This window comes from Thamnophis sirtalis, unplaced genomic scaffold, assembly GCF_051295495.1.
Source record: "Thamnophis sirtalis isolate CommonGarterSnake01/CBP01778 unplaced genomic scaffold, rThaSir2_p1.2 scaffold_3, whole genome shotgun sequence".
Classification (NCBI taxonomy): domain Eukaryota; kingdom Metazoa; phylum Chordata; class Lepidosauria; order Squamata; family Natricidae; genus Thamnophis; species Thamnophis sirtalis.
This window is the reverse complement of record NW_028261383.1, coordinates 5,556,611-5,628,699: the sequence shown is the minus strand read 5'-3', so window position 1 is coordinate 5,628,699 and position 72,089 is coordinate 5,556,611. Positions and strand designations below refer to the sequence as shown.

Sequence of the window (72,089 nt, the reverse complement as noted above, 5' to 3'; positions counted from 1 at the left end):
ACAGAACACATAAAACAATTTTATGGTTGGTGGTTACCACAACATGAGGAACTGTATTAAAGGGTCACGGCATTAGGAAGGTTGAGACCCATTGACTTAGACTTATATACTGCTTCATAGTGCTTTTACAGCCCTCTCGGCACAATAAATTCTATTGTGAGTAGAGTGCAGTACTCTTTGATCTGAACAAGCATCCTGTCAACCCTGAAGCCACCTTTGAGCATCTTCAGGGTTACCACCCTGAAGTCAGGCTGGCTGAAGCTGTGGGAAAGGGAGGCGGGAGTAGAGATAGCTGAGGGGAATATGTAGGCAAAAAAACATTATTTCTGGTGGGAATCCTCTCACCAGCACCTGGAGGGGCATGGATGGGTGGCAGCCAGGCTGGGGAGAGAGACCTGATTGAGGCATGTGATGGTTGTGTGTAATGAGAGGAAAAACTTGGGATTTGGAACTGGGTGGGGAAAACCTGGGGGACTTTAGATTCGGGTTTTCACCAGCTGTGCCAATATGGCATGCCTAATAAATCTATACTTTGAGGAACCCTGACACAACTCTCTTATCATTATTCCACCTAAACCAAAATCATCTCCAGAATCCCCAGAACATCATCACAAGTGGAAGAGCCAAAATATTCTTGCTGCTTTTAACCTTCCTTCCAACGACTGATCCCTTCAAAATAGATCTAGTGGCCATATTGGGGTCAATATTCTCTCCCCCCCAAAACTGAGCAGCAAATGGGGGGGGGGGGCTATATCTCAGTCAAGGAGGTCCATTTGAGGAAGATGGCAAGCAATGAGATGTGCATGTTGCTCTTTTCTGATTTGTGGTGAATTGAGTTAGGAAGGAAGGAATTTCACAATGTATTTGATTTTACTGTGGCATGTATGTTATTGTTTTTCAATTGTCAGCTTTGAACTTCAAAGGAATCTGTCCATGCTATCAAAAGGCACATTACCCTCTGGTGAATGAAAGATATGTCTTGGAATAAAAGAATGAAGATTGCAGTGATTATATAATTATAAATAATGATGGTTATCATGTCATTGGCTAAACTTCCCATACTTGTTTGGGGTTCGATCCAGGGGTCTGGTTCAGCTGGTTCACTCCGGTTTGGGCAAATGGGTAGTTCTGGTGAGCATTTGCCTCCCCCACCCCTCCACCCCAGTGCTTTCCTGTCCTATATTTCCCTGTTTTTTAGCTCAGCTGATTCATGCAGCACAGCAGATTACTGCATATCAGCTGTTTTACTCACAGGCGCTGACCTAGAAATTAGGTTTTGAAGTTTAAACAGGTCATTTTTTGAATGCTGCACGCCAGTGCTGGGTTTCAAAAATTGTTCGAACCTACTCTGTGGGTGTGGCCTCCTTTATGGGAGTGGCTTGCCACCCATGTGACCAGATAGGAGTGGCTTGCCGCCCATTTGACCGGATATGAAGATGCCAACGACACTTGTCAGAACCACCTTAAATTACCTCACACACAGCACTGGCATGCAAAAGAATATGATGTAAACTTGTTTTTTAAAAGGCATCTTTGGTTTGCATTAAAACAACTTCAACACACGCAATGTTCTGATTGCACCACAAATGCAGTAGTCAACCTTACCTTTCACAGAGGCACTGAGTTTTATAAATATGAGCATGATAGTGTAGCATAATCATATCCAAGGACCAGTGGTGGGTTTCAAAAAAATTTGGAACCTCTTCGGTAGGTGTGGCCTGCTTTCCGGGTCCACTGGTGGAACCTCTTCTAATTGATTCAGTAGATTTGACGAACCAGTTCTACCGAATAGGTGCGAACTGGTAGGAAACCACCTCTGCTGCAAGCACATGCAAAGCGCACACTCATTGAACCGGTTGTTAAACTGGTTGCATCCCACCACTGGTTCGATCCCCTCCCCTTTCAACTCACTCCTTCCATCGAATGTGCAAATCATAGCAGCCACCCCACCCACCCACAGATGAAACACGGTTCTCCTATAAAAGCTCCAGAAATGCAGAGGAAAAGGCAAACACTCTCTTGGTCCCACCAGCCTGACTCAGTTGGCACTTGCAATGTTTCTCCTTTCCTGGGAAGTTCCTCCAGTGCATGGAGAGGTCAGGTGTGACACTGGCATCCACCAGTCTTGCTCAACCCACTAATAATCCACAAGAGTTAAAACAGAACTGGTCCATGGCTGCACTTTTGGTGTTTACTCCATACCTTTCTTCCCCTGCAATGTTGGGGGGATTAATCCTTATCAGAGACCCTGGCAGAAGGTCATTGTTTTACTTGGAGGCCATATAGGATAACTGATATAAGGCACAGGTTGTGGTTGTCTGATTTGAAAGTCAAAGTTGTGTTTGTAAAGTCACTGGTTTGGTTCATTATTTTATCTCTTCCAGGCTCTCCCTTATCACCATCCTGTCCCTGGTGGACTCCAGCCTGGGATGACTGTATATGTGCAAGGCATCGTCCCCAAACACATCAGGGGGTAAAGTTTCTTTACAGGCTCATAGGAAAGGCAAGATGCTACCTTATACTGATACATACATACAAATATACATACAGTACATACATACATATAGCCTTGAGAGACCGCCTGCTGCCAATTACCTCCCAAATACCCGTCAGATCTCACAGGGTCGGCCTCCTCCAGGTTCCGTCCACCAGCCAATGCCATCTGGCTACTACCCAGGGGAGGGCCTTCTTTGTAGCAGCTCCGGCCCTTTGGAACGAACTCCCCGTGGAGATCCGGACCCTCACCTCTCTCCAGGACTTCCGGAAAGCCGTCAAAACCTGGCTGTGCCGGCAGGCCTGGGGTTGATGAGTTCCCCTCCCCTCTCGACTGGTATGGCTGTGTGAGTTTCGCGTATTTTAATTATGTGTACTGTTGTTTATGTTCCCTTTCCCCTTTGAGTTGTTCGCCGCCCTGAGTCCCTCCTGGAGAAGGGCGGCATACAAATAAACCAAAACTAAACTAAACTAAACTTATATACATATACATACACAACACCAATCGTGGTTAAAACTAACCAGTTTTATCAAGTGGTAGAAAGGCACAGATGAGGAGGGAGAGGGCAGTGGGCAAGAGTATCCAGGGCTAGCAATTTTAGAAGAAAAACATGATGTTGGTTTTTTCCTACCAAATAATAATGGGTCTTGCAATCTAGCATCCAGCAGTTAGCAAGAGACTTGCTAACCCAAGCTGTCTCTCCTTATTATAGCTTTGATTTGTAGGAGGGAACAGAAACCAGGAGGTGAGAAATTGGTGTACATCCAGGTGAAATTCAAAGAACCTAGTATTTTCTGTTGTTTGGCTTAGATTATACTCAAATTGTTGCAGAAAATGACAAGCTTAGACTTCTTAGGAAACACGCAAAGTTGATTTGGCAGCCAGGTTCAGAAAGCGAGCATATAGCTAGCATTGGAAATTCTGAACAACCTTCATTATTGAAGCATGCGTTCTCATACATTCTCAAAGGCAGCGTAACACGGAAACACTTAACTCATTTCTTATTGGTTACCTTGAGGATCTAACAAAGGTAGGATTACCCCTCTACCCCTCTAGGAACAGAACTCACAACATGGCAAATGGGATTAGATCACCCAGCAAGATTCAGCCAAGCTTGGGACTCAAAACACTACAAAGTTAACCCTGCATGGCCCCACGGGAGTCTGACAAGCAATCAGAATACATTTCTTACACAGGAACAGAAAGCTCCAAGGCAGGGCCCAAGAAAGGGTATAAAATCTCTCTCACACACAAACATCCATGTGCTTTTTCTTTGCCCAGGATCTCAAACCATGTGGTCCTGTCCACCATTGAACATCTTTCTAAGCAACTTCCATGTTTCCAGTGTCTTTCCCCCCAATTGGAACTGAACCCAGATAGACATTTCTTCCAACAGTGGTTAAATGTGAAAAATTTAACCACGCCCCTTAGAATGAAGATGTGTGTACTTGATAGAGCTCCAGAGATAGAATATGTAGCACATATATTATGTGAAAGTCCATTGTATAAGAAAGAGAGAGATCAATATCTTGGACTGCACATTAAACGATCAACCTTTTAGGATCTTTATATTAAAACAACACATTTCCTGTGCAGTCATAATTAATATACATATTTGTATAACATGAACTCTATTGCAACAGAATATGTCCTTTGAGATCTGCACATAAGGGTCTGATTGTGATAAATCGTAGGAGTGATACAGAAATATTGCATTTTTATTATTCTTTTTTTTTTTTACTTAATGATTCTTGTACTCCATTTTTACATACTATTAATGTTCTGTATTTTATATTTTGTATCTTGATATTGTCTCATGACTAATCACAAATTATTCTATTACGCTTATCCAAAAATTTGAATTTATAAACAAATATTTTGGACTTAACCTGACCCCAGTTATAACATATCATTCTTTACTGCTTTTTCAGATCACTTGTAAATTTCTTTCAGAGACTTTGAGTGATAAAAGACAGCTTCCCTATTTCTACCGAATGGCCCCCCAAAATGGGATCCCATACTCAGCAATTGTCCAACTGCTCCTCCATTTCAAATGGACCTTTATTGGTCTCTTTGCTTCAGATACAGAGAAGGGAGAAGATTTCATGAGGACTTTTACTCCTATACTTGTGAGGAATGGAATTTGTGTTGCTATATCACAACAATTCTCAATGATTACACCTACAGCACCCTTCAAGGATGCCATCTCTAAGTGGAGACAAGTCAATGTCTTTGTTTTCTTTACAGACTATAGTACCATGTTGGATGGATTTCAAGCTGTCCATTTTGCACTTGAAGTTTTGCCAGGACCCATTGAAGGGAAAGTCTGGATCATCACACTCTTTGGAGCATTACCAGTGAGAAGTCACAGAGTTTACCAATATGTCCATAGTATTTGGAACTTTGATGTTCAGGGAAGAGGGTATGACAATACTTTTCAATCATCAATCTTTGTGAAACCTCTACATAAGTGTTTTCACTGTTCTTTTTCAAAGCATGTCGTTTCCATCAAAGGCCGAAAAAGATGCATTCAGAAAGCACCACTGGAGACTAAAGACAAAGGGAACAGTCACAGATTTAGAATTGACCCTCGTGCTTACAGTGTGATTAAGACTTTGGCCTATATCTTGAATGAGGCATACTCCTCCATATCCAGGAGGAGAAGGAAGGAGGGTGAAGAGAGTTTGGGGGCTCCAAGGCTTCAGCCATGGCAGGTGGGGTCCCAATAAGGATCTATCAAACTTGACAAATTTTGCTGAATGTTTGTTTTCTTTGCTTTCTGGTACTCACATAGTTATTGTCAACTTGCAAAGCATCCCTGACCTGCTCTCAAGTTGCCATAAGAAAGGAGAGATGTGAAACCGATGAAATGGCATGGCAGCAAAAGACAGATGCACATTCCAGACTTATCTCTCAAGGCTGTATCCCAGGGTTACTTACAGTGGCTGGAGGGGAGTGATCTCTATAACCCATGAAATTGCCCCATTGATGAATGTGATTGATGACAAACCTGGGGGGAGGGGGAAAACAGGGTCATGATTGGGACTGTAAATTACATGCTGTCAGAGCTGACTTCACTTGGGAACATGCTAACATGAAACTCCTAATAAATGACTCGATTTTTTTGAAGCTTAGCTCAAGGCTCATGATTTAATTAGGGCATCTGTGGGAACCCTGACAGTTATTTTCAAAGAATTTAAGAAGTGTTTTTTTTGTTGTTGTTTATTGAAATTATTTGTGTACTGCGGTAGAATGTTCCATATAATTATATTATATTTTCCAATACACACTACATTTATTCAAATTTTTGACTAAATAATTGACAAATTTTTGAGCCTTTCTATTTCCTTTTGGAATATAGTGATAACACTTGTTTCCCAACAAAAAATGTTACATGACTGTATTAGTCAGATTCAAATGTGAAAAAACCATACAGGACAAAAAAGGAAGGTTTCTGCATTTAATCTTCCTGGATTTTTCCATTCTAGCTTCATCCCTTTTTGCAGAAGAATAAATTTTGCAATCTTTCTGAGATGAAAATGTACTTGGACCAAAATGGAGAGCTAATAGCAGATGTGAACATTTGGCGCTTGATGTTGCTCCTGAAGAAGAATTACAAACTGGGGAATTTTGAAAAAGAGAGACTTTTTATCAACCAAGGTGTTCTTTCACAATTAAAATTACACAATAAGGTGGGCAAAATCTTGGTGTGTTTTCTATGTTTTCCAAAGCGTTAGGACCCATTTCAAGTAGGCTTAACCTAGTCATCAAGAAGGATAATTTCACTGAGATTTGAATGTGGGAAGTAAAACCCTTAACAGTTTTCTTAGACTACTTGGGAGACTTGGAGTACTATTGTCCAAGGTGACTTTCAGATATTATCATTTGGACACTGTTTTAATAGTATAGCATATACGCCATGCCTAAGAAGAAGCCCTTCCCTTCTCCTAAATCATTTAACTTGGAGTCTTAGGAAACAGGGATTTGGCTTTGGATGGGTGAGATTGACTTTTCTGGGTCAAGCAGAGACTGATCCCGCGCCTCTGTTCAAACTGCATTTTTCTTAATGTATGAATTGCCTAAGCCGATCCTAAGCATGGAGGGAATTAAGGAGTCTTGCAGGAGGATCCATAAGAGCTTCGCTGGTTTATGTAACACTGGTGTGGACCAGGTATGATTAAATGCATGGAGTAGTGGAAAGGTAAAGACATTTTTTTTTTAGACATTTATTACGATTTATAGGCCGCCCTTCTCCCTGAGGGGACTCAGGGCGGCTTACAATCACGGGAGGGGAGTGCAATAATACAAAACAAACAGTGAGTAAACAAGATAAATTATAAAACACCAACTTGCATTCAACAGTCAAGCAACACTCGGGCGGGTAATTTAAAAAACTTATCCCCAGGCCTGCTGGGAGAGCCAGGTCTTAAGGGCTGTGTGGAAGGTCTGGATGGTGGTGAGGGTACGAATCTCAACGGGGAGATCGTTCCACAGGGTCGGAGCTGCAACAGAAAAGGCTCTCCTCGGACTTCCGGGGAGTGGCCTGTCGCCGGTCGGCAGCTTAACAGAGCTGCCCCCAGAATTCAGGTTCGTTATCTGCTCAATATCAACAAGATAACTCTTTTTTCAGACAAGAAAAAAGCAGTGAGGAATCTCAGCTGGTAAGAATCTTCTTTGAAGTTCACAGTTTTTTTTTTTTTGTGAGCTGTGGACGGAGGGGGAGGATCAACCCAAAGCTGAGTCATTCAACTCCGACCTGAACTTCGCAGCTGTTATTCACAGCATTAGACAGGACCCCCTCCCCCTCAGGACAATCTTTAGAAAAGAGACTATTAAAAATCAATACGAGCAAAGACCAACTTGTGAACTTTAAAACTTTTCTCTATCTGAAATACCAGCTTCAATGTTATAAAAACCTCTTTTGTTTAATTGTTTTCAAAATGACGTTTACAGCTTCTGCATTTGTTATCTCCGGCTTCCTGCTACAGAATCAAAGAAATAATTTCTTATAATTCAATTAGAGCTACTCCCTTAAAGTTTTCAAGACGCTTTGTTGTTGATAAAGAGACATTCCAAACATTCCAAATGGACTTTCTCTTTTGAAATCCTCCGTAAAACCCCTTGAAAAAAAAAAAAAAAGAAGGAAAAAAAGGGGGGGGGAGGAATTTCTTTTTCTCCACATAGCACAGTGGATTAGTAATTTAGAACAAATAATTAAAACCAAAATATAATGGCATCCAAATCAACCTCTGTCAAATTACCTCCGAAAACGTCTCCCATACCTGGTACAAAGTTGCAGCCCCCACCATCTATGCCCCTATAAATCATATATATATTTCACAGTTACTGACATTAAGCCAAGTTTCATCTATTCTGTACCTATACATGAGACTATAAATCATTCTTTAAGTCATTTTGCACTACAAAGGGTCAGCATCACCCTTCTTACAGAAACCCAGTTATTTTATCTGTGTCTCCTTATCCTAGGCAACAGGTGTTCTTATCTCACCAAATTGTGGCTTTGCCTCAGGCATATGTTTCTGTTTTCAAATGAAGTCAGTTTTAGCAAGTCATCAGTATGGTTTTGCTGAGCACATTTTCTGTTTAATTTGCAACAGGAAGAACTCTATAGCTTATTAACACATTTAACATTTTTATAAAAGAGCAACTTATTACTTATTTCATTTTGTTAGATAGCGCCCAATCTCAGCTCACTAAAATTCCAGAAAGTATTAGGCAGTCAGTTTTAGTTTTATTTCACAAAACGGAAGCTATGTGAATTGAACAAATAAATGTACTAATAAATGAAGAACATCTCCAGTTCTTATTTGTAGGGAATTTTCATTTTGTATCTTAACTGGGAGACTGTTATGCACTGTTTTTAAAGGACAGTGGCTTTGCACTATTTTATGAAGTCCAGAAGAATCCTTTTCAGATCCTACTGGTTAGAACTTACTTTCTTTACCACATTATATTCTATTTTAATAAATGTGATAAAATATATAATAAATCTTATACAATACATTTTACTATAAAATTCAACATGAATAGATCATCATACTTTAAAATCATGGATATATGAAGAATGGAAGAATGCCTGTTAATACAGCCATGAGGAGAAACCCACTTTCAAGCCTGAAATGGACCGGTCTTTGGCCATTTTCTTTTCCTTGGGGTTTCTGTTTCTATCAGGGATTCTTTTCACATGACTTCAGTTGGACACATCTTGGAGTTGAAGGGGGAGGGTAGAGATAGATGGGGTTTGTAGCCAAAACAAAATAGTTCTTTTATGAGTCAGAGACATTCCAATGGCTGACCGACCAGGAGAGGAGGGGAGAAGTGACCAAGCAACCAGCTGGTATCCAGATTGAACAATATGATCTATTGTTTTGAGAAAACAGGAAACATTTACTCTTAATGTGGTGAAAAGCATGGGAACCTTCAAAGCTGGCTTTCCACAAGTTCGTGCCAAGTTGACGTCTGCAAATAAAATTGTTCTTTGAGGAACCAACATGCCTCTAAGTTCTGTTTGTGACAGGGGTATTACTTGGAACCTTGACACCAACTGCTTCCATATTTTTTTTCTCAATTCCATATCTCCAGACTAAGTAGAAAAAGTAGAAAAGGTTTTGCTTTCAATGTGATCTTGCAAAGGTCTTGCAAAGAAGCAAAAGGGACAAATTAAGTGAAGAATCTTCCTGTAGTTGTATCTCCTACAACCATTTAGAAATAGAGATTTCATATTTGTCTAAGTAAAGCCCACAGACTACTTGACTAATGTTCATGTCAACTTCCATTTTCCTTGGATGGTGAGTCCTAACATATTTTCTTGGGTATTCCTTTTTTTTTTTCTGCTTAGTCTCTGCCTCAGTCCAAATGTGTAGAAAATTGTCATCCTGGATTCTTTAAGAGGGCTCGGGAAAGTGAGCCAACTTGCTGCTATGACTGCATTCCTTGCCCTGAGGGGACAATTTCTATTCAGGAAGGTGGGTGAGTCTGGAGGGTAGGATACATCATTCTTCCAGAGCATTTTGATCAAGATACATGTTAAATCAATCTAAGCTTGAATGTTTTGTTTTTATTCTTTATTTTAAACATGCCCAGTTTCTTCCATAATAGGATAACTAAGAAATAAATCTTGAAGATAAGTTAGGAAGAGATAGAAGGATATGGTAGATTATGCAAGATTATGCTGTCCTGAAGAGGCAGTAGTGCAACCCTTTCTCAGTTACAAATTTTGTACACTGTCTAACATTTTTAGAACAGTTTCTTGAGAGAATGGTTGTTGCTTAGGTACAGTATCCAGGCTGATTGCTGAGTTACAGCTCCAAAATGGTACTTCTTACAGAGGACCTTTGAAGAGTTCTAGATGTGGGTACTACAACCAGCCTGACCATTCTGGATCTCTCAGAGGCTTTTGAAGCCATCAACCAAGATATCCTTCTATCCTTTGGGGACTGAGCAGGAGAGATTGTTTTGCAATAGGTTCTCTTTCAAAGCAGATGGTTTCTGTTGTTGTTGTGGGACCAAATTTGAGCCCTAAGACCTCTTCTAGGGGGCATTCCCAGTGGTTGAGTCTCTCTCTCCCTCTCCCTCTCCCTCTCCCCCTCCCCCTCCCCCCCTCTCTCTCTCTTGTACCCATGAAAGTGATAGGTGAGTCATTTGTCACTACAGGTTGTGGTTCATTAGTACAATACTCATGGGCAGGCAGTTGGTGGCATTGGTAGCTGAACATCTGAAGATTGTAGCTATGGATGGGAAAGAATCAAACTGAATTTATGAATGGCTCAGAATGTAACTGCAAGGGCACTGTGTTCTGTTCTATTACATTCAATTCTATTTCATCCCTGTTTGAGTCCCACAGTTTCCCAGTTTTTTTTCTAATTGCAATTAAATTCACCTTTAAAGTTCTACTTTGTGTAGGGTGAGAGTATCATTGGGATTTTGCTACATGAGGATACTTGAGCTTGTTCCATCAGAGCAGATATAATAGACATGCTCCTTTCCATAAAATATTGCCATCTTGTGGATACTTTGGAGTCATATTTTCCTGTTACAATTCCTGCCCTATTGAACACTCTCCCACTTGAATTCCAATAGGTCCCCAACCTTCTAAAATTCTGGAGATATAATCCTTCTCAAAGATATTGGAATAATTTGAGATTAGTGCAGGATGAGAATGTGATGGCTTGTATCAGTGAAGGATGGTTGTAGGACTACATATTTCTCATTTGGACTTTATTTATTTTTATTTTTTATAGTTGTATATATTTGGGGAGGGGAGATTCTGGGCTAGAAGCTGCTCAAGGTTTTTGAAGATAGTTAGCCAGATAACTATTATATACATGTATGCAGGCTCCTATTTACTATTAACTATATCTCTTAGTATCAGCTGTCATCCAAGCAAGTATTTCTTGAAATGCAAAAAAAAAAGAAGTAAGAAAAGAAGTAAGAATAAAACAAATATTACTTTCTGTTTTCTCAGATACTGAAAAATGCACCAAGTGCCCAGATGATCAATATCCAACCAAGAACCGAGTCCAATGTATCCCTAAAAGAATAACTTTCCTGACCTATGAGGAACATCTGGGCATTATCCTGGTCTCCTTTGCCTTACTCTTGTTCCTAACCACGGGGATCATTTTAATAATATTCCTCAAATATCTAGAAACTCCCATTGTTAAAGCCAACAACCGGGATCTCTCCTACATTCTCCTGGTCTCCCTCTTGTTCTGCTTCTTGTCCTCCTTTCTTTTCATTGGACAACCAAAGAAAGTCACCTGTCTTCTCAGACAAACAGTGTTCAGCAATGTTTTCTCAGTAGCTGTGTCTTCTGTGTTGGCCAAAACAATCACAGTTGTACTGGCCTTCCTTGCCACAAAACCAGGAAACCGAGTGAAGCAATGGTTGGGGAAGAGCTTGGCCAACTCCATCACCCTTTTTTGCTCTGCTGGCCAAATTTTCATCTGTGCTATGTGGCTGGGAGTTTCTCCCCCATTCCCTGACTCTTATCTTTTTTCCCAGCCTGGAGAGATCATCCTTCAATGCAATGAAGGCTCTGTCACCATGTTTTATGTTGCCCTCGGTTATATATGTTTTCTAGCTACCATTTGCTTTATGGTTGCTTTCCTGGCCAGGAACCTTCCTGGGGCCTTCAATGAAGCCAAGTTGATCACCTTCAGCATGCTGGTGTTCTGCAGTGTCTGGCTCTCCTTCCTGCCCACCTATCTGAGCACTAAAGGAAAATTTATGGTGGTTGTGCAGGTCTTCTCCATCTTGGCCTCAAGTGCGAGTCTGCTTGCCTGCATCTTCTTCCCCAAGTGCTACATTATCCTCCTAAGACCAGATCTAAACACTAAGGAGCATATAATGATAAAATTAGGGAACTGATAGTGAAATTGTTTCTTAGGCTCACAGTGTTTAACTTTTCATTGCAGTTATTATTGGTCTTGCATACTTTCTTTGCAAGACTTTGACAATTAAGGTTATTTAAAACTGAAGGAAATAAAAATATGCAATGTGTAAGACTACTGGAATTAAATTCCAATGGATAAAATGGTAATCATGTGGTATAATAAATAAATTAATAATTAAACTTGTCATGCAGCTATGGGATACAAGGTTCAACAAAAAGTTGGAGAAGGGACCCATTGTCTAAGGCAGGGTTGTCAAACTCCCGGCCCACAGGCCAAATGCGTCATGCGCTTGGCACACCCATGCTTGATTTTATGAAGGGGGGAAAGTCCCAATACATCACGTGATGATGATGTGACGACGTGAGTTTGACACCACTGGTCTAAGGTGAGATGAATAGTGAGACCTAAATCTCTTTCAACATTGTTCGCTCTATGACTAATTCTTAGAAGTAGAGGAAGGCACTAAAACTGGGTGTCAAGAACATACAGATGGTTACCCCAGTGGCAGCACTCTGGATGACTTTCCCTAGTTATTTCTGCAGGTGTTAGGTGGCATCATAATCTTTGTGGGACCTCATAATTCCATGACCTCAGTGTTGAGTCATCACTCTCCCAACACCTTTTCTGGTCACCTACCAACAGAAAGGAGCCCTCTGTAAATCAGCACCTAGAAGGCTCAATGCCATCTGTGAAAACTTGACGAGGAAGGAAAGAAGAAAAGAGCTTGAACCATATTGGTCTCTTACTCAAATAACCAGCTGATCTGCTGGCCTTCAAATGTGAAGACGGGTGGGTCTTCAGCATCTACACTAAGGGCCAGGGCTTGACCGAGCTGATGGAGGAGGAGGTGGGCTAATAGGCGAGGCCATCAGAGAGGTAGCCTGGGGGGCCCTGAGGAGACACTGTCGCACACTGGACTGCAATGATGGGAGCACTATAGGAGTCATTCCCTGGGCATATCTGTCCCTCTGGACAGGAAATGTGAAAGTTAGCTGGCCAAAAACCAACATCACTTGCATGGATCATGGTTGCCACCCTGCTCCACCAAAGCTCAGTTGGTTGAGTTTCTCTGGCAATCCCTCCAGGTTCTGGCTGGGGGGGTGGGGTCTGGTACTTCCATTCCCCTGACTTGCTTAGGTTCAGGGGCCCTGTTGACCTCCACTTGAAGGCTCTTCTCGTCTCTCTTCAAGGTGCTTGGATGCTCCTTCACCACTTCCTGGGATGCAGACCGGTAGTTAGCATTTTCCTCTGCCCAGTAGTAAGGTGGCAGGCTGAACTGAAGTAGGCCTCAAGCCTGAACCAAACTAGGGTTTCATGATATTAAGCTTTAACTGTTCATATAGGAATTGCAAGGTTTGCTTTTAGAACATAGTGCGGTTAGACACGAGTTAGAAGGAAGTCTGCAAATGAAATATGCTGAAGTAAAGCATCTATTTTAGCCCATCTGCTTGCCTGGCTGTTAATCTGTTTGGTAGACACATATTGTTAGTTCCTCAAAATATGAGCTATGCATGTCCGTTGGCTGACCCATGTATTATGACATCCTGTAGACATACTTTCTGTAACTCAAGGGCAAATCTTGAGGGGTGTTTCCAAAACTAACAGATGGCTTTGGCTGGAAGTGATAAACTATATAAGGAAGTTCCTGAATTTCACTCGGTGTTCAGGCCATTTATTCTTTGCTTTGAACCTGCACAAATAAACTTTTCCTTCTCTAAAGAGCTGGCTTTTGTGTCTTGTCATTTCCTACAACAGTAGAGCTCCTGGGTGGTTGGTCAGTTGGCATGGGTTTTGACCTGGGTTCTTAACTGGTGCTCGATGTCCACTGCCACTGCCACCACCCAGTGGAGCAAATGGGGGAATTGTGGACTCTTGTCTATGCTTCCACAGGCTCCACTGGTGGCTGCCATCTCCTCAGCTTTCTTCTCCATTTTCCCTGAGTCTTCCCACTTCCCATTGTGGATCAAGTAAGTGGATGGGGCTCAGGACCCCAGATAGCGGCTCCAGATGTAGCGGAAAGTTTCCTTTCAGTTTAGCAGAGTCAGTTTAATGTCAGGGTTATAAGTAATAAATCCATAGCAAGCAAAACTCTGAGGCATGTAGATTCCTCAAAGAATACTTTTATTTGGGATTATCATATTGGCACATATCTGGTGAAAACTGACTCTAAGCTCTCCCACAGCTTTCACCTAATTAAAAGTTTTCCCACTTTCTCAAAACAGTCACATGGTCCAATCACAGAATGGGCTGGCAGCTGGGTGAAATCACTCCGCCTTCTTCTGACCAGGTATGAGAAAGTCCTTGGTTCCCAAGAGAAAAAAGTTGTTTTGGCTATATGTTTCTCTCTATCTCAATTCCTCCCTCTCTATCCCTGTGGCAACATTGAAGCAGTTAAAAATGGCTTTAGCCAGGTCAGCTTCAGTGCTAACAATGATGTTGAAGAATGAAATAAGATTGGTTTGGTATGATTTAACAAGCCCATACTGACTTCAAGTTATTACTTTACTCATTTCTAGATGTTGGTAGATCAGATGTTGGCAGTGCCACCAAATATCTGGTAGCCAGGCATTGAGAGTCGAAACCAAGGGCCCTACAGTCGGACAATCTTTGAATAGCAGAGCAGATGTCACCAAGTATGACCCATATTCAACCTATCATGATCAGGATGGTTCTACCTATTTTGTCATCTTCCCTCTCTTACTCACACTCCCATATCAATGTTCTCCATGTCCAGATAAGAAAAGTTAATCCCAAGAGAAAAACTGACACGGAGACATTCAAAAACAGAGATTCCCAATCATATCTACTAAGCATCTGGCAATCCTTGGAGGGATTCACACATGGCCTCAGAGATGGGTAGGCCAAAGAAAAAAGAAGAGGGTCCACAAGAAAGGTGGGTCCCTACCAGTTCGGACCGGTTTGGCTGAAGAGATAGTAACTTAGCAGCCTGGGTCACTGGAACTGGCAATGACCCAGGCCTGTCACACCCCTGAACTGGTTCTCCGGTCGTTCACCACACCCACCTTCCCCACTCCTTACCTCCCTGCCTAAGTTGCCTTGCCTGCCTAAGCTGCCACATTGTGCTTGCCCTGTGCCCCAGTTGAGCTGGCTCCTCCTGCCTAAAGGTAAATCTCTCTAGCCGCCCCTCCCAAGAGCTAGCTGTGAAATTTCCCTTCCCCTGCACCTTCCAGGATCCCCATGAGCAATATTTTGGCTCCCAGGAAGCTTTGGGCAGGCCCGCTAGGCTCAAAATAGGGTGTGGAGTGCCCAGTAAGCCTCCCTGCAGCCCCCCTGGGAGCAAACCATAAGAAAGAAAGAAATCCTTGCTGTTTGGGGATCCCCAGGTGCATGGAGGAGAAGTCTGAAAACTTGGCAACTTTAAGACTTGTGTACTTCCAGAATTCAGCTCTGGTGGCTGGAGAATTCTGGGAGTTGAAGTCCACAAGTCTTAAAATTGCCAAGTTTGAAGACCTCTGGCATGGAGATTGAGTTGAGAGCTTCTTGAAAGTGCGACTAGCTGTCCTTGCTCAGGCTAAGCTAATCAGTAGTGGAGCTTTAAAAATGCCAGATGATCTATAGGCATGTTTTTAGTTTCAAAACATCTGGCTTTTCTTCCTCCTACCAAAGAGCTTCTGAGGTTCTTCACAGGAAGGGAGAAATGGAGGGAAAGAGGGAGGGAGGGAAGAACGGAGGCAGGGAGAAAGAGGGAAAGGAAGGGAAAGTGAATGAGATATGAATGGATGGATCGATAAAGGGAGGGAGAGAAAAAGGAGAGGAAGGAAGGACCACAAATAGACACAGCTTAAGAGGATGTTTTGAAACAGCACAGCAATCCAGGACTGAAAATAGAAAAGAGGGCTGCTCTGTATTGTTTAATGGACTGATAAATTGGCAAAATGGATGGCTAAATTGGCCATGCCCACCCAGTCGCATGACCTCCAAGCCATTCCCACCTGGTCAAATGATTGTCAAGCCACACCCACAAAATAAGCCACACCCACAGAACCAGTAATAAAAAAAAATGAAACCCACCACTGGTCCACAAGATCCACATCAACCAGTTTCAGGAAGGATGTGGCAAGAAATCATGTCACACCAGGAACCATGCTGTGGGAATTGCTGCTGTAGCTGTAGGTCTCACAGCGTCTGTATAGAATGGAATTCGTTATTGGCCTTGACACACAAGGAATTTGTCTTTGGTGCAGATGCTCTCAGTGTACACAAAAAGACAAGATATATTCACCAAAAATCATAAGGTACAACACTTAATAATAGTCATAGGATACAAATAAGGAATCAGGAAACAATATCAATGTAAATCATAAAGATACAAGCAACAAAGTTGCAGTCCTGCAGTCATAAGTGGGAGGAGATGGTGATAGGAATGATAAGAAATAATAGCAATGCAACCTTAGTGGAAAGTTTAGTGTGTTTAGTAAAATAAAAAATGTCAAAATATAAAGTTTCTCAGTGCTTACACAAATATGGGAGAACAATAGAGAGAGCATCAAGGGGAAAAATGAACAATTCAAACCCCTCTATAACTTTCTCCCTATGAAGCAAAAGGGATAGTCCACAGGCTGTTATTTTCCTACTATTAATCAAGTCTCATCTCAAAATTGGCATTTCTAGAAAAGATGGGAAATAAAATTTGACCTCTGTCACAACCAATTTTAAAATCAGCTCCAATCAGGATTCATATACGGAGATCTAATAGAAAAGGCAATCACAAACAGCCCCAACTCTTAACATTAGACAGGGTTCAAGGTACTGGTTGTTTTAATTGGCTTTAGAATACAGGCAACACTTGAGGTTATTGCCACCAACCTAGAATGTCAACAAAGTACGTAGTTCTGGATGGGCTTCCCCAGTGATCTCTGGAGACAAGTTATTACACCTAAGGACAGCAGAAGTCATTCTCTGACTGTTGAGCTATCTTTATCCAGCATCACTTTCTGGACAAGACCTGACAGGGAGGGTCACAACCACTGAAGGACACTGCTCCAAGGGATGGATTTATGATTTTTCACTGCTTTTCTCCAGCTACTCCTCTACAAATGGAGCCCTGAACAATTTTAGGATCCCAAGAGGAGAGGTTGCTTCTCACTGTAGTTTCAAAATTCTGTTGAGACCTCTTCCTCTACTTCTTCAGTGACTGTCTTTGAGGTAAACATCATACTTAAACAACAAGCTAGGAAATCTTGCATCAGAAAAGGATAAAAGCCTCAGCCACACATGTTGTGGCACATAATTTTGGGACAGGTAGATACTCTGCTCTTGAATGTACTTTCTCTCCTTTCCAGGCAAAGCTTAGTTTTTCTCTGTGTGAATCAGGAAAATCACTAGAATTTCCATATTGTGAAGGTGCTTTGAATTAATGTAACTTTTCTTGTCATCCTTTTTTTTAGAAACAGGAAGGATATTGATTCAGCTCCATAAATTATGACTATTTTGCTTCTGCTTTTGATTCTCTTGATATCTCAGCCAGTCCCTGGGAAGCTTAGAATGAAATGTCCACTGAATTTCGAGCACCAAGATGAAAAAAAACCATGGAGCTATTACAAGCCAGGAGACCATCTCATTAGTATCATGAACACTGGAACAATAATATTGCGTATAACAACATTGCCTTTCAACAGTGCTCCTCATTGTCAGTTTGAGTCGTAAGTCATTCATTGTGATGGAGTTGCATTCCTTATATTTTCAATTCTAACAGTCTCATTCTTTTCTTCTTATTTCACTTATGCATGTTTTGTAGGCATAATTTCTTGAGTCATTTTGATTTCCATTGCTTCTCTTTTATATCAAAAAATGGGTCAGGAAAAAAAAACCCTGAAAAACATCCAGATTCTATAACTTTCCTGGTCTAATCTTCAGTTATTACATTAATACCAACTTTGGTTTAAAGTAGTTATTGAATAGGGTGTAGTTGTCTCTGCCCAACCCATCTCTTAGTTTTATAATCACTCATTCATACGAAATGCTTGTTCTTTATAAGAACAGAGTATGTCTGGGTTTTAGAATTGCTTTTCTGGTTTGTTTATGAAACAGCCTCTTCCTATTATGATGCTTCTTCTCTAATGGTTGAGCAATTTTGAATCCTGGTTACACATCAGTTGAAAATTAGTTCTGCTACAAATAATGATTTATTTATGATTCTTAAACTTAGTAGAAACTTATCTCCATCTCATCTTCCCAACAGTAATTAAAATGAAATGATGATGGGAAACTATCATTTTCCTCTGGTTGTAGATCAAAATTGGCTTAAGACCCAGAAGGCTTGTGGAGAAGAAGAGGATTAAATTCAAAAAAAGTATTTTGTTATTGCTGTTGATGATGATGATGATGATGATGATGATGATGATGATGATGATGATGATGATAACATGAACATGTTTTACGTTAGTTTACATTTTGAAAGCTATAGAGCACTACGCTATGTTTTTAACATTCAAGTGGTCAACAAGACTCCCAGACTTCTTCACAATCTCACACTTGGCTACAACATCCATGACAACTATTTGAACATACTTATGACTTCAGAAGCCTTGCTGGACATGCTGTCTACTGGAGAAGCCAATGTTCCCAACTACAGCTGTGGAAGGAAGGACAGCATTTTGGCTCTTGTTGACGCAGCTGCCGATGACTTCTCCATCCAGATGTCAAGATTAGCAGCCATCTACAAAGTCCCACAGGTTTGTATTTTTATTTATTGGTACATATATGCCTATCTATAGATAAATTGAATGTGGTGGTGAGCTGTTATGTATAGATCCAAATATATTTTCACTTTGGAATTGAAGAATTGCTTTTCACCATGGCCATTCTAGGTATCATGATTAGGGATTGGCATCCAGAATATTCAGAAGGCAAGGATCAAAGCAATGATGTCCTCTCATGACATCATCATCATTGCTTTGGGGTCTTGATGTTAGGTGTCCATTTTAAGTGTTGAGATATGATAGAACCTAGGAACTTGAAGTTCTCTACTGTTGATACTGTGTTGTATAGTATTGTAAGAGGTGGTAGTCTAGGAGGTTTCTCTTAAAATCTACCACCATTTCTACAGTTTTGAGTGTTTAGTTCAAAATTTGGTATGTTCCCTTTCTATTCCCTCATCTAAGTCATTTATGAAGATGATGAAGAGTACTAGGCCTAAGACAGAACCTAGTGGGACCCCACTGCTTTCTTCTTTCTATGTAGACGTAATACCATTAAGAACTACTCATTGAGCATGGTTTTTCAGCCAGTTACAAATGCCTCACTGAAATGTAAGTATATTATGTCAACAGCATTTCCATATTATGTCCACTGGTCTATTAATTTGGTCACTCTGTCAAGGAATGAAATAAGATTGGTTGGTATGATCTGTTTTTAACAAACTTGTGCTGTGTTCCAGTTATTACTTTATTTGTTTCTAGATGTTTACAGATCTGTATCTTCCTAGATATTGATGTTAGATTGATTGGGTTGTAGTTTCCTGGGTCTGTTCCCCCTCCCATTTTTGAAGATGGGAACCACAGCAACTCGTTTCCTGTCTTTAGTTAGTTCCGCAGTGCTCCAGGATTTTTGAAAGCTATGGTATAGTGGTTCTGAGATAATTATCTACCAGCTCTTTCAGAACTCTGGGACATAATCCATAAGGTTCTGGTGATTTATATTTATCAAGATCAGACAGGTGTTGTTTTACCATTCTTTTTGCTTATTTTAATTTTTATTTCTAGTCTGTCTTTTACAGTTATGTTTTTAGTAGTTTGGGCTATAGTTTCTATTTGTGTGAAGACTGATGCAAAGAATGAGTTAAGCAGCTCTGCTTTCTCTCTAGTGCCTGTTACTTCCTTGCCATCTCCTCTCTTTAGATGAACAACTGTTTCCTTAACTTTTTTCTTGTTATTTCTATGTTGAAGGGAACTTATTTAAATTATCTTTGAATTTGTTGCAAGTCGTCATTGATTCTGAGCCTTTGCTTTCTTGACTTCATCTCTGCAGATGCTGACTATCTGCTGATATTCTTCCTTAGCTATGTGTCCTTCTTTCAATTTTTTGTATTTGTCTTTTTTGTCTTTCAGTTTAGCAGAGAGATCTTTGTGCATGGTGGTTTCTTCTTGGATTTGTTGTTTTTCTTCTTTTCAGTGGTATTCTACTGGACTGGGCTTTTATAATCATATTTTTTAGAGTTTCCCATGGTTCTTGAGTTGTTTTCCCCATTAGGGTTTTCATCAATAAGATCAGCATCTTGGACTGCAGATTAGACCAACAACCTATTTAAATTCTTATTATAAATTAACATCTGTTTGGTCAAAATTAAAAAAACTACATTCAATATGGTTCTTTATTTGAACAAAACATTTCATTTGACATATGACTATGTGGCTCTTAGATAGAGGGTAGGAATGGTACTGAAATATGATTTCCATTCTTTATTCTGATTCTTTTTAACTTATTTTCTTTTATATTATTGTTATATAAAATCTTGTTAATGTCATGTATTTTAATTCTTTATTTTCATTTGGATTAATGACTAATCAACAATAAACTATTTGAATATGTCTAGGAGTACCAAATTGGATATCTTTAAAGTTAATATTTTGGAATTGATCTGTCCATAAATATAACACAGTATTCTTCATTGCTTTTTCAGATCAATTTTGAATTATTTTCAAATTCACTGCATTATAAAAGTGAATTGCCCTTTTATCACCATCTTTTCCCAAAAAAAGGGATCCTATACCCAGGAATTCTCCAAGTGCTCCTCCATTTCAGATGGACCTTGATTGGTCTCTTTGCTTCAGATACTGAGAATGGAGATAATTTCTTGAGGACTTTTACCCCTATGCTTAGCATGAATGGGATTTGTGTTGTTATATCACAACAATTTTCAACATCTCGTCCTACAGCAAACCACAGGGATGCCCTCTCTAAGTGGAGACAAGTCAATGTCTATATTCACTATATAGAATATGGTCGCATTTTGGAGAGAATTCTTCCTTTTCATTTTATACTTCGTCGTTTGCCAGGACCCATTGAAGGGAAAGTCTGGATCACAACGCTCACTTTAATATTTCCACTGGGAGAACACAGAGCCCTCAAATATGTGAATCATATCTGGACTGTTGATTTTGAGAGAAAAAAGGAGCCAATGAAGGATGCCTTTATATCCAGTTTCTTTCTGGATCACCCCTTTGGACATCAGTCATTTGTCTGTTCTTTCTCAAAACATGTCTTTTCTATTAAAGGCCGGAAAAGATGCACTGAGAAATCACCACTGGAGACCCAAAGAAAAGAGAACACAGTGTGGGCAATGAATTTCCACCATTTTTACAGTGCCATTATGACTCTGGCCCATGCCTTGAATGCTGCATATTTCTCCAGATCTAGAAGGATAATGAAGAAGAGCGAAGATAATTTGTGGGCTTCAAAGCTGCAGCCATGGCAGGTATGGGGTCTTGACCAAGATTCATTCAACATTGTTCCTTTTGAATAGGAATTCAAAGGAGAAGGATGGGAACCATCTCAACTTACTTGTGTTTCAGAATTCCAACAGAATTCTTGCAGTCTCAGGCAAGCTGTGAACTTCCAAGAATGTAAACACTTGAGATAAGCCTGACTGCAATGTATTAGGGAAATTGCCCAGCTGCCTGTAGGTAAAGCCAATTAAGGCTGACCGGATTGAAAGAAAATACATAGAAACGTGCCTGATTTTTCAACTCTGCTCCTTTTCAGGAACAGAGATTAACCTTTTCCCTCCCAAGCAAGGATGAGTAGGGAAAATTATCCCATCAATAGACACAGGATTAAACATCATCAAGCACAGGATTAAATGTCACCAAAAGCAGCTTTTTACTAAAAGGTGGAAAAAGTCCCAATTCCTAGCTAACCGGGAAGGGGGAGGGAACCTTGCTGAATGTCACTCTTCTTGGTCCTCTGTCATTAAAAGGTCTTATTTCCAGCAGCATGCTTCTTTATTCAATTTGTTCTTTGAGCACTGATCCTAGTGTCCCAGCTGGAAGATCCCAACAGGGGAGCATTTCCTCCCAAAATTACCTAATTGTTATTCTTCAATAGAAAGGACATTTCAGTAGAACCTTGACTCATGAACACTTCTGATCACAATCAAATTGGGTGCTGAACAAAAAATCTGCTTAATGTTTCACTTTGGTTGCGGACATATCCTTGGGTGGCAATGAAACACAGCCGCGTCGACTGTTCCTGCTGTACAATTTTTGTTTTTTATGTGCATGCACAGTCAGTCTTGCTTCCAATCATGAACAAATCAGGTTGTGACTAAAGTCCTGGAACAGATTACAGTCATGACCAGAGGTTCCACTGTATCTTGGATACCTGTCAGTGTCTTAAAATAGATGATAGACAGACTATAGATGATAGATAGATATTCTCTTAATGTGTCCTAATAATCTGGTCTACCTGGGAGGAGATTAGCCTGGCAGCTTTCTTCTTGGCAAATCCATTTCTTCTAGTAATCACTTGTTCTTTTCAAAGAGATTGTGGATATTCTCTTTCTTTGTGCAGTTCATTTATTTCTACTTGCTTTAGAAAGTTTCTTATAATTGGCAAAAATTTTGAATCATATTGTTTTCAAGACATATACTTTCAATATATGATTGACAAATTTTGCTGAACCTTTTTCATTTTTGAAAATATTGGTAAAACCTCTTCTCCCAAATAAGAACATTTGCAAGTTAGGCTTTTGTAAAAGAAAGATTCAAATTAGAACAGATGAAAAGGGAAAGTTACTAAGTTTACTGCTTTTGAAATTCCTCGATGTTCCCACTCTAGTTCCATCCTTTTCTGAAGAACAATGATTTTTGTAATCTTTCTGAATACAAACTGTATGTGGATCAAAATGGAGATTTAAAGGCTGATCTGAAGCTCAGTAGCTGGGTGTTTGTCCCCAAGAAGCAACTCATCCAAAAGAATTTGGTGACTTTTGACAGAGAGAGAATTATTATCAACCAAGATAATATATCATGGCTAAAGTTGCACAACAGGGTAGGAGAAATATCTGTGTCTTTTCTCTTCAGAAAACTGAAGCATTGAAACATGACTCTAACGCAATGAAAAAGCTTTTCTGATATTTGAAATATTGAGGGACAATTTGAAAGGAATTGCTACTTAGTGTGAAGTTCCCATGAGATGACCTAATTAATTTACGAGCCTCTAGACAAAAGTTCAAACAAAACCCATTCATTTATTAGGATCAACATCTTAGCATTACTTCTGTGGAGCCTAAACTGGCTTCCCCTTAATTGCGTTTGAACTTTACCCTCCTAACTCCCCCCTTCTGTCCTGCATCATAAATCATATTCACCAACTAGATTGTAGAAATATGAGACCGAAGGTATGCATGGAATCCTCCCTTCAGTGGCAACCTGATGATAGTCATGGCAATGCTTTATAGGTTGACACTTATATTTGGCCTTTGGCTTCTAAGGGGCACTTCATCTGAAAACTCTTGAATGCAATTGCTGATCTTGATTGTTAGCAGAGGTGGGCTGCACTTACTTTAACATGTTTGCTGGTTGTAAGCAAGTGAGCACAAGTTGTGCTCGCTTCGCTCATTCATACCCCTTTAGGAGAAAAACGTAGCTTCAAACATGCTCCTCAGTGACACAGGTAGCTTGGGTGAGTACAGCAGGGGTGGTGCGGATCACAACTGGACCAGTCAACAAGCCAGAAAGTTAGTTATAAATGAAAAGCATAACATAGGGGTGGGTGGATGGACCCAGCCAGCGATCAGAGCTAAGGGTTCGTCCAAACCCTTGTGACCATGCAGCTACCCACCACTGATTGTTAGCCTCCTGAAGTTTTCTGGGGGGAAAAATGGAAGCTCCAAATTTAACTAATAGCAAATATATGCTTGTTCTTGCATGCCAGTTTCTGTTACCTAATTGTAGTTCTTCAACAGAAAGGACCTTTTCTTGAATACCGTAACTGGGCCTTAGAAATATGACTTTTCCCCACACAGCTCATATGTGCTGCAAACAAAAATTCCTGAATTACACTTTTGGGGAGACATGTTCTTATGACATCACTTCTATCTCACAACATTACAGTTCTAGAAACTGAGTTTTTGCTCTTATTTCAAGAACATGTCAACATGTCAAGATGGTTGGTGCTAATCTATATTCTTTGGAATTCATTCCTTTTCTACTTAGTCACTTCCTCAGTCCAAATGTGTGGAAAATTGTCATCCTGGATTTGTCAAGCGGAAGCGAGAAGGAGAGCCAGTTTGCTGCTATGACTGTGCTCCTTGTCCGGATGGGACCATCTCCACCCAGGAAGGTGGGTGACACCAAATAACCCTGATTTCCATCCTCTTAACGTAGAACAATGCAAAGTGACAATTCTCTTATATGCTAATCATGTTATTATCATTTCACAAACCCCTGTAGGACTGAAGAGAGCAATTAGGACAACACTCAGCTATTGCAGGCAGAACAAGCTGGTCCTTAACTTTGATAGATCATAAATTTTAGTTTTTGCTAAAAGACCTGGCCAATGCTCCTGGAAAATAGAAGGACATAATTTGGAACAGGTTAAAACATTTAGATACCTTGGTGTGGTTTTCCACTCGCAAAGGACATGGAAGGCACACCTGGATCACACATTGCAAGTAGCCAATAAGTCCTCAAATGCAATTAAACATTTCTTTTATACAGGTGGAGGTCAGTTAGTACCTGCTGCCTTAAAACTTTTTGAGGCCAAAACATTGGCACAAATTCTATATGGGGCACAAACAGGAATCCTTGCAAAGAAAAACTTGCTAGAAACCATACAAACCAAATTCCTGCGAGCCATCTTAGCTGCTCCAAACGGAACTCCAAATGCCCAGTTAAGAATTGAGACAGGCATGCCTCAAATTCAGGTAAGAGCTTGGAAGATGATGATCATTCATTGGCTTAAAATGCATTTCTTTCCAGAGGGACTGTCCCCACTAGTGTTGACTGACAATTTCCCACCCCCCTGGAAACAAGAAACTTATCACAAGCTGGGCTCTTATGGGTTCTCACCGGTATTCTTAATGTCCCTAGGCTTTGATCACGCAAAGCAAGTAGTAATTAATAGAATGAAGGACATGGAGTTCCAAGAAGAACTAAATAGGTTGCCTCTCCACAGTAGGGACAGACTCAAATAGGATGTGTGGGAATCGGCAAGATATCTAAATGACCTGATCTTCCCAAAACAAAGAATAGCTTTCTCCAGAGCCAGATTTAACATTCTTCCTTCAGCACTCCTCCAGGGCAGGTATAAGAGAACACCTATTGCAGAACAGGTTTGTATATGTGGTAAGGAGAAGTGGAAGATAATTTACATGTTCTATTACACTGCAAGCTATACAGAGCTTGTAGGTCTGCACATATTCTCCCCTTGTTGGAGAGATTGCCAGGGAAGGCAGACAATTTTTATCTAGGCTTTCTCCTCCAGGACACTAACCTGGTTTACCATGTATGCAGTGGTAAAGTTCAGTGCTGCTGCAATGTCCATAAGAAAAAAAATGGCTAAAGAAGTATAGTTGTCATCTTGTACCAATTATCTGGAGATATCTCTAACAATCTTTGGACCATTGTATTTAATTCCATACTTAACGGCTTTGCACCCAGTTAAACCAGGGAGTGACCCGAACAATCTGAGAACATTATGTTATTTTCCACTTTTAACGTCAATACTTTTAAATTATATCTTAACGTCAGTACTTTTTAACATAATGTAAAAACTAATGTGTATTGCTGGTCTTTGACCGTAATAAAGATTTATACCTTATACCTTAGGTCCATTTCCTGAAAGGATTATTGCAATGCTTTCTACATTGGCCTCCCCTTATGGGTCACTGGTCCACAACGAGGCAGTGTGGACAGTTATTGGCATAACTCTTTTACACTGATATTACTGCTGGTCCCAGTAGTCATTCTAGATTATTTGCTAGGCATCCTCTGAGTCCAGTATGGTTCTGAGTAAGTACCATCTGGAAGGACCCCAAAATCTGCCTTGTAGGGTGAATTGATTTCTTATTTACCTCTAATAACTTGGCTACTATGAAAATTCTACAGATTACACAGGAAATCACATTGGTCCTAGGATTTCCCCCCAATTTTATAGACTTTAGCTTTGTATAGTTTATAATATGTCATTACTACCTTCTTTCTGAGGAGATATTAAGAAACACATTTTTAAAAATGTTTCTGGTATCAGCTGTCATCCCAAGAAGGTATTCTTTGAAATTTAAGGAAGTATTGCCTTTTGATTTTCTCAGATACAGAAAAATGCACCAAGTGTCCAGATGATCAATATCCAAATGAGGATAGAGTACAATGTATGCTCAAGGTTAAAACCTTCCTCTCTTACAAAGAATATCTGGGCTTCATCCTCATCTCTTTTGTCCTGCTCTTGTCCTTAACCACAGTCCTTGTTTTAATCATATTCCTTCAATACCGAGAAACTGCCATTGTCAAAGCTAACAACCGGGACCTCTCTTACATCCTCCTTGTCTCCCTCCTGCTTTGCTTCTTGACTCCTCTGCTCTTCATTGGAAGACCAAGGAAAGCCACCTGCCTTCTCCGACAAATGGTTTTCAGTATCACCTTCTCAATTGCCATTTCTTCTCTCTTGGCCAAAACAAGCACAGTGGTTCTAGCTTTCCTAGCCACAAAACCAGGAAATCGAGTGAAGAATTGGTTGGGGAAGAGCTTGGCCAACTCCATCATCCTTTCTTGTTCTGCTGTCCAAGTTATCATCTGCTCCATCTGGCTGGGAGTTTCCTCCCCATTCCCTGCCTCTGATTTCCATTCCCAGCATGGAGTAATCATCCTGCAATGCAATGAAGGCTCTGTTGTCATGTTCTATATCACACTCAGCTACATGGGCTTCCTGGCTGCCATCTGCTTCCTTGCGGCTTTCCTGGCCAGGAACCTGCCTGGGGCCTTCAATGAAGCCAAGCTGATCACTTTCAGCATGCTGGTCTTCTGCAGTGTCTGGGTGACATTTGTGCCCACTTACCTGAGCACCAAAGGAAAGTACATGGTGGCTGTTCAGGTTTTCTCCATGTTGGCCTCCAGTGCTGGTCTTCTGGGCTGCATCTTTATCCCCAAGTGCTATATTATCATTCTGAGGCCAGACCTGAATTCAAAGGAACAGCTTACCAGAAGAAATGTATAAATATCAGATGAAAGAATTTTTACTCTTAACATGTTCTAACAGCCAAAAAGTAGGAAATGGCATCATAATTAAATGGAAAATCCTTCTCCAGCCAAATTAGGAGGAGGAGTATAATCTGGATTATCTAACTCATTAACACATTCATTATATAGACATTAAACAAGAGAAGAGGTAAAATAAAGTTTCATAAGATTTCTATAAAAGAATTCCTACAGAGGGAGGTGAGGTTGGTTGGAAATACCCTGTCTGAAGCTGGAATAATTTATGCATTTTTCCTTCTGATGGTGAACATTCCAAAGTTACTTGGGTGGTCACTGGGAAATTAAGATAAACCATTGCCTCATCTAGATAATCTGTTCTTAGCTTTTTTAAATGGAAGTTTGCAAGGGGAAAGGGACATGGTGGCTCAGTGGCTAAGACGTTGAGTTTGTCAGTCAGAAAGTTGGCAGTTTGACAGTTCAAATCCCTAGCACCGTGTAATAGAGTGAATTCCCATTATTTGTCCCACCTTCTGCCAACCTAGCAGTTTGAAAGCATGTAAAAATTGCAAGTAGAAAAATAGGGACCACTTTGGTGGGAAGGTAACAGCGTTCAGTGTGCCTTCTGCATTTAGTCATACCAGCCACATGACCATGGAGACATCTTTGGACAGTGCTGGCTCTTTGGCTTTGAAACAGAGATGAGCACCGCGCCCTAGATTCAGGAATGACTAGCACATATGTACGAGGGGAACCTTTACCTTTACCTTTACAAGGGGAACTTATTCAAAGAAAGAATTCCTTCTGAAATTATCTCATTGATTCTCAAATGTAGAAGAAATATGTGTGGTTGGTTATGTCATCCTTCTTGGCTGTATCTTCCTAGCATTCAAGAAATTCATCATTGGCCTCTCCTTGGCCTCTCCCTACTTCATCTCTTTTATATCTGGATAAATATGTAGCATTTAAGGACCATGCCATTATCTGCACCATTGACCAACATAGAAAAATTCTTTTTGCTGATGCATCTGCAAAAACATCTAATAATATGACCAGATTTTGTACTTGGTCTTTTGTATTGGAGAGAAACTGTTAATCATATTCATGTGCCCATTTCCTTCACAACATGTATAAGATTAACTCATTTTCAAACATTGATGTGAAAGGCTGTTTTTTAAAAAACTCTTTAATAGTTCATTTTTAAATTCGTTTTGCTTCTCTGTGTTCTCCTTTGGATGATGTATTTTGTTGACAGCTGGACTAAGACTAAATATGGCTGAGGTAACATTTAATTTACAAACTTACGCAAAACAGCGGGTTGCATTCTGCAGCTGTAAGCCTCTTATCTTTATCTAGTTATATCTTTTTTCTACTGCATTGTAACCCTGAACCTTTCTCTAATTAAGCATCATAAACATTTTTGTGTGAGTTGTGTTATGTTTTAAAAAGTAGATAGCAAAAAAGCATTTATAAGAACTGCCTTAAATGGCTACGTATGGCTCTTCCATACCTGTGGCTCTAGTAATAATCTTTTTGCTTTGTTGTATGCGTGAACTTCTCTTTGTTTAAGCCGCATAAAAATGTTGTCACTGGGATGACATAAATATAAAAATAAAGATAGGAAAAATATATTTTAACTTCCCTGAGTCTGGTGTGAAGAGCTACTGGCTGTGAGGGGGAAGTCTGAAAGGAATACAGAAGAGTGAAACTGTTTCCATTGCATTTTAACTTCCCTGAGGCTGGTGAGAGGAGCTTCTGGCTGTGAGGGGGGAAGTCAGAGAGAAGAAAAGAGCCTGAACCATATTGCTCTCTTATTCAAATACCCATATGATCTGCTGGCTTCCAAATTTGAAGCTGTCTTTGCCACATCCAAATGGAGGGAAAGAATGGGAGGTGAAGCTCCAACAGGAGAAGATGGAAAACTGGTAGTCCATTCCCTGATCTTCCCTCCCACCTTTAAATAAACATCTTTAAGGAGAAGGTCAATATGGAAATCAATCTCCTATTTGACTTATTTCCTTTAAATTCATACTCTCATAGCTCATATGCCACAAAAATAGACTGGGCAGTTTCTCCAGCATGGATCATGGTCTGTTACAGGTGCACCCTGATTTGACATATGGTTACTTACTCACAAGTCACAGCCTTGGTCAACAACACACTCAAACCATTTTCAACTGAACACTGAGAGACAATTGGTTCTCTGGAATGCACCGAAACCAGAGAATTTAAAATTACAGCAAGAGTTTCCTGGTTAAAATCTACATTTGCTTTTTCTCATTTGCTTTTTCTCACACACATACATTCATAAACATCCTTCTCAGCTATGCTGGCAGGCACTAGTGAGAAGGATGGAAGCCATCAAGTGTCAAAGGTTTATTTTCATTTTTCTCCAAAAATGCCATAAGTGATTTCCAGTTATGAATAACTATACATATTTTCCTTTCTCTCATCAACAAAGTTACTTTGTCCATCTCAGAAAGTCCTGACAATTTTACCAACCATTCCTCCATAGTGGGGAGTGCCAAATCTTTTCAACTTTGTGCATAATAATCTCTCCACAGTAATCATATATTGAAATAATCTCCCATGGCAATTTTCTAATTGTTTATCAATCAGTCCTAAAAATAAACATTCTGACTTCAATGGAATATTTATCTGTAAAATCCTTTGGATCAATGTTATATATTTTGATCCTCTTTGTTAGCTTTTTGACATGTTGTCAAGGATGACAAAACATCCCTTCATGGTGTTCACAGTTCCAATTCTACAAAGTTGTCCAATACAAAGCCCATGATTGTCACATAAAGATTCCTACCACTAAGATGGACTCCTGGTCTATAATGATACAATAGCTCCATTTCATCCCACTCCAGAGTCAAGGTGTTGGCTTTAAACTCCATCACATTAAGTTTTCTTCAAGGTGATAAGAATTTGATGCCTGAACTTTAGCCTTTGAAAAGGGACTTCTTTGTCCCCCTGAAAACATTAATCACTAAGAAATTCAAGCAAAATAAAAAGCATTTACTAAAGGTGAAGTCCAATGTTTTATAGGTTATAGAAACACATGATACATATATCAGATATATGTGATACATCAGAAAGCAAATGATCAAACAGTAAAAAGCTTTTTATCATTACTCATGAGTCCTGAACAAGATAAAACATTGATTCTACATAATATTCTATAAATGTCAAATTTATGGGTTACTTTAAAGTTCCCAGCTGGGTTTCTATCTCTCTTGAAACTTACCACTGTATTGAGGGACTTTCAGAATACTTACATTATGGTGGAATGGCTGAAAAAACAACTTCTCACAGGTAACAAAGAAATAACGTTGGCTGAAAAGATGTTTTCCTTATCATTAAAAAAGAAGCATGGACAGTCATGTGGAAAGTGCTAATATTACATCTTAAAATGCTAATAAGGATGCCTGAAATTCAAGACATTAGTATAACTGTTAAACAGATAATTGGAGAACTATAGTCCAGTTTCCCTCTTGAATCATGATTATAAAGTGTTTACATTAATTTTGGCCGGTAAATTAGAAAACTGATAACAAAAGTGTATTAATGAAGATCAGAGCATATTCTTACCTAAAAGACAATGTAAGAACTGTATTGAATATAACAGATTTTTTAATAACAATAAGCTGCAAAGAACCAGATTGGCAATCCAAGGGAGATGGGCAATTAAGAAGTATGATAAATGAATGAATGAACAAATGAACAAATGAACGAACGAACGGTTAATTTTATCTTTTGAAAAATATGGATTTGGCAAAAAATATTTAAGGAACTAAGTTGATGTATACTGTATGTTTCAGAAGACTCAAATTATGGTTAATAGTGATCTAACTAAACCATGTGATATCCAGAAGGGGGTAAAATAAGGTTATTCTTTGCACTCTTCATTGTTTATTTTGGCTCTTGAGGTGTTGGCTTATCATGGCCCAGGAGAAAGGAGAGCAGAAGGGGAGTTTCTGTTTAGTTAGTTGCCTAGCAACAGAGTCAAGGTTCCAATCAGTGACAGTTGGCTGCAGGAACATTCTGAGGAGAGGCAGCCTACATAAAATAAACTGGATTTTCTCTCTTCTTTTTGCTGGAAATAACATTTAATGAGTCCCTATGATTCTCTATGAATTTTATTCTTCAACCTTAGATGATTGGACTAATTGACACATTGACCTTGGACCAAGTTTAAATGACTCTTCTGCACATTTCATTTTGAAAAACAGACTTGGAGGGCAAGCCCTGGCTTTGTTTGACATTTTATGGGACAAATTATTAAAAGAAAATTACGGTTCAAATCCACACTGGGTCTTCCAAAGAGCATACAGCACAAATTGCTTGAGAAAAGATGGAGTTCAATTGATATGGTTAGTTGCATACAGCAGCTTTTTTATTTTCCCCAAAATTCACCTGAACTCAGCCTGCCTTCTGAGGGTTACTGGAGATCACAGAGTTCAGTAGAGAGGAAGACATAGTTTCTCTTTGGAGGGAATGGGTTTGTTGTAAGAGACTCTGTTAAAAAAGGTTTAGATTTCCATATATATCCCACCTTGGGCATAGAATAACATAGTTGGAAGGGATTTTGGAGATCTTCTAGTCCAACCCTCTGCTTAAGCAGAAAACCCTATACCATTTAAGACAAATGGTTGTCCAAACTCTTCTTTAAAACTTCAAGTGTTGGAGCATTCACAACTTCTGGAATCAAACTACTCCACTCACTTTGCAGGTTCTGAGGTGTGGCTTGGTAAAATATAGACAGAAAACCAGAAGTTGCCTTTTAGCTAACATGTTTATTCAACTGAACAAAGATAGGCCCCTCTAACAGAGAGGAAGCCTTGGATGACAAGAAATCCTTGTATTTATACTGTTTGGTTATGTAATCAAACCACCCAATAGATAAATAAGTCACCCAGAAAGGCTGACACACCATATGCTAGGTTCCTCTAGAGTAGAATAGAAAATGTGTAGATGAAAAGTGCATCCTTGCAGAAGAACAAGCAGGCTTTAGAGAGAGGAAATCTGTGATTGACAATTGCTTTGTCTTGAACTATCTAATTACTAAATATGGCAGTCAATGGGAACAACAGTGTGCTGATCTTAGTGCAGCATTTGACATAGTAAAGAGAAATATTATGGAGGAAATTGATTGTCCTTAAAACAGAACCCAGACTGTCAAAAACTTTTCTACAAGCATTTCTTTGAGAGGGTGGATTGGACTCAATGATGCCATGGGAAGAAGGATTGGCACTTTCCAAGGGGTAAGAGAAGGATGAATAACTGAATCATTGTTATTCATCATGAATTACTTACCTGCACTAATGAACCAACTTGAAATATATACCCTAACTTAAAATTAAGCTAGAGTGGGGATGGTGTGTGTGGGTGTGTGGAACTATCCTACAACTTACCTTTGGATAGTTACAGCTTGGCATCATATACCTCAGCCAATTTATTCTGCCAGTAAGGCTTTCCTGAAGGCCTCTGTAGTTGATAACAGAGCTTCAGATCAATTCAGACCTCAGGCTAATGAAAATATCATGAAGGAGGTGAAGATAATACCCCTTTCCAACTAACATTGAGGATACCAAGCAAGCTTGCATTATCCCAAGGCCCACAACTTGGCTCATACAGTATATGACCTGTCTTGAAGGAGTGCTTAAACAAAATATTAGCTCACCTGTGTATTCAGAAAGAGAAGAACTAACAACAATTTAAAAAAAAACATGAGTATTAATCATTGATTCATTATTCTATTGCTCTATGATGCTGTCTAAGTAATTTTAATATACTTAGTTTTACAATGTTCATAATTTTATTTCCTTTGATTTTTAAATAATCTAATTGTCAAACAGATGCCAAAGAAACATACAAACCATATAATATTTTTAAATAAATAATCAAATGTTATGAGCTTAGAAACAATTGAAGATCAGTTCCCTACTTTATCTTTAGATATTCCTTAGTGTTTAGATCTGGTCTCAGGATGATAATGTAGCACTTGGGGAAGAAGATACAACCAAGAAGCCCAGAACTAGAGGCCAAGATAGAAAAGACCTGCACGGCCACCATGGACCTTCCTTTCGTGCTCAGGTAGGTAGGCACAAAGGAGACCCAAACGCTGCAGAAGACCAGCATACTGAAGGTGATCAGCTTGGCTTCATTGAAGGCCCCAGGCAGGTTCCTGGCCAGGAAAGCTACAGTGAAGCAAATGGCAGCTAGGAAACCCATGTAGCCGAGGGCAACATAAAACATAGTGATGGAGCCTTCATTGCACTGAAGAATGATCACTCCTGGCTGGGAATGCAGGTCTAAGTCAGGGAATGGGGGAGAAACTCCCAGCCATATGGCACATATGGAAATTTGAACACTAGAACAAAAAAGAATAATGGAATTGGCCAAGCTCTTCCCCAACCATCTCTTCACTTGGTTTCCTGGTTTTGTAGCCATGAAAGCCAGCACCACTGTGATTGTTTTAGCCAACACAGATGACACAGCTACTGAGAAAACAACACTGAATATCGTTTGTCTGAGAAGGCAGGTGGCTTTCCTTGGTTGACCAATGAAGAAAAATGAGGATAAGAAGCAAAGCAGGAGGGAGAAAAGGAGGACATAGGAGAGGTCTCGGTTGTTGGCTTTGACAATGGGAGTTTCCATGTATTTAAAGAATGCAATTAAAACAAAGCCTGTGGTTAGGAATAAGATTAGGGCAAAAGAGATAAGGATGATACCCAGATGTTCTTCATAAGACAGAAAATTTCTTCTTTTGGGAGTACACTGGACTCGGTTCTTGGTTGGATATTGTCCATCAGGGCACTTGGTGCATTTTTCTGTATCTGAGGGGAAAAGGTATTTTTAACATCTCTTTTCACCTTTCAATTAAAATTTCTTAGGATGACAGATGATATTGACAGGCCAGAAAACCATAGTAAATGCTAAATATATGTATAAATTTTATGACTTTTATGACTACCGGTTCTGTGGGCGTGGCTTGGTGGGTATGGCATGGCTAGGTGGGCATGACTTGAAGGAAGAGGAAGGGAAAGGACACTGTAAAATCTCCATTACCACCCCACTCCAGGGAAAGGATACTGCAAAATCCCCATTTTCTCCCGATCAGCTGGGACTCGGGAGGCAGAGAAGAGATGGGGGCAAGGCCAGTCAGAGGTGGCATTTACCAGTTCTCCAAACTACTCAAAATTTCCATTACCCATTATCCAGAACTGGTCAGAAGCTGCTAAATACCACCTCTGGTTTATCTGTATTTGTTAATTGTTATGCTCACCAGCAACTCAGCACTGCTTATTGTGTATTTGGGTTCTCATTGTATGTATTTCTATTTTACCCCCAATTTCACCATCCTGTTCTTTTAGTAAAGCACCCAGATCTACGCACACAGTCTGTTGTATTGGAGGATGTGGGTGGAGCTGCAAGTCAAGCTGCACACAGAGTAATGTGAAGCAAGGACAAAACACAGTTTGGGACCTTTTTTTAAAAAAAAAAGTCTCATTATGTAAGAAATTGGCATGTTGGCATGATGGAAATAAAGAAGAACAACAAAATATTTATGCTTAGATCTTTCGGTTAACATCCATATTGACTGAAATACTCTGGATGGATCCATAAAGTTTCCCCTTTCATCAGGTGTCACCCACCTTCCTGAGTGGAAATGGTTTCTTCTGCACAAGGGACACAGTCATAGCAACAAACTGGTTCTCCTTCTCTCGCCCGCTTGAAAAATCCAGGATGACAGTTTTCCACACATTTGGACTGAGGCAGAGACTAAGCAGAAAAAATATTAGATATTTCTTTTAAAAATCTACTATTTTTTATTCTACTAGTTCAGGGGCATCAAAGTCAAGTTCATTGTGGGCCGCATAATGGTTATGTTTGACCTCAATGGGCCAGGGTGGGCATTGCCAGCTCAATGTCATTCATGTCAGGGGCGCCTGTAGTGGTCCAAGAGCTATGCCAGCAAAAATGGGCTCCTGAGCCCTGTTTCAGGCTGTGACGACTTCCTGCAATCCTCTTCCAGCAAAAACAGAGCTTTGGAGGGCCACCCATGGCTCTCCTGAGCTCCGGTTTCACTGGCAGAGGCACTGCAGGCCTATCCGCTGTTTCAAGAGTAGCCCTTGAGTTTGACACCCCTGTATTAGATTTATAAAAAACATATTTTAAAATTTTTTGATGGAGAAAGAAACCTTTGGCCAGTAGGACCTGGAATGTTTTCTTATGGACTACATAAAGGATTGCAAAGCTGCTTCCTTTTGAAAGTACTCAAAGAAGTCTCCCATTTAAGATACACAGAAGAAATTCTTCAAAAATTGGGGATATCCACTTTAAAGAAGATGTGTTTCTTTGTATATTTATCTGTTCAATTCATATGGTCGCCATGCAGTAGAACTGACTGCCTACTTTCTAGAATTTTACTGAGATGACGTAGAGGTGAAATCATGGGAATGTATCTCCCAAAAATGTGAATCAAACATCTTTTCCTGCAGCAAATGGTAGCTGAGTATGAGTCCTCTGTTGGAATGAGATGGCAATAGGACTTAGATTTGGAAAGCTTAGTCAACCTTGGGTAGTCAGGATCAAATTTCTGGCAGTGGGCAGAGACAGCCTGCAAAACTGCATTCTAACCACTGTGCCACCAAGTTTCTAAGTCCCAACTAAGTTTCCAAAGAAAAGTCCTTTCTGTCAAAGAAGTATAATTAAGTGACACCAAGTGGCATGGACTCAGGCCCATATTTATTATTCATTAAATTTGGAGCCTCCATTTTGCTCATATTACTTTAAGTAACAAACGATCAAGACAAATTCATTCCAGATTTTGTGCCCTTTTATAAGCCAAAGGCCAGATCTACAGAGCAATTCCTTTCAAATTGTCCCGCATTAATTCAAATATCAGGAAGGACTTTTCTATGGGTCAAAGTCATGTTTCAATGCTTCAGTTCAAAATTTGAGGCTATCACCATCACGTTCCATGGTCTCCTGCACCAGTTTTATGAAGGTACCAGATTGCAGAAGAGAAACAAAGGGATCATAATTTGCCTCCCAATGAATAATCATTAGCATCCCATGTTGGACATGGCTGAATTGGTTAAAACAGTATTCCAACTTTTAACATCTGAAAAATAGGACTAAAACATCCCAAGAAGTCTAACAAGTGTAAATTTCTACTCTTCACATTCAATTTTCACTAAAACTCATTTATTTTAGTGATCAGGTTTAGCTCACGTCAATTTAGTCCTAAGGGTTGTTTTTTTTTTAAATCAGAGAAAGGACACCAATATTTCTCCCACCTTGTTGAGCAACTTTAAATGGAAAAGAACAGTTTGGTTGATAATAAGTCTCTGTCTTTCAAAACTCCCCAGTTGCTCTTGGATGGGATCCTCTTTGGGGAGAAACACCAAGCCCATGAGGTTGAGATCTCCCTCTATATCTCCATTTTGATTCAAGTACAGTTTCTCCTGGGAAAAATTGCAAAACTCATTCTTCTTTAGAAAGGGATGGAACTGAAATGGAAACATCCAGGAATTTTAGAAGCAGAAACCTTCTTTTCTTATCCCATGTGGTTTTTTTTCAAATATTTCTTCTACGCTTGTCTAGAATGCAAATAATCTTATCTGGAAGGACAACTGTCACAAATATCTTCAAAAATGAAAAAGGTTCTACAAAATGTGTCAATCATATATTTAAAAAAATGTGCCAACAAAACATTGACAAAATTTGTAAACTCTAGGAATTTTTTTAGACCAAATCAAAATAAATTGATCAAACACAATTTATCTATTAACTTCATGAGAACAACACGGTGATTTCTGGAAAGCATGGATTTGTCAAGAAGAAAATTGTCAAGCTAATATTCTACTAGGTAGACCAGATGGGAAACACAAGTAAGTGAACTAATTCTACTTTATTCTAAGGCTACATTAATATAATCCTTCAAGTTTGAAAATAGCACTCTCCTTTTTTACAGTCCAAAAATTTGGGGAGGATCTTTTCAAAATTTCTTTCTCTGCCTCAGCAGGATCTCTTTCCCCAGCTACCCAAACCCATTCTCATACATCACTACACTTCCTTAACAGATTGTGGGAATGAGATGAAAAGTATCCTAAAAGGAAGAAGAGTTTTAGAACTTAGTCAGTAAAGAAGTTCAATTTTATCTTCACTGATTTTCTTAGTGCAAAGATTAGCAATATGTCAGCGTTCCAGAAGAACCCAACTCCAATTTAAAACTCCGAGACCAGCATTTTCTTAACGTTCCCTTTTATTTGAGTAGTTATACTGGCACATCTGGGAAAACCCAAATCTGAAAGTTGTGGGTTTCCCCTCAGTAAATCAAAAACCAAACCCAGCCCCTGCACCCCTCAGTCCATCACATGGTCCAATCACAATCCATCCCAACTCGAGACATCACTTCAACCACTCCTCTCTTCCAGGTGCAGGAATACCATGACCTTGACTAAAACAAAGAATGCTATTATGTGTAAACTACATTCCCTCTACTAAAGCCCACCACTCCTATTTTCCCAAGCGCAAGAATATTGCAGCATGGAAATTTCCACTGTTAATATGGCTTCCAAAGCTGACAATAGCACTTAGACTTATATAGCGCTTTATTGTGCTTTTACAGCCCTCTCTAAGTGGTTTACAGAGTCAGCATATTGCCTCCCAACAATCTGAGTCCTCATTTTACCCATCTCAGAATGATGGAAGGCTGAGTCAACCTTGAGCCTGTGAGATTTGAACTGCCAAACTGCAGCTAGCAGTCAGCTGAAGTAGCCTGCAGTACTGAACTCTAACCACTGTGCCACCTCAGCTCTCAAGCATCTATAAATAAGAAAAGCTTTAATTGGGATTTCTGCAGAGAAGCAGGAGTTGGTCTATGAGCTTCCAGTTTTTTTTTTTTCAAATTTAAGAATGTAAAAGTAAATTCCAAGTACATGCATCGATTTAAAAATGCCCACATTCTTTTTAAAATTGGCAGTGTTGAATATCAAATTATATCAGTCATGTTGTTCACTCTTTGGAACATTATGCCCTGAGTGATTAGATGGGCCAGTCCTGTTTGTAGCACAATGAAGTTGAGAAGGTTCTGCTCCTTTTCTTTTGGATTTTTTTCTAAAAAAACCCCTACTTTTGATGTCTTGCGTTGGGATGTAACCCCTACCTGCCAAGGTTGCAGCCTCAGAGACCCCAAACTGTCTTTGCCCTCCTTTCTTCTGGTCCTGGATCTGGAGGAATATGCAACATTTAAGGTGTGGACCAGAGACTTAACAACACTGTAAAAACGATGTTCATTTGGAACCTGTCGTCTGTTCTTTTTCTCTTGGGTCTCCAGTGGTGCTTTCTGGGAACATCTTGTTCGGCCTTTGACAGAAAAGACGTGCTTCGAAAAAGAACAGCGAAAAGAATGATTTTCAAATTGGGGATCCACAAAGAAACTGGCTTGAAACGTATCATCATTTGGCCTTTTTTTCTCCTGAAAGTCAAAGTTCCAAATACTATGGATGTATCTGAAAAATGTGTGCCTTCTCATTTTCAATTCCACCAAGATTGTCATGATCCAGACTTTCCCTTCAATAAGTCCTGGCAAACCTTCAAGTGCAAAATGGATATGGCGAAATCTGTTCATAAGGGAAAAATATTCTATGAAATGAACAAAAACATTGACTTGTCTCCATTTAGAGAGGGCATCCCTGAAGGGTGCTATATGTCTGGTCATTGAGATTTGTTGTGATAAAACAACACAAATGCCATTCCTGACAAGGGCAGGAGTCAAACTCCTCATAAAATTCTCTCCCTCCTCTGTGTCTGGCGGAAAGACTCCAATCAAGGTCCATCTGAAATGCAGGAGCAGTTGAACGATTCCTGGATACTGAACCCCTTCTTTGGGAAGCATCCGGTAGAAAAAGGGGAAACGACTTTTATCACTCAAAACTACTGAAACAATCCCATAACTGATCTGGAAAAAAAAAAAAGAATGTTGCATTATATTTTGGGTGAAATGAAATTTAAAATACTAGTTTTTAATAAATCCATCTTGGTTCTTAGGAACTTATTGTTTTTATTAGTCATCACAGTATATCAAGGTACAGAATATAAAACACATAACACTGAGATAAACAGATATTCTATATAGAATTGGAATAAAAGATAGAAAGTAAATAAGAAAAAATAAGAATAAAGAATGTTAAGCATATTTCTGAATCACTCACACACTGTACAACAATATGACCCAGATATGGAGAGCTTAATTGAATTGTTATGTTCATATGATTAACCATGTTATATGCAATTTTAATATCTGGTTTAATATGAGAATCCAAATAGGTTGTTGGTTTAATGTCTGACCTTCCATACTGATCTCTCTTTCTTTCTTGTACAATTGACATTCAAATAGTCTTCAATTATATTTTGTGCTTTGTTTTTTAAGGTAGCTGCAGCTTTTAAGGAAAACGAACTCTTCCTTTGGGGAGATAGGAATGAACTGAGTGGAAGAACTTTCCTATATTCTTCTTTTATTTTTTTGCACAGTTCACCTGATGTGATAGGTATTTCTTTTCTTGACATTTAGAAAGGAATATCCGTAAGATCAATCAATATGTGCATTGTATTTCAGGGCTGAGACAACTTAAGCTGCTAGAACATACTAGGCCACAGGTCAGCTTTGGAGTAGCCTATTACCTTCTTTATTTGGCTGGCATAAGACCTTGAAACCAACATATAAGTCCTTCTTACCTAAATGTCTGACAATACAGATTTTTCACTTCTATGTTTCACCTCTATACATTAAATCTTCCAATCAGTTAATAGGCTTCCCTCTTTTGTTTCCTTTTCTATTTAGAGGAACTACTGTTATCATCTTCCACTCGATATGCATATGGCAGCTATTATTATAGTGTGGAAATCAATTCATCAATAGAACCCCCAAACAGTAGGAATATTGCTTGAATAGTTCAGCCAGTAGAAACTCCTCTCCAGGGGTTTTATTGCTCTTCAAACCTTTTATGAATCTTTGTTCATTAATGCATAAGGGCCAAAAATAGTTAACATGTTGGCTAATATGCTTGCAAATTTTTAAATAACATGGTTAATTAATGCTAGTGATTACTATGAGAACATATGACATATAGGTTTTATCAGTGGAAGGTAAAATAACCCATTTTCTTGAATATGGAATTTGTTCACCATTGAAAATATCATTATTTTGACTCACATACAATATTTGAGCTTCCCATAATTGCTACAACTTGCTTTTGTACACAAGACACTTGATTGGGCACAGGACCTCTTCTTACATGCACAAATGTGTAGCAGAAGCCTCCCACCAAAGAAATGGGGCTGGTGAGAGAGAATACCATCACCATCCCAGTCACTTTATCAGTTAAATACACAAACAAACCTGTGGGACTTTGTAGGTGCCTCCTAATGTTGACATCTGGATGGAGATGTCATCAAGAGCTCCATCAACAAGAGCCAAAATGTTGTCCTTCTTTCCACAGCTGTAGTTTGGAACATTGGCTTCTCCAGTAGAGAGTATGTCCAACAATGCATCTGATGTGGCAACGGTGCTAAGGTAGTTGTCATGGATGTTGTAACCAAGTGTGAAATTGTGCAAGAGCTGAGAATTCTTGTTAACCTCTTGAATGGCAAAAATAAAGCATTGGACTCTTGATGGATCAGAAGATTGATTACTGTAAAACAATTTCAAATCATCATCATCATCATCATCATCATCATCATCATCATCTTCATCATTTTTTAAAATTTATTCCTCTTTCTACCCAAAAGCATCTTCAGTATTAAGCAACTCTAATATCAAGTCAATTTCTATTTTTATAAGGATCAGGCATTGAATATCAAAATGGGCTGAGTAGAGGCAACTACACCCATTTAATAACATTTTTTTGAATATAGAGTTTTATTTATAGTTTTTTTAAACATAATATTATCTGGGTCAATATATTTTAAACACAGTATTACTACTACTACTACTACTACTACTACTACTACTACTACTACTACTACTACTACCACCACCACCACCACCACCACCACCACCACCATTTAAATATACATAATCTTAATCTTTCAACTTTTAATATTTTTGTATACATGGCAATTATAATGTGTTTTATTATATATCAGTATACATAATATTATTTCCCAGTTTCTACTTTCTACTTCTTTTTTCTATCTCTTAATAAGATAGCCATTCTATTAAGAGGTATTGTATATCTATAGATCATCTCTTGCCCTTTTTAGTATTTCAATTCTTATTGCTTTTTTGGTAAATCTTTCATGCTTCTTCCTTGATATCTTGTAACCCCTTATATTACATTTATTTAATCTAAGTATTTCATCTGCCACAACACCTATCTCTTGCTGTTGGATCTCTAAAGTATACATCTATAGTTCTTTCATCATTTTAAAGAGAACTTTCTTTTTATTCTCCTCTATGTTTTGAACTCTTAGAGGATAATCTGAATGACTATTTTTTTAAAAAAATGCTAGTATTCACTTGACAAACTCAGGATTGGAGAAGGAGAGGATAATCAGGACTTATCTAAACCTTGTTTTCTGCTCCATTTTTGGATTTTAGTCTCTTCCACAAAACAAAGGACGAGAGGGAAATTATGGAAATCCAAACAGTTCAGTAAATTAGTCCGCAAAATAGAAGTAAATGAAAACAGAAGAAAAGAATGAGAGTATTAGACCTGCAAATGGAAGGAATGGAACTCATCACACTGAATGACTTACAAGCAACATTGACTAGAAGGAGCAATGTTGAAATTGAGTACTATACGTGGTATTGTTGACGCACTGGTGACTATACTAATAAGATGGTCTCCTGGCCTGTAATAGCTCTGCTGCTTTTTTCCATCCTGGTTTTCAAAATTCAGCAGACACTTCATTCTAATCTTCCCAGAGACTGGCTGAGATACCAGCAGCATCAGAAACATAAGCAGAAGGTCCATAATTCATGGGACTGAATCAATCGGCTTTACATTTCTACAGGATAATTCAAAGAATCCTGAGCTATCTGACAAGATAGACTACGCAGTGGTTTCCTAATCCAAGCAGAGGCAAACTGAGTTTCATCTGGAAAGGAAAAAAAGCACATTCAAGAGTACATCCCCTCCCTGTCCCAAAATGTAAGCTGGGCATTAATTATTTTCTCATGCAAGATTTGTTCTATTTTCCATCAGTCTGATATGTACATTGAAGGCAATCACTGGAGAAGTAGTACAAGAAGTCAAAATAACTGAGAGGATGATAATTACACTGAGAATCAACTTCTCCTCAGGGGACCCTGACATTTTTTCCATGTGGAAAGGGAGAGCTGAAGAAAAGCATGTCGTGACATGTCCAGTAAGTGATGCCAGAGGAAAATAGTTCAACATTGAGAAAATTTATTTCTGCTGTGCTTCAATGTGATATCTTGTCTCCAGAGACTGCTTTGTAAGGTCATCAAGAACTATGGAGTTTGGTACTACCAAAGTTGATGACTCTTAGCTCCAATATTGCCTCGTTTCTTAAGGTGACCAGATTTTCAGATTGGAAAAGAGGGACGCCCTTGACCGGGGGGGGGGGGGGGGGGGGGGGCGCTTGATTAAAAAAAAAATTTTTTGTCAAAAGGTCACCCCAGGACACTGAAACCAGCATAAATACGAATCTGTTGCCAAACAAAATTTTGATCACGTGACCATGAGGATGCTGCAACGGTCGCTAAGTGTGAAAAATGGTCGCAACGGTCGCTAAGTGTGAAAAATGGTCATCAGTCACTTTTTTCAATGCCATTGTAACTTTGGTCACTATACCACCTTTCTTGCCACAGTTCTTAAGTGAATGACTGCTGTGTAACTTGCATGTGTGAGGATGACATACAGAACTTCTTGTACCTTTGCAAACTATTCTAACTGCTGAATCATACCCCAAAATTAGGTAATAGCAATACATTTTGATCCTTTGTCCAGCAGGTTCTGATTGAGTAAAAAATACACACTCTTTCAAAACTACAATAAACACATCAATCTATAAATAAGATGTGAAACCATGTGGAGACAATATGTGTTTGTTAGCATATCAATCCCCTCCTTCTTAAATTAATACATGGATGTGGAATATAGTATGGTATAGATGTCACAAATCATGGTGGGGAAACTTTTTCTTATGGAATGCCACTGAAAAACAGGAAAGACAATAACAAAAGATATATGATATAATGGATATGAGGCGATCCATGTAAGTGGATGAGTTTGCAACATTTGTATCTTTCTATAATTAATTACCCGTAAATACATTTTTAATTTAACACTGATTTAATTTCACTGGTTCTGGATTGATATAATTCCAAGCAACATGCTTCTTGGCTTAAACCAAATGATAACTGCAATTGTGTTTAACAAAGCTTGGAGAACAGCTGATATAATTTTCTTTTCAAGAAGCAAGTTACTGTCTTTTCCCTTATTACGTAAAGATATGAGGTGGTTTGATTGGAATATTAAACTATGGAGGTGGTCTTTTTTGTACTATATTTCATCTTTTTGTACTATATTCTCCTTGTCCATGACTATTATGATTAATACCATCACTACCATTTGTGCCGAGTATCTGAACAATATTTTCAAAATTAAATCACCCTGTGTTTCAGCAGTTTAGAAAAGGAGGAAGAAAAACTTGAAGCAGGGCCCAAAGAGTACTACCTCAATTTGAGGAATACATTTTCTAGGAAAGAAGTCTATGTGCCAAATATTGCAAATTAAAAAAAGGTCATGTGACCATCTTCAAGGAAGTACTGAGTATGTATACTTTATTTTCATAATTACTTCTTTTTCAATCATAGGAGTGAGGGCTATGATAATCTCCCATTCCCAAAACAAGGCTTATAATGGCAAAGAAAAGAGCAAATGCCTCTTTTATATAATACCGTTTCCAGGAGAAATCAATCAAACAACTAAGCAACAAATTTTAACAAGTAAAAGTTTACTTGCCAAATAAGATATGTTCCAAGTGGATTGCCAATATCAACTGTTTCTAGCAGCAAGTTTTGTTTTCCAATGCAGGATGGCCAGTTCTGTCCCTTCCATTGTTTGGGAAAAGATTGCTTACTACCTACATTCAGATGTATTCTAAAATTATACCACAGCAAGTTAAAATGCCCATAAAATGACTGCAAGCTTTAAAGAATGTCTTGCTGTGTAGAATATCCTGGCATAATCTTAGCTATGGCAATATTTAATTTTCCTTCAGAAATCAGTACTGTTTTCTACCCTATTGTTACAAGTACATCCCTATTTAAATGAAACTGAAAAAGTTCCAGGACAGCAGAAATAATGTACAAGAAAATGGATTTTATTTATTAAAGGAAACCAGTTTACAATGTGAATCTCAAGTGAAAGCCATTTTAAAAAAAGACAGTACAGCTGATACCTACAGATATTGAAATGGAGAACAGCAAATTCCACTAATTTAGAATCATAATTAAAATAATCCATGGAGTACTATGAATTATATGCATATTCTATGTTCCATGTTCTATCTCACACACACACACACACACACACATCCCGCCCTCCCAACTTCCAAGTAGAAAAAGAAATCTTACAGAATTATTCAAAAAATAATTTTAAAGAGAAAACACGTTTTCATGAGGTCTCCATTCAAAACACACACACACACACACACACACCACACACCACACATACAGCCAGCCAGCTCCTTGTTAAAGGAAATTCTTTGCATTCTTTGAAAGTATTCAGATGCTGGATCCAATTTAAAAGTAAGAAGAAACTTCACACAGCGACAACAATTAACCAAAGCAACAACTTTTCTCCGGAAGTTGTGAGTGCTGCGATACTACTCCGATACAAGTAGAAAAAGAAATGTTACAGAATTATTCAAAAAATAATTTTAAAGAGAAAACAGGTCTTCACCTCATCCGGAGATTCCTTCTCCTCCCCCCCCCCGCTTCTCACCGCCTCGAGAAACAGAGCAAACATTCCAACCTCTCCCGAAGCAACAAGTGTGTTGGGCAGGAAGGGAAGGCTTCTGGCGGCTCCCGGGTGGCGATCCTACTGCCATCCGCTCGCAGCAATCGAAACTTGGCAATTGAAACCATGAGGTCTCCATTCAAAACACACACACACACCAGTAAAATTTACTCGGGAGTAAAAAGCGGCTGCCGGTCGCGCAGAGAACTTCCACGTGGTTCCATCCAGACTTGCCGCCCGTGCCAGCGCAGCACAGGGGCTGGCTGTGAACTCCGCAAAGCCAAAGGGGGAGATTCCCCCAGCCCAGCGCCTCCCAATTCCCACGGTACCAAATAAGACAATAAGAATAAAATAAGTACATTATTTACAAAACATGATTTATTTTACTCACCACCAGTAAGCGCAGCTGCAACCCCAACAAGAAAGACAAAATAAAATGGAGACTCGCGCAGGCGTCCTCAGCTAAGGAGTCCAGCCAATCAGTGAGCTGGTTGGCCAGCTCACTGATTGGCTGGAGTCCAGGCCAATTAAATCAGTGAGCGGCAGGCTGGGCTGGCTTAAATTTGTAGGTAGCATAGAACAGACCGATGAGCCAGCCCAGCAGCTGATGGGCGGGAGCTGCGAGTGCCAAAATAAGTGTGCCTTTTAAAAAAGCGGGCGGGACGCGGGAAATTGTATCAAATAGCAGGGGTGTCCCGCCAAAAGCGGGATGTCTGGTCACCTTATCGTTTCTAATGCCAAGGAAGCAACTATTATCCTTGAACCCTGCTTACGAATACAAATAGAGTTTTATTGTGGTTTTCTTTTCTATTAGATATTAACCTTAATTTGGCTCTGATGTTTAAACCGCTTGTGCCTCAAGTGAAATTTCATTTCCCATCTATACTAGAAATATCAACATTTGTAAGAGAGTTGGCTAAGGGATAGGAAAGGGACAGTCTGGTGACTGCATTGTTGGGTTAATAGGGAGAAATTTATAGAGTAGATAGAAGTTTTTATTTTTGTTTCCTTGACATTCTGTGTTATTCCTCCACATTCATGTAAAACACTGAGATCATTTATATTTTGAAAGTTTACTACATAGGAATGGGCTTTCAAACTTGCAACTGAGATTGTGGTGGAGTTCATAGCATGGTGGAACATGTGATCTGCTACACTCTCATGAACCATAATTTCATGGGAGCTTGTTACATTTCTTCAGGTTTTGCCAACATGCCTTGCGTGGTATTAAGGTTTATCTTGTGGCGACAAGAATGGCGAAGCTTCAATGCCTCTCCGCTCTTATTTAATCCTCTAAATGCTACTGTCCTGACCAACTTTAGGTGATTCTTTTGCAAGCTCCTGTTTGAAAAAACAGAAAACTTGGCACAGAAACCCTGGCTTTGTTTGACATTTTGTTGTGCATATCATTAGAAGAAAATTGTGGTTCAAATTCAGTCTGGGTCTTCCAAAGGGCACACAGGGCAAGCTACTAGAGGCAGAGGCAAAGTTCATTTCACATGGTTATTTTTATAGAGCAGCATTTCTTTTGTCCCAAGAAAACACATGGACTTGAAAACACATGAAATTTACGTGAGGAAATGTGTCACTGGAATGGATAAATAGAGAGGATAAATATTCAATAAATAGTACATAATTGGTGGTAATTAAAGCATTTTCCTTTATATATGTTTTTATGTTTTAAAAAAGACTTAAACAAACAAAACACGTAACATAAAAACATCTTCCATTCCATTCAGTGTGTCGATTGGTTACAAGGTTTTTGTGCATCCTTTCCATAGTCATCCCTTAAATTTTATATAAAATCACATATTGTCAATCAAGTATATTTGTATACATTATTATTATTGCCCTTCATTTGTTTGACTGTTACTATTATTTCTTCATTTTAAATGAAGTATTCTAAATATGGGTGCATTTATATTATAATAATTCATTACATCATCTTCAACATGTCCAATTATAAGTATTTTTATATCCTATTTTAAATCATTGTATTATTTTGGTGTTGGCAACATTCTCTAATAAATTTTGAATTCCATATGTTTTTATGTAACCACTAATTAAATAGATCCCATGTCCTATAAAATTGTTTATCTTCTTGTTCTCTAATTTCATATGTCAACTTTTTCATTTTCGCACATTCCATTGCTCATATCATCAATGTAATATATATGCATACAATTATTATGATTATTAAACATTCATTGAATATAGCTATTATTACATCCTTTTTATGTGAAGCATACTAAATTTAGAGTAAATTTATATTATGACATTTCATTACATCATCCTGGACTCATCCAATGGTTTTACATCTTTGTATTCCATTCTATATAGAATTGTTTATCTTTTATTTAAAAAAAAAAGACTTTTCCATATCATCTCCATGGTCCTCATTTACAGCTTATATAAAATTCCATATATCAATCTAGTATATATAAAGGTATTATTATCATTATTAATCATTTATTTGACTATAACTACTATTACTTTGTCTTATACATAATACTCAAAATTTAACTAAGTTTAACTTGATTTTATTGTGGCATTTCAGGCATTTCAGAGCTCGGAGATCATTTGCATGTTTGGCTATACAAGCTGTGTAAAGTATTGGTTGTTGATATTTTCTACTCCAGTTTTGAAACAAAATTCATCATCTTGAAATCCAGTTTTCTTTAATAAGTATTCAAGACATAGGTTGAATAAATATGGAGAGAGTATTATACCAATATGTGAAAATTGGCTTGTGAGAGAGAGAGAAGATCGACACACTGGACAAGTGGCATATAAAAATCTACTGTCCACAGGAAGAAGCAATGAAATACTTAGTCTTTTTTTAAAAAAAAACATTATTTATTTATTTAATTTGTCGAACATGTACTAGACAGCAGGTATAAGCATGAACAAGGAATGAGTCCAAGTAAATGGGTACAGTAGGACAGGGACGGTGCACTTATGCACGCAAGCTTTTATGGACCTCTTAGGAATGGCATGAGGTCCATGGTAGACAGTTTAAGATTGAAGCTGTGGGAGTTTTTGGATGGAACCACAGACTCAGGTAGAGCATTCCAGGTATTGACCACTCTGTTGCTGAAGTCGTATTTTCTGCCATCAAGTTTGGAGTGGTTTACTTTGAGTTTGTATCAATTGTTTGCCCGTGTATTATTCAGGTTGAGGCTGAAATAGTCATTGACAAGTAGGACATTGTAGCAGAAAATTTTATGTACTGCATTTGGGTCAGACAGTGGGGACATAGTTCTAGGTTGTCCAAGTCCAAAATTTCAAGCCTGGTGACATAAGGTATTCTGTTGTGAGCAGAGGAGTGGAGTACTCTTGTGAAATACCTCTGGACACGTTCAATTGTATTAATGTTCAATATACAGTGTGGATTACAGGCAGGTGAGCTGTATTCGAGAATTGGTCTAGGAAAGGTTTTGAATGCCCTAGCTTGACAGAGTGGGGGTCATCTACGAGGTCCTATCCACCCAGTTTGTATTTGGTGTTCGGATTTTTGTTGCCAATGTATAAGACAGACCATTTGTTGGTTGAGATTTGGAGTTGCCAATTGTTTGACGATTCAGACACATAGTCAAGGTCGTTTTGTAAGGCAGCAATTTTGTTAGTGGTATTGAATAGTTTTAGGTCACGAAAAAGGGGAAAGCTACTGATAATATCATCGCAAAGGTCATTTATGTAAAATAGAAATAGTGTGGGTCCTAAAATGCTGGCTTAGGGGACACCGCTGTTAAATGTTGCAGGGTTTGACAGAGCGCTCCCTATTTTGACTACTTGTTGTCTGTTTGACAAGAACACGGCTATCCACTTGTGCAGGGGTCTGAAAATGCTGTAAGAACTTAGTTTTAACAGTAGTTTACTTGTATCAAAGGCTTTCAATGCAGATTGTATCTACTACTTTACCCTGGTCAAGTTGTGTGGTCCAAATGTTTCTGCAGTGTAGTAGTTGCAGATTACAGGGCTTTTTTTTTTCCTGAAACCAAAGTGCTTGTTAAATTGATGTTAGCCCCTCAAGGTAGTTGAGACAAGAAGCATCACTATGACTACTAATGCTATCTTAGTAGTGAAGGGTACTCCAAGAAAAGATAATATTTTAGCTCAGGTTTGAAATGAGGGGTCCTTGGAACTCTCTGAGATTGGTTGCTTCCTTGCAGACTTTTCATCACCCAAAATAGCCAAGCTGCACTGAAGATGAATGGATTATGAAAAGACATGTAGCAAGAGCAGATAGTTTTGGTAATGAAAAAACTGCAACAAAACAACCAAGTTCAGAGAGCACCAAGGACCCTTATGATTCTAGCAATATCTTGATGAACTCTTGGGAATAGATGTGCTCTTAGGCAGAAGGGGCTGTTTAGCTTAAGACCAGAAACTGGTAGTTAATTCACAACCACAGGACTTGAAGGACTTGAACTGCCTGTGAGCATCCAGGTCACTCAATCCAGCCTTAGCAGAAGTTTCCAGGTGGTTTTCACAGGCAGCACTACAAGGAAAGCAGATTACCCAAATGAGGATGAAGGCAAGAGTCTTCCAAAGGTCATAGCTGATTTACCAGCAAAATCTAGATATGTCAACTACCCCCCCCCCAAAGTCATGGACTGCTCCTGAAGAAGCAGTGACTCCCTATCAAGAAAAATAAATGGGTAAAAGGTGACTGCAGTGTAGAAACAGCAACTGAATCCTGCTTGTCTTAATTTTTCTCCCATTCTCACTCCCACAGCTTTCTGCTTCTCTTATTTTGTTAAACCCTGAAAGTACCTGAGAAAGAAAAACACAGAAGTCTGAAGGATCTTGCCCTCCTTTTCCCATCCAGAGCTCATCACTTGAATAACGACTTGCATTTAGTGAAGTTAACGAAAGAATTGTGCTTACCTCTTCCAGTCCATATTAATCACAGTTCTTTGTAGGGATAAAAAATGAGTTCTTTTTAGAATTTCTTTGCTGACTCATTATGAAACCATGTTCTGGGTTTTATGGTGGTTCTACTAGAAAGATTAAAATGTTGAATCCTGTATATTGGACACCAGTGAGTGTGGTTGTTAGTTGCAAAGTTGTGTCTGACCCATCGCAACCCCATGGACAATGTTGCTGCAGGCCTTCCTGTTCGCTACCATCCTCTGCAGTCCATTTAAGCTCATGCCTACTGTTTTGGTGACTCCATCCAGCCATCTCATTCCCTATCGTCCCCTTCTTCTTTTGCACTCAGTCTTTCCAAGCATTAGGCTCTTCTCCGGTGAGTCCTTCCTTCTCATTTGGTGGCCAAGGTATTTGAGCTTCATCTTTAGGATCTGGTCTATTAAAGATCAGTCAGTGTTGATCTCCTCTAGGACTGACAGATTTGATCACCTTGCAGTTCAAGCTTGGAACTGTTGTTGGGCCATAACTACAATGTGCTCAGATACTTTGTTTTATTTTAATCTAGCAAAATGAAATTTAACATAGATAAAAGGAAGTTTCTATTCTTAGTCAAGAAAAATCAAATTTATATGTATGGGCTCGGTGAAATTTGGCTAAATGCCAGTAACTGTGAGAGGGATCATGGAGTCTTAGTGGACAATGACTTAAATATGAGCCAACAGCGTGTAGCAGCAGCTGAAAAAAGCCAATATAATCCTAGGCTACATTAATAGAGAGATAGACTCAAGACCACATGAAGTACTGCTTTATAAAATCTTAATAACCCCACGCTTGGAATACTGCATCCAGTTCTGGTCACCACAATAATCAATGAATGTTGAAACTTTGGAGAGAATGAAAAGAAGAGTACAACTGGAAGCTAAGAGAGGATAGAATTTCATCTGGACTGTAAATGAATGGAGATTGCTGAGAAAGGCCATATCAAAGGAAAGAGAAGTACCAACATCTATCAGAGCTATTGATGTTGCAACACCACTTCATTCTCATTACCATGGGAGGAGTCTCATTACAAGAGGGAGGAGTCCCCCTTGTAGAACTGTGCCCAGAAGGATTTCAGGTGCTGCATCAGCCGAGAGCCCAGGGAAGGGGTGGGGGTGTGGCCGCTGTTATCCGAGAGTCGTTAGTTCCTCGTAGGGTCCCTGCTCCGGAGATTGTCGGGTGTGAGTCTTTGCTGTTAAAGTTGGACCTCAAGGGTCAAGTGGGTCTGCTGTTAACGTACCTGCCTCCCAGCAGCGTTGCAGCAGCCCTCCCCTCGCTCCTCGAGTTGGTAGCCGAGCTGGCAGTTGAGTTCCCTAGGTTGATGGTCCTGGGGGACTTTAATTTGCCGTCGCTCGGTGAAAACTCGGAGGGGGCGCAGGAGTTCATGGCTTCCATGACAGCCATGGGCTTGACCCAAGTAATTCGAGGCCCAACCCATTCGGCGGGACACATGCTTGACCTTGTATTTCTCTCGGAGCAGTGGATTTGTGATCTTGGTCTGAGGGGGAACGACATCATACCCCTGTCGTGGTCAGACCACTGCCTACTGAGGCTCGACTTTCGGAGACCAAACCCCCACTGTAGGGAGGAGGAACCGACCAGGTGGTTCCGCCCCAGGCGTCTTATGGAACCGTCAAGGTTCCAGACAGAGCTTGGGGTTATTCCTGACACTCTCGCCCACAGTCCGGTGGAGACTCTGGTTGCTGCGTGGCACTCGGCAGCATCGGAGACCCTCGACCGGATTGCGCCACTGCGGCCCCTCCGAGGCGGCGGATCCCGGAGACCTCCTTGGTTCACCGAGGAACTCCGGGAGATGAAGCACCGGAGGAGATGCCTAGAGCACCGTTGGAGGTCCGATAAGTCCGAAGCGAACCGAGCAATGGTAACCACCTGCACCAAGGAATACACCAGGGCACTTAGGGCTGCAAAAAGATCCCATATAGCCACCTTGGTTGCGTCCGCTGAGTCCCGCCCGGCCGCCCTGTTTAGGATAACCCGCTCCCTACTGAACAAAAGGGAAGCGGGGGAACCCTTGCAGGGCAGAGCCGAAGAGTATGCCCAATTCTTAGCGGACAAAATTGCTCGGTTTCGGTCGGACTTGGACTCCACCTCTGCAGCTCCAGCCGAGGCACAGGAGGATCAATTTGAACAACTGTGGGTTGAGTTTCAAGACGTTACCCCCGGGGATGTGGACAAGGCCATGAGGGCTGTAAGTACCTCCACCTGTGTACTGGATCCGTGTCCCTCATGGTTAGTTACTAACTGCAGTGAGGTGACACGAGGCTGGATCCAGGCGGTTGTCACCGCCTCACTTCGGGAGGGGAACTTCCCCGCCGCACTGAAAGCGGCGGTGGTGAGACCCCTCCTGAAGAAGCCATCCTTGGATCCAGCTATCCTTAATAATTATCGTCCAGTCTCCAACCTCCCCTTTCTGGGGAAGGTTGTTGAGAAGGTGGTGGCCTTCCAGCTCCAGCGGTCCTTGGAGGAAGCAAACTATCTAGACCCCTTCCAGTCAGGCTTCAGACCCGGTTACAGCACAGAAACCGCTTTGGTCGCATTGACCGATGATCTCTGGAGGGCCAGAGATGGAGGACATTCCTCCATCCTGGTTCTCCTCGACCTCTCAGCGGCTTTCGATACCATCGACCATGGTATCCTTCTGCGACGACTGCGGGAGGTGGGAGTGGGAGGCGCCGTGTTGCGGTGGTTCTCCTCCTACCTCTCGGACAGGTCACAGTCGGTGTTAGTGGGGGGCAGAGATCGTCCCCTAGGCCCCTAACTTATGGGGTGCCTCAGGGCTCGGTCTTATCCCCCCTACTATTCAACATCTACATGAAACCGCTGGGTGAGATCATTCGCAGGCACGGGATTAGATACCATCAATATGCGGACGATACTCAACTGTATCTGTCCGCCCCGTGCCAACTCAATGAAGCGGCAGACGTGATGAACCGCGGCCTTGAAGCTGTTATGGACTGGATGAGGGTTAACAAGCTCGTGCTCAACCCAGAAAAGACCGAGTGGCTGTTGTGTTTCCCTCCCTGAGATTCGACCAATATTCCATCACTCAGGCTGGGGGGTCAAATTTTATACCCCTCAGAGAGGGTTCGCAACTTGGGAGTCCTCCTGGACTCACAGCTATCGTTTGACCACCACTTAATGGCTGTGACCAGGGGGGCATTCGCCCAGGTTCGCCTGGTGCGCCAGTTGCGACCCTACCTGAATCGGGAGGCTCTCACAACAGTCACCCGGGCCCTTGTGACCTCTAGGCTGGAATACTGCAACGTGCTCTACATGGGGCTGCCCTTGAAGAGCATCCGGCGACTTCAGCTAGTACAGAATGTGGCCGCGCGAGTGATTGTGGGTGCACCCTGGTTCACCCGCATAACACCTATCCTCCGCGAGCTGCGCTGGCTACCTGTCGATCTCCGGATGCGCTTCAAGGTGCTGTTAGTCACCCATAAAGCCCTACATGGCAGTGGATCTGGATACTTGAGAGACCGCCTTCTGCCAATTACATCCCTGCGACCAATAAGATCACATAGATTAGGCCTCCTCCGTATACCATCGGCCAGCCAGTGTCGGCTGGCAACTACAAGGAGGAGGGCCTTCTCAGTAGTAGCCCCGACCCTTTGGAACGAGCTCCCCGTAGAGATTCGCACCCTCGCCACCGTCCAGGCCTTCCGCACAGCCTTGAAGAACTGGCTCGCCCGTCAGGCCTGGGGACAAGGATAGTTCCCCTCCCGAATGATGAATGTATGTTGTTTACTATTTTATTATATGTCTTATCTTAATGTCTGTATTCCCCTTCCCCGATTTTATGTGAGCCGCCCTGAGTCCCCTCAGGGAAAAGGGCGGCCTACAAATATTAATAAAATCTAAAAAATCTAAACCATTCTCCTCCCAGTACAACCCAGAACTCAGGTTAATGAAAATACAATGAAGGGAGTGAAGATAATACCCCCTTCCAACTAACATTGAAGATACCAAGCAAGCTTGCATTATCCCAAGGCCCACGACCTGGCTCATATATGACCTGTCTCGAAGGAGTGCTTAAATACAATATCGGCTAACCTCTGTACTTTGAAAGAGAACTGACAACAGTTTTTAAAAAATGAGTATTAATCATTGATTCATTATTGTATTGCTTGATGATGATGTTTAAATAATTTTAATTTTCTTAGTCTTACAATCTTCATTGTAAATTGTCAAACAGATGCCAAAGAAACATACAAAACCCATAATATTTTTAATAAACAATTAAATGTTGTGAGCCTAGAAATAATTTAAAATCAGTTCTCTACTTTATCTTTAGATATTCCTTAGTGTTTAAATCTGGTCTCAGGATGATAATGTAGCACTTGGGGAAGAAGATACAACCAAGAAGCCCAGAACTAGAGGCCAAGATAGAAAAGACCTGCACGGCCACCATGGACTTTCCTTTCGTGCTCAGGTAGGTAGGCACAAAGGAGACCCAAACGCTGCAGAAGACCAGCATACTGAAGGTGATCAGCTTGGCTTCATTGAAGGCCCCAGGCAGGTTCCTGGCCAGGAAAGCTACTGTGAAGCAAATGGCAGCTAGGAAACCCATGTAGCCGAGGGCAACATAAAACATAGTGATGGAGCCTTCATTGCACTGAAGAATGATCACTCCTGGCTGGGAATGCAGGTCTAAGTCAGGGAATGGGGGAGAAACTCCCAGCCATATGGCACATATGGAAATTTGAACACTAGAACAAAAAAGAATAATGGAATTGGCCAAGCTCTTCCCCAACCATCTCTTCACTTGGTTTCCTGGTTTTGTAGCCATAAAAGCCAGCACCACAGTGATTGTTTTAGCCAACACAGATGACACAGCTACTGAGAAAACAACACTGAATATCATTTGTCTGAGAAGGCAGGTGGCTTTCCTTGGTTGACCAATGAAGAAAAATGAGGATAAGAAGCAAAGCAGGAGGGAGACAAGGAGGACATAGGAGAGGTCTCGGTTGTTGGCTTTGACAATGGGAGTTTCCGTGTATTTAAGGAATGTGATTAAAACAAAGCCTGTGGTTAGGAATAAGATAAGGGCAAAAGAGATAAGGATGATACCCAGATGTTCCTCATAGGACAGAAAATTTATTCTTTTGCGAGTACACTGGACTCGGTTCTTGGTTGGATATAGTTCAACTGGGCACTTGGTGCATTTTTCAGCATCTGAGGGGAAAAAAGTTTTTATTTCTATCTCTTTTCACATTTCAATTAAAATTTCTTAGGATGACAGATGATATTGAAAGGCCAGAGAACTATATTAAATGGTAAATATATGTATAATTTTTTATGACTTCCTATTTTATACAAACTGGGCCTATTGGGTTTTAATGCTCTTGTACGTAATTGGCAGTGAAGTGCGGTGAGGTTTATGGCTGGTGAGGCACTGACACGGGGGTTTCAATTTTTTTTAGACTTGTGGACTTCAACTCCCAGAATTCCAAAGCTAGGCATGCTCAGTTCCGATTTGAAGCGACAGCATTGGTTTTTCTCCTTTGCGAAAAAGTTTTCCATCATTCTTTTTCTTCTCCCCCCCCTTGTTCCTCCCTCTCTCCCTCCTTCCCCCCTCTGTCAAACAGTCACACGCACATAGAGAAGTTGGATCCCCCTCTCACTCACTCAATCTCAAACAAACACAAACACAGAAGTTGGATTGGATATATTTTCCAATGGCTTGAAAGCAGCTCCTCTGCCATTCCCCCCCCCCATTCCCATCATGCCTTCCGATCTGAACCTTTGATTGCAGGTGGAGCCACGTTGCCTTTTCAAACTTGCAATCAGTGAAGCTGAGCTTATATACTTTTATCCAGGTGTGTGTGTGTGTGTGTGTGTATGTGTGTGTAAAGGGAATGTAGCTCTGCATGTAATCACATACCTTTTCCAGCTGTTTCAGAGAGCATTTCAACTCTGCTCTTGCCTGCCATCATGAAAAGAAAAAAATGTAAAAGGAAAAAGGCAAGAGCTGAGGTAGGTTGAGCTAGTAGCTGACAGAGTTACCGTGTGGATGACTCTGCTTAACTGTTTTAAAAAGCCTCTAAAAAACATCCTCTACAGGAGGTAGGAGAACAATGTGCCTCATCTACATCAGGGATTTTTCAGCTTTTAACCCTTGCTTAGCTTTGCTCGAGTGATCATAAAGTCATACTAGATGAGGCACCTCATTCTCCCGCCTCCTCCTGTAGTTTTTTAGAGGCTTTTTAAAACTGTTAAGCACTACACCACTGTGACTCTGGCAGCAACTAGCTCAGCCTTTTTCCTTTTATATATTTTTTTCATGATGACAGTGTTGAGGCTCTGTCTCCCCTGCCTCCCCTGACTACACGTCCCTGGTAATTGGATACACCATTTCCTTATTGATAGACCCCAGTTTGTGCGAGTTGGAAGAAAAGTTTCCAGCTTCATCTACTTGAGGTCTGTAGAGATTTTCAGTCTCTACAGACTCTCTACCGACTCAGACTCTACAATCTCATTACCAGCAAGGAATATAAATCCCTCCATTCCCCACCATCCTGTCAGAGCTGAAGAAGTTTCTTGTATGAGAAGTGAAATGTCTTCAAAGAAAAAACAGGAAAGTCCAGTTGCCTCCTGAAAAAGCACATTTAGAACTTTCCGTTTATGTGAACATAATAATAACATTATGTGGCTCTATGAACTTAATAATGATTGATTGATTGACTGATTGACGAATTGATCTTTTAATTTGTAAGATTCTGTATTACTATTAATTGTATTACTATTATTCTTCTCATCCTTCCTACCACCTATCGCTTCCCATGTTGCTTGTATCTTTACAATTTATACAGTTTTATTCATTTCCTACTGTGATTTGATTGCTAATTAGTAACCTATGTAACCTGTTATTAACCTATGACTATGTGTTGCATCTTTGATTCTTGAATATATTTTATTTTTCTTTATGTACACTGAGAGTATATGCACCAAAACCAAATTCCTTGTGTGTCCAATCACACTTGGCCAATATATAATACTATTCTATAAAGTTGGTTTGGATTGGAAAAAGCTGTTAAATTGATATAATTTCAAGTTTGAAAGAATTCAGATATTCCTGATAAAGGCAAACACTGAGGAATGCTTCCAAGTAGGAGATATATTTCTTCTGGCAGAGGTAACCTCTCCCAATCTGCCATGTTGGTCTAACTCTTTCTACTTCACCCTTTGTCATGTCCCCAGTTTATAATTGGTGTATATACTGTTCAGTGGTGGGATTCAAATAATTTAACAACCGGTTGTCTGCCCTAATGGCCAGCAGGGTAGGTGGGGCTTGGTGGTTATGTTCACCAGAACTAGACAGAAGCTGCTGAATACCATCTCTGGTTTATCTGTATTTGTTAAATGTTATGATCACCAGCAACTCAGCACTGCTTATTGTGCCTACTTTCTAGAACTTTACTGAGTTGAGGTATAGGTGAGATCATGGAAATGTATCTCTCAAAAATGTGAAATCAAACATCTTTTCCTGCAGCAAATGGTAGCTGAGTCCTCTGTTGGAATGAGATGGCAATAGGACTTAGACTTGGAAGGCTTAGTCAACCTTGGGGTGGTCAGGATCAAACTTCTGGCAGTGGGCAGAGACAGCCTGCAAAACTGCATTCTAACCACTGTGCCACCAAGGTTCTAAGTCCCAACTAAGTTTCCAAAGAAAAGTCCTTTCTGTCAAAGAAGTACAATTAAGTGATACCAAGTGGCATGGATTCAGGCCCGAATTTATTATTCATTAAATTTGGAGCCTCCATTTTGCTCAGATTACTTTAAGTAGCAAACAATCAAGACAAACAAGTTCATTTCAGATTATGTGCCCTTTCATAAGCCAAAGGAACAATTCCTTTCAAATTGTCCCGCATTATTTCAAATATCAGGAAGGACTTTTCTATGGGTCAATGCTTTAGTTCATAATTTGAGGCTATCAGCAACACATTCCATGGTCTCCTGCACCAGTTTTATGAAGGTACCAGATTGCAGAAGAGACACAAAGGGATCATAATCTGTCTTCCAATGAAAAATCATTTAGCATCCCAGGTTGGACATGGCTGAATTGCTTAAAACAGTATTCCAACGTATAACATCTGAAAAATAGGACTAAAACCTCCCAAGAAGTCTAACAAAATTGTAAATTTTTACTCCTCACACTCAATTTTCAGTAAAACTCATTTATTTGGTGACCAGGTTACATCACGTCAATTTAGTCCTAAGGTTTTTTTCAAAAAACAGAGAAAGGACACCAATATTTCTCCCACCTTGTTGAATTGTTCCAACTTTAAATGGAAAAGAGCAGTTTGGTTGATAATAAGTCTCTGTCTTTCAAAACTCCCCAGTTCCTCTTGGATGATATCCTCTTTGGGGAGAAACACCGAGCCCATGACATTGAGATCTCCCACTACATCTCCATTTTGGTCCAAATACAGTTGAAACTCGGAAAAATTGCAAAATTCATTCTTCTTCAGAAAGCGATGGAACTAAAATTGAAACATCCAGGAATTTTAGAAGCAGAAACCTTCTTTTCGTACCCCATGTGGTTGTTTTTTTTCACATTTAAATCTTTCTTCTACCCTTGTCTAACAAGTCTTAGCTGGAAGCACAACTGTCACAGTTATCTTCAAAAGTTAAAGACCGGCATTTTCTTAAAGTTCCCTTTTATTTGAGTATTTATACTGGCACATCTGGAAAAACCCAAATCTGAAAGTTGTGGGTTTCCCCTCAGTAAATCAAAAACCAAACCCAACCCCTGCATCCCTCGGTCCATCGCATGGTCCAATCACAATCCATCCCAACTCGAGACATCACTTCAACCACTCCTCTCTTCCAGGTGCAGGAATACCATGACCTTGACTAAAAAGAAGAATGCTATTATGTGTAAACTACATTCCCTCTACTAAAGCCCACCCCCCTAATTTCCCAAGTGCAAGAATATTGCAGCATGGAAATTTCCACTGTTAATATGGCTTCCAAAGCTGACAATAGCACTTAGACTTCTATAGCACTTTATTGTGCTTTTACAGCCTTCATTCTTTTTAAAATTGGCAGTGTTGAATATTAAATTATATCAGTCGTGCTACTTACTCTTTGGAACATTATGCCCTGAGCGATTAGATTGGCAAGTCCTGTTGGGTTTTGTAACACAATGAAGTTGAGAAGGTTCTGCTCCTTCTCTTTTGGATTCTTTCTTAAAAAACCTACTTTTGATGGCTTGCATTGGGACCTAACCCCTACCTGCCATGGCTGCAGCCTCAGAGATCCCCAAACTGTCTTTGTCCTCCTTTCTTCTGCTCCTGGATCTGGAGGAATATGCAACATTTAAGGTGTGGACCAGAGTCTTAACAAGAGTGTAACAAAGATGTTGGTTTGGAACCTCTTGTCTGTTCTTTTTCTCTTGGGTCTCCAGTGGTGCTTTCTGGGAACATCTTGTTCGGCCTTTGACAGAAAAGACGTGCTTCGAAAAAGAACAGTGAAAAGAATGATTTTCAAACTGGGGATCGAGAAAGAACCTGGCTTGAAACGTATCATCATTTGGCCATTTTTTCCTCCGAAAGACAAAGTTCCAAATACTATGGATGTGTCTGAAAAATGGGTGCCATCCTCTTTCCAATTCCCCCAAGACTGTTATGATCCAGACTTTCCCTTCAATTGGTCCTGGCAAACCTTCAAGTGCAAAATGGATATGGCGAAACCTGTTCAAAAGGGAAAAATATTCTATGAAATGAACAAAAACATTGACTTGTCTCCATTTAGAGAGGGCATCCCTGAAGGGTGCTATATGTCTGGTCATTGAGATTTGTTGTGATAAAACAACACAAATGCCATTCCTGACAAGGGCAGGAGTCAAACTCCTCATAAAATTCTCTCCCTCCTCTGTGTCTGGAGGAAAGACTCCAATCAATGTCCATCTGAAATGCAGGAGTAGTTGAACGATTCCTGGATACTGGACCCCTTCTGTGGGAAGCATCCGGTAGAAAAAGGGGAAACGACTTTTATCACTCAAAGCTACTGAAACAATCCCATAACTGATCTGAAAAAAAAAAAAGAATGTTGCATTATATTTTGGGTGAAATGAAATTTAAAATGCTAGTTTTTAATAAATCCATCTTGGTTCTTGGGAAGGTTCTTAGGAATTTATTACATTTATTTTTATTAGTCATCACAGTATATCAAGGTACAGAATATAAAACACATAACACTGAGATAAACAGATATTCTATATAGAATTGGAATAAAAGATAGAAACTAAATAAGAAAAAATAAGAATAAAGAATGCTAATCATATTTCTGAATCACTCACACACTGTACCACAATCCAACCCAGATATGGAGATCTCAATTGAATTGTTATGTTCATATGATTAACCATGTTATATGCAATTTTAATATCTGGTTTAATATGAGAATCAGAATAGGTGGTTGGTTTAATGTCTGACCTTCCATACTGATCTCTCTTTCTTTCTTGTACAATTGACATTCAAATAGTCTTCAATTATATTTTGTGCTACTTTGTTTTTTAAGGTAGCTGCAGCTTTTAAGGAAAACGAACTCTTCCTTTGGGGAGATAAGAATGAACTGAGTGGAAGAACTTTCCTATATTCTTCTTTTATTTTTTTGCACAGTTCACCTGATGTGATAGGTATTTCTTTTCTTGACATTTAGAAAGGAATATCCGTAAGATCAATCAATATGTGCATTGTATTTCAGGGCTGAGACAACTTAAGCTGCTAGAACATACTAGGCCACAGGTCAGCTTTGGAGTAGCCTATTACCTTCTTTATTTGGCTGGCATAAGACCTTGAAACCAACATATAAGTCCTTCTTACCTAAATGTCTGACAATACAGATTTTTCACTTCTACGTTTCACCTCTATACATTAAATCTTCCAACCAGTTAATAGGCTTCCCTCTTTTGTTTCCTTTTCTATATAGAGGAACTACTGTTATCATCTTCCACTCAATATGCATATGGCAGCTATTATTAAGGTGTGGAAATCAATTCATCAATAGAACCCCCAAACAGTAGGAATATTGCTTGAATAGTTCAGCCAGCAGAAAATCCTCTCCAGGGGCTTTATTGCTCTTCAAACCTTTTATGAATCTTTGTTCATTAATGCATAAGGGCCAAAAATAGTTAACATGTTGGCTTGCAAATATGCTTGCAAAATTTTAAATAACATGGCTAATTAATGCTAGTGATTACTATGAGAACATGTGACATATAAGTTTTATCAGTGGAAGGTAAAATAACCCATTTTCTTGAATATGGAATTTGTTCACCATTGAAAATATCATTATTTTGGCTCACATACAATATTTGAGCTTCCCATAATTGCTACAACTTGCTTTTGCACAGGAGACACTTTGAATGGGCACAGGACCTCTTCTTACATGCACAAATGTGTAGCAGAAGCCTCCCCCCAAATAAATGGGGCTGGTGAAAGAGAATACCACCACCATCCCAGTCACTTTATCAGTTAAATACACAAACAAACCTGTGGGACTTTGTAGGTGTCTCCTAATGTTGACATCTGGATGGAGATGTCATCAAGAGCTCCATCAACAAGAGCCAAAATGTTGTCCTTCTTTCCACAGATGTAGTTGGGAACATTGGCTTCTCCAGTAGAGAGTATGTCCAACAATGCATCTGATGTGGCAACGGTGCTAAGGTAGTTGTCATGGATGTTGTAACCAAGTGTGAAATTGTGCAAGAGCTGAGAATTCTTGTTAACCTCTTGAATGGCAAAAATAAAGCATTGGACTCTTGATGGATCAGAAGATTGATTACTGTAAAACAATTTCAAATCATCATCATCATCATCATCATCATCATCATCATCATCATCATCATCATTTTTTAAAATTTATTCCTCTTTCTACCCAAAAGCATCTTCAGTATTAAGCAACTCTAATATCAAGTCAATTTCTATTTTTATAAGGATCAGGCATTGAATATCAAAATGGGTTGAGTAGAGGCAACTACACCCATTTAATAACATTTTTTTGAATATATAGTTTTATTTATAGTTTTTTTAAACATAATATTATCTGGGTCAATATATTTTAAACACAGTCTTACTACTACTACTACTACTACTACTACTACTACTACTAATAATAATAATAATAATATGTAAATATTATATATATATTTCATATATATATATATATATATATATATATATATATATATATATATATATATATATATATATATATATATATATATATATAATATTTTGTATAATATTTAAATATACATAATCTTAATCTTTCAACTTTTAATATTTTTGTATACATGGCAATTATAATGTGTTTTATTATATATTAGTATACATAATATTACTTCCCAGTTTCTACTTTCTACTTCTTTTTTCTGTCTCTTAATAAGATAGCCATCCTATTAAGAAGTATTGTATATCTATAGATCATCTCTTTTTAGTATTTCAATTCTTATTGCTTTTTTGGTAAATCTTTCATGCTTCTTCCTTGATATCTTGTAACTCCTTACATCACATTTATTTAATCTAAGTATTTCATCTGCCACAACACCTATCTCTTGCTGTTGGATCTCTAAAGTACACATCCATAGTTCTTTCATCATTTTAAAGAGAACTTTCCTTTTATTCTCTTCTATGTTTTGAACTCTTAGAGGATAATTTGAATGACTATTTTTTTTAAAAAAAATGTTAGTATTCACTTGACAAACTCAGGATTGGAGAAGGAGAGGATAATCAGGACTTATCTGAACCTTGTTTTCTGCTCCATTTTTGGATTTTACTCTCTTCCACAAAGCAAAGGACAAGAGGGAAATTATGGAAATCCAAACAGTTCAGTAAATTAGTCTGCAAAATAGAAGTAAATGAAAACAGAAGAAAAAAATGAAAGTATTAGACCTGAAAATGGAAGGAATGGAACTCATCACACTGAATGACTTACAAGCAACATTGACTAGAAGGAGCAATGTTGAAATTGAGTACTATACGTGGTATTGTTGACGCACTGGTGACTATACTAATAAGATGGTCTCCTGGCCGGTAATAGCTCTTCCGCTTTTTTCCATCCTGGTTTTCAAAATTCAGCATACACTTCATTCTAATCTTCCCAGAGACTGGCAGAGACACCAGCAGCATCAGAAACATAAACAGAAGGTTCATAATTCATGGGGCTGAATCAATCGGCTTTGCATTCCTACAGAAGAATTCAAAGAATTCTGAGCTATCTGACAAGATAGACTATGCAGTGGTTACCTAATCCAAGCAGAGGCTAACTGAGTTTCATCTGGAAAGGAGAAAAAGCACATTCAAGAGTACATCCCCTCCCTTTCCCAAAATGTAAGCTGGGCATTAATTATTTTCTCATGCAAGATTAGTTCTATGTTCCATCAGTCTGATATGTACATCGAAGGCAATCACTGGAGAAGTAGTACAAGAAGTCAAAATAACTGAGAGGATGATAATTACACTGAGAATCAACTTCTCCTCAGGGGACCCTGACATTTTTTCCATGTGGAAAGGGAGAGCTGAAGAAAAGCATGTCGTGACATGTCCAGTAAGTGATGCCAGAGGAAAATAGTTCAACATTGAGAAAATTTATTTCTGCTGTGCTTCAATGTGATATCTTGTCTCCAGAGAATGCTTTGTAAGGTCATCAAGAACTATGAAGTTTGGTACTACTGAAGTTGATGACTCTTAGCTCCAATATTGCCTCGTTTCTAATGCCAAGGAAGCAACTATTATCCTTGAACCCTGCTTAAGAATACAAAGGCAGAGTTTTATTGTGGTTTTCTTTTCTATTAGATATTAACCTTAATTTGGCTCTGATGTTTAAACCGCTTGTGCCTCAAGTGAAATTTTATTTCCCATCTATACTAGAAATATCAACATTTGGAAGAGAGTTGGCTAAGGGATAGGAAAGGGACAGTCTGGTGACTGCATTGTTGGGTAAATAGGGAGAAATTTATAGAGTAGATAGAAGTTTTTATTTTTGTTTCCTTGACATTCTGTGTTATTCCTCCTCATTCATGTAAAACACTGAGATCATTTATATTTTGAAAGTTTACTAAATAGGAATGGGCTTTCAAACTTGCAACTGAGATTGTGGTGGAGTTCACAGCATGGTGGAACATGTGATCTGCTACACTCTCATGAACCATAATTTCATGGGAGCTTGTTACATTTCTTCAGGTTTTGCCAACATGCCTTGCGTGGTATTAAGGTTTATCTTGTGGCGACAAGAATGGCGAAGCTTCAATGCCTCTCCGCTCTTATTTAATCCTCTAAATGCTACTGTCCTGACCAACTTTAGGTGACTCTTTTGCAAGCTCCTGTTTGAAAAAACAGAAAACTTGGCACAGAAACCCTGGCTTTGTTTGATATTTTGTTGTGCATATCATTAGAAGAAAATTGTGGTTCAAATTCAGTCTGGATCTTCCAAAGGGCACACAGGGCAAGCTACTAGAGGCAGAGGCAAAGTTCATTTCACATGGTTGTTTTTATAGAGCAGCATTTCTTTTGTCCCAAGAAAACACATGAACTCAGCCTGCCTTCTAGGGGTTACTGGAAGGTGCACAGGGTCCAGTAGAGAGGAAGACATGGCTTCATTCCAAAGAGGGGGTTGTATTATTTACCTTTTGGTGTTGACCTTGAGAAGGGAAATTTACGTGAGGAAATGTGTCACTGGAATGGATAAATAGAGAGGATAAATATTCAATAAATAGTACATAATTGGTAGTAATTAAAGCATTTTCCTTTATATATGTTTTTATTTTTTTAAAAAGACTTAAACAAACAAAACACGTAACATAAAAACATCTTCCATTCCATTCAGTGTGTCGATTGGTTACAAGGTTTTTGTGCATCCTTTCCATAGTCATCCCTTAAATTTTATATAAAATCACATATTGTCAATCAAGTATATTTGTATACATTATTATTATTGCCCTTCATTTGTTTGACTGTCACTATTATTTCTTCTTTTTAAATGAGGTATTCTAAATATGGGTGCATTTATATTATAATAATTCATTACATCATCTTCAACATGTCCAATAATAAGTATTTTTATATCCTATTTTAAATCATTTTATTATTTTGGTGTTGGCAACATTCTCTAATAAATTTTCAATTCCTTATTTTTTTTATGGAACCACTAATTAAATAGTTCCCATGTCCTATAAAATTGTTTATCTTCTTGTTCTCTAATTTCATATGTCAACTTTTTCATTTTCGCACATTCCATTGCTCATATCATCAATGTAATATATATGCATACAATTATTATGATTATTAAACATTCATTGAATATAGCTATTATTACATCCTTTTTATGTGAAGCATACTAAATTTAAAGTAAATTTATATTATGACATTTCATTACATCATCCTGGACTCATCCAATGGTTTTACATCTTTGTATTCCATTCTATATAGAATTGTTAATCTTTTATTAAAAAAAGACTTTTCCACATCATCTCCATCTCGTTTACAGCTTATATAAAATTCCACATGTCAATCTAGTATATATAAATGTATTATTATCATTATTAATCATTTATTTGACGATAACCACTATTACTTTGTCATACATAATACTCAAAATTTAACTAAGTTTAACTTAATTTTATTGTGACATTTCATTTCATCATCCTTTATCCTTCCAGTAGTAGTACAGTCCAATACCTCTTCCCATTTGTAAAATCTGTATTCTAGGTGTTTTCTTGATAAGTCTTATGTGAACTTCTCTTGGCAACTTGTTGTTCATTGCATATTTTGTAAAGACTCGAAACCCTCCATTTTTTCCTTTCATCAGCTTGCCTTTGGTTATCACTAGTGCTTCTGCCAAAGATTCATTGTTTCTGCCAAGTCTTTTCCCCTTTCTTCATCTATGTTTTGAAGCATGAGATAGTGATCCAGTTCATCTACCTCTCCTTTCAGTATTACTATTACTTTGTCTTAAATTTAACTAAGTTTAACTTGATTTTATTGTGACATTTCAGGCATTTCAGAGTTCGGAGATCATTTGCATGTTTGGCTATACAAGCTGTGTAAAGTATTGGTTGTTGATATTTTCTACTCCAGTTTTAAAACAAAATTCATCATCTTCAAATCCAGTTTTCTTTAATATGTATTCAAGACATAGGTTGAATAAATATGGAGAGAGTATTATAATAATATGTGAAAATTAGCTTGTGAGACAGGCAGAAGATCCACACACTGGACAAGTGGCATGTAAAAAATCTACAGTCCACAGGAGGAAGCAGTGAAATACTTAGTCTTTTTTTTAAAAAAATATATTATTTATTTATTTAATTTGTCGAACATATACTAGACAGCAGGTATAAGCATGAACAAGGAATGAGTCCAAGTAAATGGGTACAGTAGGACAGGGACAGTGCACTTATGCACGCAAGCTTTTATGGACCTCTTAGGAATGGGGTGAGGTCCATGGTAGACAGTTTAAGACTGAAGCTGTGGGAGTTTTTGGATGGAACCACAGATTCAAGTAGAGCATTCCAGGCATTGACCACTCTGTTGCTGAAGTCGTATTTTCTGCCATCAAGTTTGGAGTGGTTTACTTTGAGTTTGTATCGATTGTTTGCCCATGTATTATTCAGGTTGAGGCTGAAGTAGTCATTGACAAGTAGGACATTGTAGCAGAAAATTTTATGTACTGCATTTCGGTCAGACAGTGGGGACATAGTTCTAGGTTGTCCAAGTCCAAAATTTCAAGCCTGGTGACATAAGGTATTCTGTTGTGAGCAGAGGAGTGGAGTACTCTTCTTGTGAAATACCTCTGGACACGTTCAATTGTATTAATGTTCAATATACAGTGTGGATTACAGGCAGGTGAGCTGTATTCGAGAATTGGTCTAGGAAAGGTTTTGAATGCCCTAGCTTGACAGAGTGGGGGTCATCTATGAGGTCCTATCCACCCAGTTTGTATTTGGTGTTCGGATTTTTGAGGCCAATGTATAAGACAGACCATTTGTTGGTTGAGATTTGGAGTTGCCAATTGTTTAATGATTCAGACACATAGTCAAGGTCGCTTTGTAGGGCAGAAATTTTGTCAGTGGTATTGAATAGTTTTAGGTCACCAGCAAAAAGGACAAAGCTACTGATAATATCATCGCAAAGGTCATTTATGTAAAATAGAAATAGTGTGGGTCCTAAAATGCTGGCTTGGGGGACACCGTTGTTAAATGGTGCAGGGTTTGACAGAGCGCTCCCTATTTTGACAACTTGTTGTCTGTTTGACAAGAACACAGCTATCAAATTGTGCAGGGGTCTGAAAATGCTGTAAGAACTTAGTTTTAACAGTAGTTTATCATGTATCAAAGGCTTTCAATGCAAATTGTGTCTATTACTTTACCCTGGTCAAGTTGTGTGGTCCAAATGTTTCTGCAGTGTAGTAGTTGCAGATTATAGGGCTTTTTTTACTTTTTTTCCCGTGAAACCAAAGTGCTTGTTAGATTGATGTTAGCCCCTCAAGGTAGTTGAGACAAGAAGCATCACTATGACTACTAATGCTATCTTAGTAGTGAAGGGTACTCCAAGAAAAGATAATATTTTAGCTCAGGTTTGAAATGAGGGGTCCTTGGAACACTCTGAGATTGGTTGCTTCCTTGCAGACTTTTCATCACCCAAACTAGCCAAGCTGCACTGAAGATGAATGAATTATGAAAAGACATGTAGCAAGAGCAGATAGTTTTGGTAATGAAAAAACTGCAAGAAAACAACCAAGTTCAGAGAGCACCAAGGACCCCTAAGATTGTAGCAGAATCTTGATGCACTCTTGGGAGTAGATGTGCTCTTAGGCAGAAGGGGCTGTTTAGCTTAAGACCAGAAACTGGTAGTTAATTCGCAACCACAGGACTTGAAGGACTTGAACTGCCTGTGAGCATCCAGGTCACTCAATCCAGCCTTAGCAGAAGTTTCCAGGTGGTTTTCACAGGCAGCACTACAAGGAAAGCAGATTACCCAAATGAGGATGAAGGCAAGAGTCTTCCAAAGGTCATAGCTGATTTACCAGCAAAATCTAGACATGTCAACTACCCCCCCCCTCCAAAGTCATGGATTGCTCCTGAAGAAGCAGTGACTCCCTATCAAGAGAAATAAATGGGTAAAAGGTGACTGCAGTGTAGAAACAGCAACTGAATCCTGCTTGTCTTAATTTTTCTCCCATTCTCACTCCCACAGCTTTCTGCTTCTCTTATTGTGTTAAACCCTGAAAGAACCTGAGAAAGAAAAACACAGAAGTCTGAAGGATCTTGCCCTCCTTTTCCCATCCAGAGCTCATCACTTGAATAACGACGTGCATTTAGTGTAGTTAACGAAAGAATTGTGCTTACCTCTTCCAGTCCATATTAATCACAGTTCTTTGTAGGGATAAAAAATGAGTTCTTTTTAGAATTTCTTTGCTGACTCATTATGAAACCATGTTCTAGATTTTATGGTGGTTCTACTAGAAAGATTGAAATGTTGAATCCTGTATATTGGACACCAGTGATTGTGGTTGATAGTTGCGAAGTTGTGTCTGACCCATCGCAACCCCATGGACAATGTTCCTGCAGGCCTTCCTGTTCTCTACCATCCTCTGGAGTCCATTTAAGCTCATGCCTACTGTTTTGGTGACTCCATCCAGCCATCTCACTCCCTGTCATCCTCTTTTTCTTTTTCTCTCAGTCTTTCCAAGCATTAGGCTCTTCTCCAGTGAGTCCTTCCTTCTCATTTGGTGGCCAAAGTATTTGAATTTCATCTTTAGTATCTGGCCTATTTAAGTTCAGTAAGTGTTGATCTCCTCTAGGACTGAAAGATTTGATCACCTTGCAGTTCAAGCTTGGAACTGTTGTTGGGCCGTAACTACAATGTGCTCAGATACTTTATTTTAATCTAGCAAAATGAAATTTAATGTAGATAAAAGGAAGTTTTTATTCTTAGTCAAGAAAAATCAACATTATAGGTATGGGCTCAGTGAAATTTGGCTAAATGCCAGTAACTGTGAGAGTGATCTTGGCGTCTTAGTGGACAATAAATATGAGCCAACAGCATGTAGCAGCAACTGAAAAAAACCAGTATAATCGTAGGCTACATTAAAAGAGAGATAGACACAAAACTACTGCTTTACAAAACCTTAATAACCCCACGCTTGGAATACTGCATCCAGTTCTGGTCACCACAACAATCAATAAATGTTGAAACTTTGGAGAGAATGAAAAGAAGAGTACAACTGGAAGCTAAGAGAGAGACACAAAGAGGATAGAATTTCATCTGGACTGTAAATGAATGGAGATTACTGAGAAAGACCATATCAAAGGAAAGAGGAGTACCAACATCTATCAGAGCTATTGATGTTGCAACACCACCTCATTCTCATTACCATTCTCCTCCCAGTACAACCCAGAACTCAGGTTAATGAAAATACAATGAAGGGAGTGAAGAGAATACCCCCTTTCATCTAACATTGAAGATACCAAGCAAGCTTGCATTATCCCAAGGCCCACGACTTGGCTCATATATGACCTGTCTTGAAGGAGTGCTTAAATACAATATCGGCTAACCTCTGTACTTTGAAAGAGAACTGACAACAATTTAAAAAACATGAGCATTAATCATTGATTCATTATTGTATTGCTTGATGATGTTTAAATAATTTTAATTTTCTTAGTCTTACAATCTTCATAATTTTATTTCTTTTGATATTTAAACAATCTAAATTGTCAAACAGATGGCAAAGAAACAGGCAAAACCCATAATATTTTTAATAAACAATTAAATGTTGTGAGCCTAGAAACAATTTGAAATCAGTTCCCTACTTTATCTTTAGATATTCCTTAGTGTTTAAATCTGGTTTCAGGATGATAATGTAGCACTTGGGGAAGAAGATACAACCAAGAAGTCCAGAACTAGAGGCCAAGATAGAAAAGACCTGCACGGCCACCATGGACCTTCCTTTCGTGCTCAGGTAGGTAGGCACAAAGGAGACCCAAACACTACAGAAGACCAGCATGCTGAAAGTGATCAGCTTGGCTTCATTGAAGGCCCCAGGCAGGTTCCTGGCCAGGAAAGCTACTGTGAAGCAAATGGCAGCTAGGAAACCCATGTAGCCGAGGGCAACATAAAACATAGTGATGGAGCCTTCATTGCACTGAAGAATGATCACTCCTGGCTGGGAATGCAGGTCTAAGTCAGGGAATGGGGAAGAAACTCCCAGCCATATGGCACATATGGAAATTTGAACACTAGAACAAAAAAGAATAATGGAATTGGCCAAGCTCTTCCCCAACCATCTCTTCACTTGGTTTCCTGGTTTTGTAGCCATGAAAGCCAGCACCACAGTGATTGTTTTAGCCAACACAGATGACACAGCTACTGAGAAAACAACACTGAATATCATTTGTCTGAGAAGGCAGGTGGCTTTCCTTGGTTGACCAATGAAGAAAAATGAGGATAAGAAGCAAAGCAGGAGGGAGACAAGGAGGACATAGGAGAGGTCTCGGTTGTTGGCTTTGACAATGGGAGTTTCCGTGTATTTAAGAAATGTGATTAAAACAAAGCCTGTGGTTAGGAATAAGATAAGGGCAAAAGAGACAAGGATGATACCCAGATGTTCCTCATAGGACAGAAAAATTCTTATTTTGGGAGTACACTGGACTCGGTTCTTGGTTGGATATAGTTCAGCTGGGCACTTGGTGCATTTTTCAGCATCTGAGGGGAAAAAAGTATTTCTTTATATCTCTTTTCACATTTCAATTAAAATTTCTTAGGATGACAGATGATATTGATAGGCCAGAGAACTATAGTAAATGGTAAATATATGTATAAATTTTCATTACTTCCTATTTTATACAAATTGGGCCTGTTGGGTTTTAATGCTCTTTGATGTAATGAGCAGTGACGTGAAGTGAGGTTTATGGCTGGTGAGGCACTGACACAGGGGTTTCAAAATTTTTTAGACTTGTGGACTTCAACTCCCCGAATTCCACAGCCAGGCATGCTCAGTTCCGATTTAAAGCAACAGCATTGGTTTTTCCCCTTTGCGAAAAAGTTTTCCATCATTCTTTTTCTTCTCCCTCCCCTTCGTTCCTCCCTCTCCCCCTCCTTCCCCCCTCTCTCAAACAGACACACGCACACAAAGAAGTGGGATCCCTCTCTCACTCACTCAATCTCAACAACCAGAAACACAGAAGTTGGATTGGATATATTTTCCAATTGCTTGAAAGCAGCTCCTCTGCCATACCCCCCCCCCATTCCCCTGCTGCCTTCCGATGTGAGCCTTTGATTGCAGGTGGAGCCACGTTGCCTTTTCAAACTTCTAATCAGTGAAGCTGAGCTTATATACTTTTATCCAGGGTTGTGTGTGTGTGTGTGTGTGTGTATGTATGTGTGTGTAAAGGGAACGCAGCTCTGCATGTAATCACATACCTTTTCCAGCTCTTTCAGAGAGCATTTCAACTCTGCTCTTGCCTGTCTTCATGAAAAGAAAAAAAATGTAAAAGGAAAAAGGCAAGAGCTGAGGTAGGCTGAGCTAGTTGCTGACACATTTACCATGTGGATGACTCTCCTTAACTGTTTAAAAGCGCCTCTAAAAAACATCCTGTACAGGAGGCAGGAGAACAACGTGACTCATCTACATCAGGAATTTTTTGGCTTTTAACCCTTGCTTAGCTCTGTTCGAGTGATCATAAAGTCAGACTATATGAGGCACCTCATTCTCCCGCCTCCTCCTGTAGTTTTTTAGAGGCTTTTTTAAACAGTTAAGCACTAAACAGAGTCATCCACTGTGACTCTGGCAGCAACTAGCTCAGCCTTTTTCCTTTTATATTTTTTTTCTTTTCATGATGACAGTGGTGATGCTCTGCCTCCCCTGACTCCCCTGACTGCACGTCCCTGGTAATTGGATAACCATTTCCTTACTGATAGACCCCAATTTGTGCGAGTTGGAAGAAAAGTTTTCAGTTTCATCTACTTGAAGTCTGTAGAGATTTTCAGTCTCTACAGACTCTCTACCGACTCAGACTCTACAGTCTCATTACCAGCTGCCTGCAAGGAATATAAATCCCTCCATTCCTCAACATCCTGTC

The 72,089-nt window shown here is 39.4% G+C and overlaps 1 protein-coding gene across 1 annotated transcript; it reads right to left on the bottom strand.

The window, feature by feature from the left end:
* Positions 1–33,011: 33,011 nt before the first annotated feature.
* Positions 33,012–59,104, bottom strand: LOC148047060 (vomeronasal type-2 receptor 26-like). The gene is made up of 4 exons (XM_087707714.1): positions 59,093–59,104; positions 58,270–58,488; positions 34,727–34,853; positions 33,012–33,907 (listed from the first exon to the last, which is right to left on the bottom strand). Exons 1-4 carry the CDS (start codon positions 59,102–59,104, stop codon positions 33,012–33,014), a joined length of 1,254 nt encoding a protein of 417 aa, XP_087563840.1.
* Positions 59,105–72,089: the final 12,985 nt, after the last annotated feature.

Coding starts and splice junctions, on each gene's coding strand:
- LOC148047060 (XM_087707714.1), bottom strand. Junction 34,854..58,269: donor AGTTGGAACAATTCAACAAG/GTGGGAGAAATA, acceptor TTTTCTGCTTAG/TCTCTGCCTCAGTCCAAATG. Junction 33,908..34,726: donor AACCATTTCCACTCAGGAAG/GTGGGTGACACC, acceptor TTTTCCCCTCAG/ATACAGAAAAATGCACCAAG.